The following is a 70,409-nucleotide window of genomic DNA, read 5'->3' as shown; positions in this document are numbered from 1 at the left end:
CATACTCATTCATGTGCCTTCTGTGCATGCATGTGTGTGTGGCCATGTGTGTGTGTGCGTGTATGTGCCAAAGTTTGGGTAGGTAGATCTCTCTGCTGGGTTTTGCCTTGGGACATTGGTTTCCTAGAGGGTGAGTTTGGATTCATCCTCCTTGTTCTGGGTCGATGGCATTGATCCAGGAGGAGTGAAGAATCAATTGTTATTTGGTTAGAAGGCCTGGAGCCAGAGTGTGTGAAAAGTAATTAGAGGGAGAGAAGCTGATGCCAAGGGCTGGGCCCACTGTCCTTGATGGGGCTGCTGGCCTAGGGGCAGACTGGTAGAGTATGGTGGAGAAGAGACTTATTTAAGTGGATCCAGAGCATTCTCCCTTGTACCTATTATGCCAACTCTACTTTCCTTTTTCTACCAGGCTCAGGACAGGTTCTGAAAGGATCACCCATGGAGTAATGGAGACTGGAGGAAACTTCTCACTTTTCTGCCCTTATCTGCAGTGTGGGAACAGTATCTCTTGATGAATACTATATCTTTCACTCCCATGCATCTCTTGCATAATAAAAACATATGTCATTTATTTAAGGCTTCTAGCTTTTCAACAACCTTTCACCCTTCTTTACTCATTTGAATCTTACAACATAATTATGAGGTGAAAACATAAGTATCATGCCCCCATTTTTTGATAAGGAAACAGAGGCACATGTGCAGAGTGACTTGCCTAATCTCCCATAAGGATTTAGGTGTAGAGGTGGGATCATAGCTCAGAACCAGCTCTAGGCTGTAATAGGGGCTTTCCCATTTCAGTGATTCTCAAATAAGGCACAGATATGCATGTGTATGACTTTTACTCATCTGAGGTGAAGGTTAACGAGAAAAAAAGTAACCCGGAAGCTTTGGAGGATGGTTTCTACTCTATTAGGGCAGTAGTTCCTCAAATTGTAGTATGCCTGAGCCACAGGAAGCATTGCAGGCTGCAGGTTCTCAGGTCCTACCCCCAGAGGTTCTGATTCAGTGGGTCTGAGGTGGAGCTGAGATGGGGCCCAGAATCTGAGATTTTTAATTATATGCTCTACGTGATCCTAGGGCAGGTAGTCCAGGAGCCATGTTTGGAGAAACACGACTTTAAGGAGTGGGAATAGGAGGGAGGATGTTAGAAAACAGCGAGTTCCAGCTCAGGTCAAGGAACAGCTAAGAGGAAACATAAATGGTGGGGCATCTTGTCTGCCTGTGGCAGGTGGAAGAAGGAAGGGAAGCTGCTGGGCTCTCTAAGCCATGAATAAAGAGGGAACGGTGGAATGACAATTCTTTAAAACCCAGGCTCTTCTGAGGTTTACTGGGACTCCCTCACAGTGTTTCGACTGGACTTAGAGAAGGAGCTAGGATAGCCTTCATAGGCAGTGGTAGGGCGTGGTCCAGCTTTAGTTGTAGAGAAATTATGTTAGGAAATGGAAAGGGAACAAGAATCATATAGAGATCCAGGAGTGCTTGTGTGCCTTCACTGCACTATTATTGGTGTCAGACTCACAGTCATTCCTATTAAATGCCTGGGTTCACTTTGCCAGCTTGAGCGTCAAAAGAAAAGAACTCTGCTCTAATGGATTCATCAGCCAGGAGAAGAAGAGAGGAATAACTAGGCTGGAGGATATTCTGGAAAGAACAGGAGAATTGGGGAAAAAGTAAAAGGTGGCATAATGTAAGAGGTTTGAAGGACTCTCCCTCCCTGGCCAGTGACTATTCAGTCTTAAATGTAGCCAGCCAGGATGAGAGATGTGGAACTTCCAAAAAGATGGAGTTTTCCTCATGTACATGGAAGAGTTATTTTTTGAGAACTAGAGAGTCTTCTCCAGAAAGCAGTAGGTCATATCAGGATGAGCCGGGGGAGGGGGGATCAGGGCGAGTGTCCAGAGGTCTCTCTTTCCTGAAATAAGTTGCTAACAAAGTTCCTGGTCTCCACATCCTCCTCTTTCAGATAGCAGAGAGACGTGCTCTGATCCATAGGGGCCACTTGGCTTGACTACACTTCCCTAGAATGCTCTTGCAATAACAGCAGTTCCCCATAACCACGATCCTCAAATATATCACAGAGTAGGTGACATGTTGTACACTAGGGACTGTGGTCGAGGAGTGGTAATGGAAGGTGTAGAGGGGGAAAGGAGCTGGTGAGACCATGGTTAAAATTAAGAGGAACATTTCAGGATGACTTGAAAATGACCTTCTTAATGTTTTATACTGTAGTTTGACCTCCAGGCTAGTAATGGGTTAAGAGTGAAAAGCCATGCAAAGATACTCATGGCTGCTTGCTCCTTTGGCCTATCCTCTACCCATTTCTCTCTTCTTCATGTGATGTGCCAGTCCCAGATGGCACCCATCCCCATCCTGTTTCCTGTATTCATCTTGCTTCTCACTCCTTGTGCAATTACTCATAGGCTGAGCCTGGCTGAGATGTATAACAGTATACCTTCAGATTTGTATAACGCTTTGCCATCTTCTAACTACTTTTATACCCGTGATGTCATTTGATGCACACCACTCACTGTGAAGGGGGTAATGCAGTGTCATGGTTAAGAACACGGATTCTGGAGGCAGACTATCTGGGTTCCAATCCTGTCTCTGTCTCTACTATTGGTATGATCTTAAGCAAGTGCTTTCATTTCTTCTTCTATAAAATGGGGACAATAACCAATTTTTAATGTCATGAGGATTTAATGATTTACTATTTTTTAAAGTTTATTTATTTTGAGATGGATAGAGAGTGTAGTGCTAGGGGAAGAGAGAGAGGGAGAGAGACAGAATCCCAAGCAGGCTCCGCACCATCAGTGTGGAGCCCGATGCAGGGCTCAATCTCATGAACTGAGAGATCACGACCTGAGCTGAAACCAAGAGTGAGACACTCAACCAATTGAGTCACACAGGTGCCCCATTGATTTAATCTTTGTGAGGTACTTATAACAGGGCCTGGGGTGTGGGAATCAAAATTAGCATTATTTTCATTATTGTTATTATTCCAGGCCAACCGAAGAAGAAACCATGACTTAGATGGGGTAAGTGATATGCCTAGGTTTCAGAGCTAAATTTTGAAAAGGTTGGGGTTGAACCCAAATCGACTGGCACAACACAGCAATGCCATATTACCAAGCCCATCAATACTCTTTGCACAGACTGTTCACTGTCTGGTCAGGAATTCATGGGTATGGACTCCAGAGCAGGTATTATTTCTATAGTTTCCTCTGATGTGTGCCAGGAACAGTGCTGGGGAGTTCCAACTCTAGTCAAAGGAGTTGGAACTTGGATGTGTCTGACTTCAGTTGCCCTTCTGGATACAGATAAGGGAGCTCCAGTGCCCTGAACCTCTGAGAACTGCTCTGGGTTGACAGGTTCCTGCTAGCTGAGGTGCTGTCCACAGTGCTGAGGGATCTCTGCAGGACCTGTGGGCCAGGGAGTTACCACTGCTGCTCCTGACTCTGGCAGAGGGGTGTGTAGAGTGGTTGTTTCATGTGTTCCCACAATCCTCAGACAAAGGAGTTGTCAGATTTCATATTTTTCTCTTTAATCCCCATAGGAACAGAAATTAGGATGCTTTACAGACTAGAAGAGTTATCTACTATCTATTAACCTCTCTCCCCTTTTCCTGTGAGTGGTGTGGAGCACTGAGAGTTTGGACATACAGCGCAGAATGTGCAAGTGTGCAAACATGTGCAGGTGCATGCAGGGTCAATGTATGCCTCCCATCCTACCCCCAGGAATACACCCTTCTGTGTGCATCTTGGCCGCATCTATATGTATCCCTGTGGTTCTGTACAGGGCCTGTATATATGTGTGAAAGTGTGTGGGTGGGCAGGTCTGTACGTGGCGGCATAGCACCTGTCTGTGTGGGTGGTGTAAGAGTGTGTGTGTGTCCCTGGAGTGTGTGTGTGTGGAAAGTGTGTGGGAGGGGGCTAACAACTGTGGTGTGTGTGGTGCTGATGGCACTGTAGTTGTGAGGAGTCTAGTCTGCTCAGCTCCATCTTTTTGTCTCCATGAGCCATACCACACACAGCAGCACCCACAGATGCATACACACACCTGCACTCTCAAGCCTATTCACACCTACTTCTTCTGTATCCACTGACACACAAGTAACCTATCAGCAATATAATACGGCACTCAAATGTGCATGAAAACACACATGTGCACACAAAACAGGAGCACACACATGTCCAAACCTCTGACAAATTGCACAGAAATGCTCTCAGTTCCCTCCTTCTTCCATTCTATCCCTAATCTTTAGCTTCCCATCTTCTCTTGAACTCAGCATCTTTTGCCCTCTTTCCCCTCTTCCTTGGGAGTGGCTTTCCTTGACCTGGTGCTGTTAGTATATCCATTCACTGGGCTCATCCCTGGATACAGTAAGGAGGGTTACACACTGGCATGACCACTTTTCCTCTCAGAAATGTGGATTTGTTCTCATTAATACAAATCCTGGTTACTTGAGGCTCCTGCTGGCGCCACCTGCTGGTAGCTGCTACCCAGCGTCATAACAAGTTGGGGGTGGGGAGCTGGGCACCCTGGAGACAGAATTTAGGATGAAGCCTAGGGCAACCTGGACACTGGGCTCAGGAGGAGTTTTAGGAAGGTGGGTTTCATGTGGACAAGTCTCCTTGGGACATGAATTGGCCAGTAGGAAGAGAACATTCTAGGGACATCTATGCTGGGAGTTCTGGTATGGGAAAGCAGGAGATTTCACATACATATAAGCTACGGGTCAATGTGTGTCAGCCTTGTGATGCGTGAGGATATGGCATCTGCTTGCGCTTATGAGCAGCTTAAGAGGATGTGGACTTTGGGGGCATCTAGGTGACTCAGTCGGTTGAGCGTCTGACTTCAGCTCAGGTCATGATCTCGCAGTCTGTGAATTTGAGCCCCGTGTTGGGCTCTGTGCTGACAGCTCAAAGCCTGTAGCCTGCTTTGGATTCTGTGTCTCCTTCTCTCTCTGCCCCTCCCTTGCTCATGCTCTGTCTCTCTCTCTCTCTCTCTCTCTGTCAAAAATAAATAAACATCAAAAAAAGAGGATGTGGACTTTGTAAATATGTACAGATGTAGATATGACATATGTGTGGTTATATGAAGAGATTCTGCCTTGAATGTGTTCATAAGAGCATCCTGCATTTATGTGTGTGATTTTGCATATGTGTATGTGAGTCCTGACAGTGGGTATGTGTGCAATGGTGTGTGTGTGTGTGTGTGTGTGTGTGTGTAGATGGGGGTTTTAGTTGTCTCAACTTACCATATGGTAAAAGCCTGGGCATTCTTAAGTCAAATTCTTCAAACTAGACACAGGGCCCTGAGCTTGGGAAGGGTCAACATCTTCTCCTACAGTGTAAACTCCTGATCCCCCCTTCTCTCTAAAAGTACTCCTCAGTTTTCAGTTAATACTCAGTTTTCTCCCCTTCTCTCTCTTTCTGCCCTTCTCTAAATACCCATAGTTCATGGGGTACAGTTAGGCTCTGGAATTCCTTATATAGAAGTTTCTCAGCTACCATCATCTCAGCTGACCTAGCCTCTGACCTCTTTTTGTCTTCTAGGTGTACATCATTTGCCTGGATGATGAATGGCAAATCATCCATTCTGCCCCTGCCCAGTGTGTTTTCTCAGGGCTCATGCCTCAAAGAACCTCCACAAAAGAACAGCAGCCTAGGGCAGAGAAAGGCCCCTTTTCCCCACAGCAAATGCTCTTTTCAAACCAGCCTCCCTCTTGTTGGAATGTTGCAGAGGCTTCTTGGTGCCCCTCCATTAACCTTGGGAAGTTGCCAGGAAAGCAGCCGTCATGGCAGCCTGCCCCTTTATCCCCCTTCTCTCCACATTCCTCCTTCTATCAACTCATTGTCTGGGATTCCCTATGAGACTCTCTTTTCAGTGCCCCAACTGGCCTTCTTCCACAAGATACTCCTGTCATGGGCTTCCCTGGGATCTGTGACTACCCCCAAGTCCACAAGATTTTCCAAGTTGGTTTCCTAGAAAGGGATTGGGGAAGGAGCTTAGCTTTTAAACCCTCAGAAGTCAGGGTTCTGGATGAATTCTTCTCCTTTCCCAAATAATTCCTATCACCATTTATATATTTCTCCCATCCCACCCCCAGGAATACACCCTTATCAAGCACATCCACCAGAATCTCCCACATATCTGAACCTTCCTAGATTGGGCAATCTTGTCTCCTATGCAGATAAATCTTTAGTATCTCACATTGTTCCCTAGTTTCTAACCACCTAGAAACAGACACTGGGCTGCAAGCAAGGTTAGAAGTTCAGCAGCATCTTCTAATTTTAAACCAGTGTTGTAGCAGCTGCTACATGTATGTAGCAGCTCATATCATGGGGGATATGAGGCCAGACTGCTCTCCTTACTGGGATTCTGAAATATTTTCTGTGCACAGTGCCTCTTGAATACCTACTATGGACTGGCCATTGTGTTAACCCTTTAGCTCACTCTAGTTTTCTGAACAACCCTACTAGTTATTAACTGTAAGTTATATGAAGGCAAGAACCATGTCTACATTGCTCTTCCTGTGCCTAGCAGAGTTCTTGGCTCATAACAGGTACTCAATACATACTTGTGAATGCCAGCTATTGATTAAATGGTTGGACATTTGTGGAATTCCCAATGAGGCTTAGGGAAGTTACATAAGTCGCTTCAGGATATGTTGTTGGTGAAGTAAGTCAGGGATGGAACTCGGGTCTTCTAACTCTGAGTCCAGTAATTGCTCCTTCATAGCATATTTACCTTGTGGCCAAGCACCATGGAAACTTGTTGCTGTGGTACCCTCTGCCATGGGTGTTTTTTCCAAGAATAAATCCAGTTCTGTCTCCAGGCTCTCCACACCACTCTAAAGCCCAACAAAGGGAGGAATAGAGAGGAAAAGAAGGAGAGAGGATTGAGAAGTGAGGTCTTGTGATAAAAGGGGCAGTGAAAGAAGGATGGGGACAGGGACAAAAGGGGAAGGGGTAAGGATAGGGCGTCGCTGATGGGGAGTTAGAGAGGATGCAGCAGAGAGTAAGGGGACTGGAGGCAGGGAGGATGGAGCTGACATTTCCAGCCGACCTCTGGCTCACATCTGGTCCCCAGCCCCTCTCTTCCTGTTTCCTGCACCTGGCAGAGCAATACTGGAGCCAAGGCTCTGGGGAAGGGGTGGAGGGGGAGGCAATGGAATAAAGATGCATTTGGTATCTCTTAGCTCTCCCACACAAGGCCCTTTTGTGTGGGGGTTGAGAACTAAATGTGGAGGGGTCCAAGAATGAGAGGTCTGAGGGTCGAATGTGTGCCAGAAATAGACCCCGTAAAGCCCTCCAGCTGTGGCTCCAGAATCTGTTCTCCTCCCCCATCCCCAGCCCATCCATCTGTGGGTCCAAAGCAGAAGCACAGACCCTTCCCACACTATTTCTTGGACTACTTGTCACTCCCCATCCCCCCAACTCCTTGCCCATTGGTTTTATTTGAGCCAAGAGAGATGCTTTCTCCTCAGCTTTTTCTTGGGCCCAGACTTGTTTCTCACCACCTCCCTCCTTACCTTTCTAATTAACCCTATATGCACTTGTGTTACTCCTATTTGCCTACTCCTCCTTCTCACCTTTCTTAGCTGACCTATTTTCTCATTCCCCCTTAACATAGTCTCTGCTCTAAACATGGAAGCTTCTGCCTTATGCCACAGACATGCCAGCCATGTCATTTTATTACCACTTCTGTACACTCATTTCCCACGAAACTCTATTGAACATCCACTACGTGCTGGTAGTAGGATACTAGAGAGCAGTAAACTAGTAAACTCTTTGCCCTCAGGGGGTGACAGACCAGTAGTTACCCTTGACTGCAGTGTCTTGTTTCATCCATCCTGTCTCTTGTTCTCCTTTTTCTGAGATTTGGCTCACATCTCACTTCCTCTACTTAGCTCTCACCTGTTTCTACCATCTCCACCTTCTTGAGGTTCTACAGCAATTCAAGTCTGGGCCACCATCTCTCTCTAGGTTCCATGTTGACAGAGTTTATTAAGTATTGCTCAGGTGGTCATGTTTATGACCAGGGCTATGTATCTGGTTTTCAGATAAACTTATCTTAAATAGTGGATCTACTTTCTTCCTTGGACAAGAACTTGTTCCCTTGTCAGTCAGACAAGAAATGAATATAGTATGGCTACAGTTCCAGGAACTGGCACCTGTGCACACATATATGATCAGGGCAGGTTGTGGGAGAATGTCATCTCCTTCCCATTCACTGGTGTGCTGTATCTAACATATGCACACGATTGATGACTAGTGTATAGTTAAGCAATGTCCTACTGCCCTTCTATAATAGATAGTTTCTCTTCCCATGCTTGGGGACTCATCTGGGTGAAATATCATAAAATGATCCTATGGTGATCAGAACAAGTGTCTTAAGCCATGAAGGACTGGATCTGTCTCTGGGCCAATCATTACCACCTAACCAAGATGTAGCCTTTAGGGAAAGTGGGAACAGACTAGGGAAAGTTTTGAACCTCTGAAAAGTTTGAATCATAATTCAGTTTGAATTTTATTAAGACATGTCTTCAGGAATTTATTTTTGGAGAGGGCAAAGTGGATTGTTAGAAGAACTACTTGTGTCCAGAAAAACAATTTATGACCAGGGGCCATCTGCCCAAGAGGGATCTGGGAGAGAAGTAAGCCAAGCAAGGTGTCTACAAAGTTTTGCAAGCATTTTGAGCTGAGATGGAGAATTCTTATGATAAGAAGTTTTGAGAATCCTGTAAAGTTTAATCCACTTCTCCTATATCAGATTTTAAGATTAGATATTTATATTTTCGAAATCTAATTTCCTTTTGTTTGTTTTCTTCTCTCCTTCCAAGTTCTTTTAAAACATGCTGACTGGTCCCTGGAGTATTAAGAGAAAACAAGGTGAAAAGATTTGCTTCAAACATGGGCTAGACTTTTATAAGGGTGAAGTTTACATTCCTGTATGCCTGGGACTAGTGGCAGCAGCTTGAATTGAAGTGAGAAAATTCTAAGATCTAGATAGTGTTTGCAAACCCTTTCTTTGTAGGAATTTTCTCTAAAGTTCATTTTTGTCTTGCAATCCCTATCAAAATAACACGAGCATTCTTCTCAGAGCTAGAACAAGCAATCTTAAAATTTGTATGGAACCAGAAAAGACCCTGAATAGCCAAAGCAATCTTGAAAAAGAAAACCGAAGCTGGAGGCATCACACTCCCAGACTTCAAGACGTATTACAAAGCTGTAATCATCAAGACAGTATGATACTGGCACAAAAACAGACACTGAGATCAATGGAACACAACAGAGAACCCAGAAATAGATCCATAAACATATGGCCAACTAATCTTTGACAACGCAGGAAAGAGTATCCAATGGAATAAAGACAGTCTCTTCAGCAAATGGTGCTGGGAAAACTGGACAGTGACATGCAGAAAAATGAACCTGGATCACTTTCTTACACCATGCACAAAAATAAACTTAAAATGGATGAAAATGGGGTGCCTGGGTGGCTCAGTCGGTTAAGCGTCTGACTTCAGCTCAGGTCATAATCTCACAGTTTGTGGGTTCAGGCCCCACATTAGGCTCTGTGCTGAGAGGTCAGAGCCTGGAGCCTGCTCTGGATCCTGTGGCTCCTTCTGTCTCTGCTCCTCCCCCACTTATGCTCTGTCTCTCTTCCTCTCTTTCAAAAATAAATAAACATTCAAAAAATTTAAAAAATGGATGAAATACCTAAATGTAAGACAGGAAGCCATCAAAATCCTAGAGGAGAAAGCAGGCAAAAACCTCTTGGACCTCTGCTGCAGCAACTTTTTACTCAACACGTCTCCAGAGGCAAGGGGAACAAAAGCAAAAGTGAACTATTGGGACCTTATCAAAATAAAAAGCTTCCGCACAGAGAAGAAAACAATCAGCAAAACTAAATGACAACAGATGGAATGGGAGAAGATATTTGCAAATGATACATCAGATAAATGGTTAGTATCTAAAATCTATAAAGAATTTATCAAGCTCAACACCCAAAAAACAAATAATCCAGTGAAGAAATGGGCAAAAGACATGAATAGACACTTCTCCAAAGAATACATCCAGATGGTGAACACACACATGAAAAAATGCTCCACATCACTCATCATCAGGGAAATGATCAAAACCACAATGAAATACCACCTCACACCTGTCAGAATGGTTAACATTAACAGCTCACACAACAACAGATGTTGGCGAGAATGTGGAGAAAGAGGATCTCTTTTGCACTGTGGTGTTCGGGAATGCAAACTGGTGCAGCCACTCCGGCAAACAGTATGGAAAACATCTTCCATTTGGTTTTGTTAGATTGGCAGCTCTTGGAACCCAATCTCCATGCTGTGAGGAAGTCCAAGCAGCCTGTAGAAAAGCCCTCATGGAGAAGAACTACAGCTTTGCCTATAGCTTTGGCTAACTAGCCAGCATCAACTTGGCAGCTATGAGAGTGAGCCATCTTGAAACACGGCCTCCATCCTCCAGTTGGTCAGATGCCATACAAAGTAGGCAAGAGCTGCCCCCACCAAGCTCTGTCCAAATTGCAGATTTTTTTTTTTTTGGAAATAAATGACTCTTGTTGTTTTAAGTTACTACATTTTGATATGGTTTTCTATACGACAAGATAACTGATACAGTTCCCTAATTATATAAACACTAAACATGCTTTTTGGTGCTTATTTTGGGTAAATTGCTTTGACTTAGAGCTGCCTCTCTTCCTCACAGGCAGCTGTCCTAACAACTGTTCCAACCTAGATTCTACAGAGATGTCTGCAACTGCTGAGGAAGCTAAGTGATGACAGGTGAGTGGACTATTGTTTTTGAGTCCCACTTGCTCAGTGGATATGAGGAAGGAGTACGGATGGTGTCCTCTTCTCCTAGATATGAAGCTTCTGTCAGCTTCAAGGGCCTATGGATATATATAGGTAGGCAGCTAGATGTATTTTTTTTTCATAGAGTAACTGATAACACTAGCATTTTGTATTTCCAAAAAGAAGGGATGCCATATACTCCTATACCTGATATACATACACTGCATTTATTACTGTCATTGATTATTAATCATGTACCTAGAAGCTGCTCATGAGAGAGGCTCCATTCTTCCCTAACATCCCTCTTGGACAGCTGGGGTCCATGCTTATCTCAAATACTCTACTGGATGTGTCCATGCCAGAGAGGGTCTGCCATCCTTCCTGGGTCCAGAAATTAGCCATATGCCAAGAGGTGAAGGTTTACTGGGACCTATTCCTCACTGTGACTTGGAACAGTATATCTCTTTTGAGCTGAGATGAAACCAAACTGAGACATATCTGATGATGATGATGATGATGATGATGATGATGATGATGGTGGTGGTGATGCTATTAACTTTTCCCTTTGTATCTCAATTTTATTTCCTTTGCTCTCTGTCTTCACTCCCTGTTCCACTCCATCTCCAATAGTCTTATTCAGAAGAAATTTAGCCTCTTTTTTAGATAGTTCTTTTGTACACATTCCAAACCCAACTCATGCTATCGAGCTCTTTATGGTTTTTTTTCCCCTCCTGCCAACCTGACAGTTTTAATTCCCTAGCAGAAACCACTACAGTGAGTAGGACAAAGAAGATTGCCAAGCAGATACAATCAAGATGGATGATGAGAGTGGCTCCATCTTTTTCCTTACCCTGCATGCCACTGGAAGAATGTTTACCTGAGCACAGATGATTTTCACCCCTCTTCCTTCCTTATGGAACTGGGGCTTGCCCTTGGGAATTCAGCATTTCTCTCTACATCAGTTAGCTGCTTGGAGGTTTTGGAAAGGGAAGAATTCTCTTATCACTATTTCTGCAAATGGATCCCAGTAAGGCTTTACAGCCCGAGAACCCTGGGAAAGTGTGTGTGTGTGTGTGTGTGTGTGTGTGTGTGTGTGTGTGTGTATGCTGAGAGTGAAGTTGTTATTCTTTGGCATACTGGCTGGAATTAGCCCATCAATGGGGGCTCAGAGCTTCCAATTCACTTCATATTCCCAAGAAAGGCATCTAGGCAGAGAAAGAGAAACTAAAGCAAACGCCCAAGGAGAGATGGCCTCAGTGTTATGCACCTTGAGTGTGTTTACATGACCGGAGTGGGTGGGTAGTGGTAGGATGTTCTGGTTCTCCAGATTATATCCAGATGCTAAACCTTTACCATGGGTTTGGTACTCTGAGGTGGGGAGGGGGGATCCCAATTTTCCACCTCCTGGCTGACTGTGAGCTAAAAGGGCTCAGGTTTCAGAGAAAGCTGTTCCTCTAGCACTCAAGGCCAGTTTTGATGCATGTTGTGTGGATGTGTTTTCCCAGAAGCAAGTATCCTTCTTGCTCTTTTATGAGCTTCATGTCCTTTTAGGAGCTTCATGTCTCAAAGCCAGTGCTTTGTGTCCAATGAATGCTTTGAGAGGGTGAAATTCCTTAACTCCCCTTTGCTGCCCCTATGTCTTCCTTCCTTGGCCCACAGCCCATCCTAGGGAACTGTGCCACTCTCACATTGCTTTCACTCCTTGAAAGAACAAACATCTTCACTGCAGCCTCAGAACACTGGTGTGAGGTGATTGTTTATAGTAGATGTTTCCATGACACTCATTTATTTCTTCTGCAGATACAACTGTGTTGGGGGAGGGGATGAGAGGTTAGAGTAGAGAGACTGAGAAATATGGAGACCTTGCAATTGCCTCATCTGTCTTCCTCTGTAGGAGTAAGAAGTCCATCAGCCCCTTTCCCTGGGTCGCTCCATCCCAAACCCCTAAACTGCTCTACAAATCCATCCTGGCTTCATGATGCTGAGATGGGACTAAATTCTCAGATAGGTGAGGAGGGGAGGAATTTTATGCATGAAGAGGCAGCCTTTTTTAAGACAAGGAAAAAAAAAAACACTTTTATTGCTCAAAGTAGAGATTTACTAATGATGAGCAACAATGACCTGCACTGGGGGTGGTAGTGTGTGTACGTGTGTGTGGGGGGGGGGGGGGGAGAAGATTCTCTGACACTCCTTCAGCTGAGCCAATGACTCATTCTAAATTGGAGTGACTTTTGGAGGTCATTTTAGTCATCCCCCTGCCTTCAGGCCGGATGGAGCTTAACTTAACAATATCATGTTTGGGTGGAAGGGGGTGCGTTGCTGAGGGAAGAATGTCCGTGTGTGGAAAGGAGTGGCGCGGGGCGGGGGATATTGTGTGACCTCTTTGAAAAGATCTCCAGTGAAGGACGTTCCCTAGCTTTCCCAGGCTGCCCTGCCCGTTCCTGGGTTTCCCCATCATTGAATCAGCATGGTCCTCTAGGGAACTGCTTTTTGCTGGTTGGAAACCGGATGTTGGGTTCCCTGGGTGGGCGGGGGCGACGTCCCTTCTGACATTTCTGGGGTAATTGAGATTCCCAGGGTCCCGTTAGCAAGCCCAAGAAGCTACCATTCCCTTCACCAGGAACTTGCCATGCAGTGTGAGCAGAGAACAGAACAGAGCAGAGACGCTACAACGCCTTCTCCCTGGCAATGCGCATGATTCTGCGGCTCTGTGCTCGCCACACTTCAACGCACCTTGAAATGGGCTCGCCTCCTTCGCGCCACGACGGACAGACTTTCGAGCCAATCGGCCCCCAGGCTTGCGAGCAGTGTCCAATGGGAGGGCGGCGGGGGCGGTCCCGGAGGCCCGGCCCTGGTAGGCTTCACCGTGGAGCTGGCTGCGCTCTGCCGGGGATAGTAGTGCAGGTGCCGCTGCGCCGGGGGCCGGGGAGGCTGCGCGCCGAGCCGAGCGTAGCCGGGGAGGGATGGAGAGCGGGCCGGCGGGGCTGCAGGAGCACCGGCGTGGGGCGTAGGCGGGCGCGAGCGGGCGTGAGCAGGCGCTCGGGCGCGAGAAGTGTGCGGGCGCAGGAGCACTTTGCGATAGGATGAGGCTCTTGGCTGGCGCGCGGTAGTACTATGATTTGGTATGTGGCCACTTTGATAGCAAGTGTGATCAGCACCCGAGGTCTTGCGGCTCAAGGTGAGTTGAAGTGCAGCGCCCCTCCTCTGGCCCTCCGCGGCGTCAGCCCTTTCTTCTTCGTTTCGGGCTCCCCGGCCCCGCTGAGCGTTGCGCCTTTCCGAGGGCGAGGCTCTGGTTCGGTTGAGGAGCGCTCCGGAGCACTGCGGGGAAGCGCTGTGGGCCGCGGGCCGGAGGGGCCGGGTGGGAAGGGGCCGGAATCCAAGGGCTGCCTGGCACTCGGGAAAAGATCTTGGGATCCGGGTCGACTTTGTCCACCTTCGGCCTCAGGGTTTCATACCGGCGTGCCGAGCCAGGTGCTCTTTGCCGGAGCAACCGCCTTCTCTAGCGCTGGGGAGTCGGCGGCTTTCCTAACTCTGGCTGCCGGGTAGTTTGTGGGTGTTTGGGTAGGCTGCAGCACGCACGAGCCCCGCGCAGCGCCACCGCTCCACAGTCCAGCCTTGGGACTCTCGGCACCCACGGCTAGCTAGCTACAGGGACTGGTTTTTCGACCCTGCGGGCGCCCCAACTCCAACTCGCATCCCTTCTGATCACACATCCTGGCAGCTAAGGATTGGATTCCCCTTGCGGGGCTGGGGGCGCAGGCAGCCCCGAAAGAGAAGAGCAGGTTAAACGAGAGAGTCTCTTGGCCGGCTCAGAGGAGTGTCCGCTTTTGCCTAGCCCTGCCAGGCGCCCGCGCCTGTCTTAGCCTCACCTGGGCCCTGGCCAGGCAAAAGTTCCCTAAGAGCGGGCCCCAGGCGTGCGGACTCCACGTCGCCCTCACCGGCTGTGAGGCAGAGCTGGCTGGGTGTGAGGGTGGCGGGGTAGGGGTCCCCACTGCCTCATCTCGGAGCGGAGGGAGGTTTCTCTTTTTCTGGTTTCCCTGTCTGAGCTGGGGAAGAGACAAGAGGGAAGCCAGCCACTTGGTTGATGCGTGCGTGAGCGCGCGCGCTTTTGCTTTGGAGACGGGCAAAGCGACCTACAAGCCTCTGGGTGGCACCCCAGGCTCTCGGCCCTTGTATGGAAGTAGGAGCGGAGCCCGGAGGGTGCGAGGACTCTGAGCTCACCGTTTTCACCACGCAGACACGACCCAGCTGCGGGCAAGTTCACAAAGCTGGGAGGAGAGGAGAGCGGGGAGAAAACCCGTCGGTGGGTGGAAGTCAGCAGGGAGGACCCGGCAAAGAGAGAACCCGCTCCCAGCCGCGCTAGGGTAGAGGGGGTTCGCTGGAGGCGCCTTTTACAGACAGGGTCCTCTCTTGTCTGAGGGTGTGTAGGGGGAGAAAGGAATGATTTGAGAAAGTTTCTAGAATGGAATGTCTTCCATGCTATTGGAGGAGGGGAGTGAGTCTGAAAACCGAACCAGAAGAAGGTGAAGGGAGGGTAATTTTGTTAAATGGTACGTTGCCTTGGATGGTTTAAAAACTCCATTTGTCAGGTGGGAAAACTGAGGCCAGGGAAATTCAGAAGCTTATGAAATGGGGGTAGGTGTGAGATCGGTCGAGTTGTGTGTGAGAAATTGTTCTTAGCTTCAGCCTCCTCCTTTCCCCTATTTCCTTGTAGTCTTCCAATGCCCTCGTCCTCCTCCCCTCCATTTTTTGGTACGTTCCTGCTATGGGACTGTCGCTGAAAGCACCAAAAGGAGCTGCTGGGATCTTTGAATAAAAAAGAGACACTGAAAGGAGGCTCTGAAATAGCTTCTAAACTGGAGAAGTCAGGGTGAGGGGAATGGACTTTGTGCAAGTTTAAGCATAGAATAAAGGCAAATGGCAGCAACACACAGAATGGCTAGACAGAAGGAAGGACTTCCAAACAACATTGAAGGTTATTGGGCATGAAGGTTATACCCTCTTTCTGGGTGGGGAGAGGTCCTTCTGTCTGGGATGGCTTGACATGCACCCTTGAGCCTGCCACCTCTGTTGGTCTTGGAGTCCTTTTAGCTTAAAAAGCCAATATATATGGTAGTTGAGGACCTAGGTATAGAGTCACATGATCTGGTTTCATATCTTGGCTCTGCCACTTGCTGGCCTTGTGACCTTGGATAAGTTGCTCAACCTTTTAAATGTCACTTGCCTCAATGGAAAAATTGGATTAACAGTATGAGATTGCAGGGTTTTTTGGTGAACATTAGTGCTGTAAAGAAATGAATGACTACCTGTTATATAGTAATTGCTCAATAAATGTGAATATTATTATTATTATTACATTCAGTATCTCTGGAGTTCCAGGCCCCTTCTCAGTTTCTTTCCCTTGGACCATTCAGGGCATTGGGAGCTGGAAGTGTGTTGAGGGAAGTTCAGAAGACTGCCTCTGTAGGAATCAAGTACCCTTTCACAGGCTGACCTTGCCTGGGCAGAACCCCTTTTTCCTCTGAATCCCAGGGAGGTATGCAGAGGGTGTGCAGACCTCAGGACTACTTGGAAATTCTTTGAAAGATCTGCAAAACTCAGAGTTTGTCAGTGGCCAGAGAGGCTTGTGGGAAGGATGCACAGGAGCCCAGGAGCCAAGCAGGTCCTAGCATCACAGACTCTGGGGGGAGGGGGAGGGGATCTGTGTGGCAGGGTTTTGGCTCATATGGGAAATACCAGTCACTGTTCAAAAGCTGGCTCTGTGTGACAGCTCAGCTCTTGTCTGACTGGCAGAGGTGACTTCTGAGGAGATTTCTGACAGGGAGGGACTTTCAGATGCCACCTTTAGGGTTTGGCCGAAGTAGGGGCTGCTTTAGCAGAGGGGTAAAAGGGAATGGGCCCCTAAGCCAGTGTCGGGTTGGGACAGTTAGGGATGGGCTTCCCATCTGACTTTGATCATGTGTGTCTGGGAGGTGATTGAGGTCAGTGGAGAGGTTGGGGAGGGTAGGGAGAAGATAGGCATCTGGAATCTGGAAGATGGCGATTGAAGCCTCAACATCCTGGACTGAGGAAACTTGGGGCAGGACCTTGGGCCATGCCTAGATGACTCTGGACCTCCCATAGGGGAGAAGAAGTCTGGACCTTTATTCCCAAGGCTGCCTCCTCCTGTCAACCACAGATTCTGTGGTTGGACTATCCCTGACTACAGCGTCCCCAAGTAAAGTGGGGTTCTGACTCAGATCCTACTGGTAGAGTGCCTGGCCTTAACTCTCCCTTCTTCCCTTTGCTGATGAAGATGAGAGGGAGGAGATTTAGACTAGGAGGCTGCTAGCAAGACCCCATGGGCAGTCCATCAGCAAAGGACTCTGCTCAGCAAGTAGCCAAGTGGTGTGTGTGTGTGTGTGTGTGTGTGTGTGTGTGTGTGCGCGCGCCTGTGTGTGTGCATCCCTCGCACACTCACCAGAGACAGGGGTGTGTCTGGCAGCACACACCCTGGGAGAAGCTGAGGAAGGGATGTGTTGGAAAGGGCATGGCAAAGGGGCAGTGGGAAGAATCAGCTTTCAGCTCTTGACCTGAGGCCCAACATGTGCCAGACTTGGAGTAGGCAGGTCCCAGAGCTCAGTGGTTTCATGTTTGTGGCTCTGAGACAGAAAGCTGGGATCTGGTTACCCAAGGAGTAGAGGCTGCCTAGCTGGGGAGATGCTGAAACTCAGCATCTCTCTGCTCCTCCCTCTTTCCTGGCTCCTGGCACTGCTCTTCTGATGCCTGCGTTTTCTCTCCCCTCTGCCCACCCCAGCCAGGGCGCGGCTCTCAGAGCCTGGCCTGCCGCTCTCTCTTCTCCCTTGGCCCTGTCTTTCTCAGGCCTGCTGGCTGCTTTCTTCTCTCTCCCAGCCTTCCTGTGTGCTGGCAGGGGGAGGGAAGTAAAGGCCGGGAGATATGTTCTATACAGGGCTAGGCCTGAGATTTAACGCACTTTTCTTCCCCTTGAAAGTCTCCTCTCTTCCTAGACACATCCTGTGACCTTCTCAGGCTGGGGCCCAGGGTTTCAGGGGGGCAGTTTTCTTCTGTCTGCTCCCTAGCATTGGTTAAGCAGCTTGTGTGAAGAGTGGATCTGAATTATGAAAATAGCTGTAATTGGTGTGAGCTGTCTGGAGATGTGTGCACATGCCTCTATGTGTGTGCATGTTTACATGTGTGTGTATGTATACATGCCTGTGCTTTTATGTGTGTGCATGTGTGTGCACACACCTGTGTGTGTGTGTGCACTTGAGTGTTTGCATGCATGTGTATAGAATGCAGGATGACAGGGGGACAGTTAGGCTCCAGGCACGAGGTGGGGAGTCACTCCCCTCCAAGTGCTATAGTTGGCAGCCAGACTGTACTCAGAGCAGATGCCTTACTTTCCTTATCCCCCTGCTCTGTACCTGAGTCTAGACAGCCCAGAAGTTTCCAAAGTTGGAGGCTTAGCCCAGGGACTGGATTGAAGGATGTCTGATGTCCCTGAGAGAAAGCCTAAATGGGGGACAAACCCAGACAGAGTTCCAGGGGACAAAAAATGGGCCTGTCTTGCTACAGTGGGCTTTGGCATCAGTTGCCTGTTAACCCAGTGCACTCTAGATAGAGTAGAGAAGGGGCTGGGTCCCTGGGGAGATGGGAGAGGGTGCTGGGACTGCAGAGGCAGCTTGTAGCCTGGCCCCCTCAGGGGCACTGCCCACGGGTGCCAGCGCGATCTGCCCGAGGCAGCTGACCTATTTTTCTTAGGAATCTTCCTGCTTTTCTGTTCTCTCTTGCGTGAATAAGCAGAAGACTGGTGAGCAGAGACAGGGCCTCTGTAAGGGTTTTGGAGAACAATTCCATGTGAGCCAAAGCTTTGAGGGAAGTGCCAACCAGCTTAACTGTCCTTCTGAGAAGAGAAGGGACTGGGATAGTCCCCTCTGCCTGTCATTGTATCTTCAGCCCTCCCTCCCCTCCACATTTCCCCTTACCTCCCTCCTGGTCACAGGCACCCACCAGGAAGGTCTGTGGCAGACAGCTTGCACACAGGCCTGCCTTCACAAATTGTATAAGGTGAGCCATTGTCCTTATTTTCTGGCTTCAGAGTAGGGAATGCTGACACCTTACTGTAAGTAAATATGGAGCTTCAATTTCCCCCTTTCTTTCTTATCTTGTCTTCCTTGAGGAGAGGAGGGTGGCCTAGTGGCAGGCAGAGCCCCTGGTGCCCTCACCTGGCTGGGCTGACCTGCCTGTTTGCTCTGGAACACATGTGTGCACATGGCCACGTGTGAGTGTGCAGGGTGCAGGCCTCCACCCAGGTGGCAGGGGTGGGGTGTGGCTTTGCCTTTCTGCTGAGGAGCCATTAAAGGAGCAGAGTGGAGGTTGAATTACTGACTGCTTCCTGTCAGTGGCTCATGGGGAAAAGGCTCTTGGAAATACAATCTAGCTGAGAGCAAATTAAAGTTGCTAATAGCATCACTGCCTCATGGGCTTCGAGGGGAGCCCAGCCAAGAGGGTTAGGAAGGAGTCACCTACAGGAGGAAGGAGGCCTGCAGTTCCTGCCCCTCCCTCCTCCATGCCTTGCTGTTTGGAAGATGGGAGGGTTTGCTGGCTAGGGCTGGTCTGGGCTCACCTGACCTCTGACTTCCCACCCTGAGAGGTTTAATGGGGAGTGGGGGCCAGAAGGGCTGGGAGGACACTGATGGAGACCATGGAAGGTAGGGACATTTCTGAGAACCTGCTTAGGCTGGGTGTGGGGGCTCTTGATGGAGGCAGAATGATGGCCAGATGACTTCTAGCCCACCTGCCTTCTGGAAAGAACAAGGACATGACCAGATGTTTTGGACACAGGCCTCTTGTCTATCTCATATTTGTAGAGTGTTCTTTGCTTTGGGCAATAGGGATTCTGTTCTCTGCTTTTCTCATGCCATCCCTCTGGGTGTGTACCTCTGTGGGAGGCTCCTTGGGAGCCTGAGTCCCCGGCTTCCTGGAATCTCCTGGAGCCTTCTGGCTTGTTGGGGAGGAGTGATTGGGGGACTATTGGGGGCTGTGCCTTTTTTGGACTAGCAGGGATTATTTTTAGGCTGGCAGATGGAGGTGGCGGTGGCTGTCGCTGGTATTATTAGACAACAGGCCTGTGGTTTGGGAGTCTGGTGCCCAGAGGATGAGGGGGCTGGGGACAAAGAGGCGGGTGGGGGGGGGGGAGGAGGGGGTGGAGGAGCAGGAGGAAGAAGGGGAGGAGGAGGAGGAAGAGGAGGAGGAGGCAGCAGCAGCGGCTTCAGTAAGGATTTGTACTCATGAATGAAGGAGGCTGGTCCTCACCCGGTGGTCTTCCCTAATGGTAGCCACTGCCGGACGTAGCCAGAGGTGCTGAGTAGTGCTGAGCCCAGAGCCAGCCAGAGAGCACCAGCTGCATTCTGAAACAGACCCACCTTGTCATCCTTTTCTGGTCTTGGGCTGCATAGGTCTGGCTGTTGGAACCTAAGCAGAATGTATAGTGGAGAAGGTCTGCCCTCTGACTCAGGGAGGAAAGTGTCTGGGATGTCTGGGATGGAATGTGGGAGAGGCTGTGGTGCCTGGGCCTGTGGTTGGTCAGGATATTGTCAATGAGTGTGGGCAAAGAGGAGGAGGAGACACAGCAGCTGGAGCTTGACTCCCCTACTTGTACCTGAGTGACTTGGCTGAGCCAGGTAGCCTCCCAGTTTGCTCATTTGTGAAAATGAGCTGGTAGTATTTCTATCAGGTGGGCATTGTGAGCATTAAGTGAAATTTGTGTTACACGCCAGGCACAGAGCCTGGTATGTGGTAGGTATTTAGAAGAAGTTTGGTTGCTTGACAGCTGAAGCTCTCCCTGCCCTGGCTCCTAGAACTTCTTAGGCATTTAGTGTTTCTCATTCTCAGGTACCCTTCCTCCGCCAGCCCTGCTCTGGTGGAAGAGCCCCAGGCTGTAAGTGTGGGACACAAGGGCTGTGCCAGAGCCTGGCTCCTCATGGTTCTATGTCCACAGGGGATCCAATGGCAACCTGGACTTGGCTGCCTGCTGGGCACCACCTGGCCTAGAGAGCAGGAGACCTGTACCCTATGGGCTTCCTGAAAGGTCAGCCAGACTGCAGGGGCTACCTCATCTTCCTTTGTTCTCCTGCTTTCTCTACCCTATCCTGGGAAAACAACTCCAAAGTGGGCTGGGCAGAGCTCCAAGATGCAGATTTGCTCGGCTTAGGGTATTGCTGTTTCTTGCCTTCTCTAAAACAGGTATGTGGAATCCAGGGCACCTCATGGGCTCCTACCACCCTCACTCCTGCAGATGCCAGTTTCCCCTCTGAGGTTGTTGCCACACCTCTTTGAGCTGCTGTAGGCTTCTTTGGTGGGGAAGGGGCCTGGGGGTGTCTCTGCCTCTTGCAGCCCCTCCTCACTTCAGGTCACTCTCGATCCTTTCCTTCTCCTCCTCTTGCCCCCCTGCCCACTGGCAGTTGTTCCAGTCAATCTGCTGGGGAGAAGCCCACTTGCTTCTTGAACGAATAGCCTCTGCTCTGTCTTCCTGATTCTGGGCTCCTATGAAGGCCTATGTCTTTGGGTCCTCTGTGCCCCAGAGTTCTCTTTCTTGCTGTGGGCTGGGCTCTTCCTGTGTCAGGTTTGCACTGTGTCTGTCTCTGTGTCTCTCTCCTTCCTGGTTTCTTGAGTCTCTTTCAAAGTCTTCAATTTGGGTTTGGTGTCCTAGGTGAGAGTTTCTCCTCCATCAAGCACCCCTTCCCTATTTACTGCCACCCTGTTTACTTTTGTTTCATGCTTTGAGCTTTTCTAGAGAAAGTGTCTTATTAGACATGCTTTGGCTCAGGAAGGATCAGGCTTAGGAAGAAGTGCTTGTAGGTGATGGAGTGAGAGTGGTGTGTGTGTGTGTGTGTGTGTGTGTGTGTGTGTGTGTGTGTGTATGTGTATGTATGTGTGTTGAGGAGTTGAGGAAGGTGATAAATACTTCAGGGTTCAGAAAACCAAATGGGTTGAACCAAGTGCAGAGGCTGGGCCAGGAGCTCCCACGCCTCTGCTTTCTTCTTGGGAAACTCCATCTCTTTCTGCCTTGCTTATCATATTTGGGATGCTTATCTCACTGAGTCCTCTCTCCAGCTGCTTGTCCCTGGTTGAAAGGGTCCTTGTGCAGAGATGAGGGATGGGGCTGACTGGCTTGGGGGTGGGCCTTGGGTTGGGTGCTCAGTCCTGAGCCCAGGGGCTGGCTGGGGGTGGAAGTGGAAACCTGGAGCCAGCCCCAGTGCTGGGGGAGGTGTGAATGAGGCTGCCTCATTGCCAGGAGGTGAGAATGAGGCAGCACTGAGCAGGAGGCACTGTGGGAACCCATTTTGGAGCCAACCTACCTCCTGGCATTGCTCTCCAGAGCCTTCAACCCCAGTAGCCATGGTGCTACAGAGCCGAGCTTCACTGCTAAAAGTGGGCAACCACCTGCTCAGCAGAGCTGGTCATTTTCTTTGCCCCTCTGCCTCTTGCCTTAGGCTCTAGGGGCCAAAGCCCTGGGAAGGGGCCCCCTTCTGTGGACAGCCTCTGTCCTGCACACCAGGTAACTAGGCCCTGGAATACCTCCTTCCTCTTCTCCCAGGCTCCTGTATTTCCTCCTTTAACCTCCTGGAAAGTCTGTGCTATACACACACAGTCACAAACGTATACACACTCACACATGCAGCATCCCCCCCCCCACTCATCCTTGTCCGTTTGCTAAGAGCTAGTCACATGCACACAGGCATGTATCCACACATACATCCTTTTGCCAAGAGCAGCCTCATATACACACATTCACATATGCATACACACATTGCTCCCCCTGTTCACACATGGTGCCCACTGTTTGCCCATTCTTTCTGGGTCCAGGATCAGCCTTTGTGCCCCTGGAGGCTAGGAGGCAGGCTCTGTCCTTATCCAGGTGCCTCTGGGGCTGTGGGGGAGGTGCCTGCTGCAGCTGGGCCTTCTTGGAGCTTTCCCTGAGGGGTTGGAATTCAAACCTAGCCTGAAGCAAGGTTGGGGGTGGGGGTATTGGGAAACCTGCTGGGGCCTCTGGCAGGTGAGTGCAACACTCTGCTCTGCTCCAAAAATACTCTGTGATCTTAGCTCTTTCTCTAGAAAACAGTGATGTCACCAGTAGCCAATCAGCTTCTAGAAGGGCTTGCCTCCTCCTCCTTCCGCAACTTAGGGAGGAGAGGGAGAGGGGGATGGGGGAGGGAGAGAAGGAGAGACACAGATGAACAGCGAACATGCAGACAGACACAGAAAGACGCAAACACAGAAACATAAGCACATAGAGGTACCTCCACACAGAAAAGCAGGCAGAATCCCTTCTCAGTGCATAGGTGAAAAGAAATCCACATATTTTCCCCAATACACACACACACACACACACACACACACACACACACACAGACAAACCAAGAAAGACAAGTAGAAGTATCCTCATAGAGGGAGAGCTAAAGAGGAAGAGACAGAGACAGAGAGACTTGAAGATTTGAGATGGAACAGCACAGAGACACATGAAGAAGAAGTAGGAGAGTGACTTCTGTCTCAGAACCAGAAGACAGAATCAGAGAGAGACAGACACATAGAAAGAGCCAAAGACACAGAGACATGAAGCAAAGAGAGAGATGAGATAAGGAGACAGGCAGTAGCACACAGGGGTCAGAGATGCAGTAAGAGTCAGATACAGAAGCACCATGACAGGCAGACAGACAGACACGCTGTTCTTTTGGGCATCCTTTCTGTGTTGGGAGGGTCCATCAGCTCTTGGCTTTGCACTGCTAGTAGAGCAGCTGCTGTCCTTGGTGCTGCCTGGAGTGGCCCAGCAGGGACTGGGAGGGGAGGTGAGTTTGGATGGGGAGAGCCGGGGAGGTCTCCTCTGTAATTGTGTTGGGAGTGTGAGGGAAGCCAGGAAGAAGAGGCTTCTCCAGGCTGTCCCTTTCACTGGGAAGCAAGCTCGACAAGGTGACTTTGTGGGCACGGAGGCTTCATGCGGGAGGGAGCAGTTTCAGGCTGGAGGTGGGGGTGGCATGCCTCCTGTAGGGGCTCATGAACAGGCTGACCAGTGAGAGAAGCAGTGCCTGAGTTAGCCTGTCCTCTGTGTCCTCCAGCTTTTGGGTGGGGATGGGTCTCTCTCCACTTTGCCCTCCTGCTGCCAAGAGGATAGGCGCACCCTATCCAGCCATATGTTTTATCATCTACTAAAGGTGGGGTGATTTCTCCTTAGCTGGCTGAACTTAGCAGCTCCAGGATCCTTGCTCTGCCCCCAGCATACTGCTATCCTAATGGTGATGTCTTGGGCTTGGAATTTGGAGGGCTGGAGGACCCTTCTGTTCCCCTCTTTGTAGCAGGTGCGGTGGGGCGTGGGAGGGAGGAGCCTGGAGAGGCTAGTCAGGCCTGTGGGGTTTTCCCTCTGGTGTTGCCATGAGCAGCCTCTGCTCAGCTTGTTAGGGATTCCCCTGCTCCTGTATGGAGTACTCTTGTTTTGTGCTGTGAACATCAGGCTGAGCTGGGGGTGGGGCGTAGGAGGAGGCTGGCTCTGCAGCTCCTACCAGGCTCTGGTGGGAAGCATCCTGCACAGGAAGAGATTCCATGTTTATCCTCTGCTACAGCAGGCTTCTGTAATCCAGGCTGCAGGTCTCCACAGAGAGGCTGAGGCCCCTTTACTTTCTCAGTAGCCAGACTCCTTAGGACTGTTGGGAGTTCAAAGGAGGAGGATATGGTCATGGATCTGCTCTTTGGGATTGGGGAGGGAAGGTTTGGCATGCAGGACTGGAAAGAACTGCTTCTCTCTCCTCTTCTGCTCCCCTTCCTACCTGTCTCAGGTTCATGGATAGCTGGGGCCCTCAGAGCTGTGGGAGGTATGAGCAGAGAGGGGATTAAGGGGGTTAAAAATGTATTGGGGACCTTCTGGGAAGTGACTGGACTACTTTTCAGGAGGAGGGCTGGGGTGGGCCGCTTGCCTTGGGGAGGAAGTGGGAATGCAGAGGTCCCTAGACATGGGCAAGGGGCTGCCTCTTGGGCTGCTGGGGCAGGATCTCCTTGTCATTTCCCTTTGTGCATCCCAACTTTGCTGACCCATTAGCTGCCCACGGCCTTCGAGAGGAGCCTGAGTTTGTTACTGCGAGAGCCGGTGAGGGCGTGGTCCTGCGATGCGATGTGATTCACCCAGTGACGGGACAGCCCCCACCCTATGTCGTGGAGTGGTTCAAGTTTGGGGTGCCCATCCCTATCTTCATCAAGTTTGGCTACTATCCCCCTCATGTGGACCCTGAGTATGCAGGTAAGTTCTGGGCTGCACGGGGCTGCTTGTTTCCTCTCCTGGTTTTTGCTCTCAGTGGTTATGGTCATGACACTCTTCCTCCTGCCTTTCTATTGCTTCTTATCTTTCTGACTGGTCTGTTATCTTTTCTCCATAGTCTCTGCCTCTTTCTTCCCATCGTTTGCACTTTGGTAGGTTTTAATTAAGTGGTGGGGAGGAGAGGGAAGAGGAGGTGGTGCAGACACAAAGCATCACTGCACAGCTATGGATGTGTAGGAGCAGAGGCAGGAGTAAGGACAGGGAAGCCTAGAGAGCCCACCATGCAGGGGAGGAGAGCTGGGCAGAAGGGGAGCTCTGCGCAGAAAGAAGCTGAGTCAGAGCCCTGCTGCCTTTGGCCAGGTGTGCTGGTGGCACTGTAGACTTTGTTCTGTCTGCCTTTGCCCACTCCCTCCCTCTAGCTCTGAAGTTGGGGCCTCATCTCATCCATGAGCAGTGGAAGTAAATGTCTGAGGCTGGTCCGGGCAGTGCTGTGGCTGTAGCTTGCACCTGCTGTCTGCCTCCTCTGCTGCTCCAGCCTCTCTCCTCCTGGTCCCCTCGGTGTCTTGCTCTGTGGTTCCACCTGCCAGAAGGGGCCTCACTGTGAGTCACTGCCAGTGCCTGTCTGCCAGCCTGCCAGGGAGGAGAGCATGGGACATGCATGCGTGTAGGAGTGTGTGCACGCGCGTGTGCATATGTGTGCTGGAATTTTAATGGAAGACAGGAAGCTGGCAGGACTTTGAGTTCAGACTTCTGAGGTCTGATTTGCATCTCTCAGAAAGCTTCCATTTATCTCTCTCTCTCACTCTGTTTTTGGCCATTTGATGCTCTGGTTTTTAGGCAGATTGCCAGTGTTGAGACAGGATGAAAACTGAGAAGGTGGTGACATGGCATTGAGGGCTGGGCTGAGGTGGTGGGTGAGGGGAAGGTGGACCCTGAAGGCTGCTTTGTATCCTCATTTTAGACTCCCATTCTGCTTGCTCCTGCCGCAGTTCTTACCATCTCACCACCATGAGTGAGACAAAGATGGCCTCCTAATGGGGAGGAGGATGGAGTTAAGGAGGGTAGCTGGGGGGCCTTTGCTCTGCTTGCCAGCCCTGTCCTCATTCTTGGGCTTATGGGCTCTGGCGTCTTAGCTCTTGGGGACACTGGGTTCTGGCTAGATGTGCAGTGTCTCAGGCATGGACAGCAGCACCTGGAGGGGACCTCTCCACCCTGGTCCCTGGCCTGCCTTTCCTCTGCTTTACCATAGGGAAGACAGGCAGAGAGATGCGGGTGGTGGGGACCCAGGTGGGAGAAGGATGTCACTCAGCCTGAATTGAGGTTTAGGGCCTGCTCTAGAGTCCCATACCTCACCTGCTTCTATTTGCACCTTTGCTTCCCTCCCTCGCCCCCTCCCACTCTCTTTCTTCAGCTCTGCATCCCCCATGCCTTTCCTTTATCCCAAGAGATCTCCAAAAGAATAGGAGTATTCTGAGGGACTGAGGTTCTTCCCAGGGCCAAACCCAGAGTTACAGTTGCAGCGGGGCTAGGCCAGCCGAGACCAGGAGAGTGGCTCCATGGCAAGGCTGCGTGCCTTTTCCTTTCAGCCTACTGCCTGGGATTGGTGCGAGGTGTTATTTTGGGGTCCTATCATGGGAAATGGTTTGAAGGTTACAATGGGTCCTCTGCCTTTGGCAGGTGTCACACCGCTAGCCTCACCCTGATGGCCTCCTGGGCTTTTGTCCACTTTCTTCCTGCAGGCCGGGCAAGTCTTCATGATAAAGCATCCCTGCGACTGGAGCAGGTTCGCTCTGAGGACCAGGGCTGGTACGAATGCAAAGTGCTCATGCTGGACCAACAATATGACACCTTTCACAATGGTAGCTGGGTCCACCTTACCATCAACGGTGTGTATGGGCCTCATTCCTGGGGCTGGGCAGGTGGGGGATGACCCAGAAGACTGCTCTCTGAGGACCTGCTTTAGGCGAAGCCACTATTCCTGCCCCAAATCTCTGCCACAAAGAGGAGCCTCATCAGGGCTGGGCCCCATTGCATTAATAGCTCTCACCTCCTACACCCCTTCAGTTGTCTTCCTAGAGCCTTGGGTTAACAGAGGTGCATAGGAGGAGCAGCTCCCTGAGCACGAAGTGGGGTTTGCTGTGGGTGGTGGAGTCAGAGTTCCTCAGAGGGAGGTAGGTAGCTGGTTCTTGGAACCAGGAGGTTTAAGGCTTTGTCGAAGCCCAGTTTATAGCCTCTGGCACCATTTCCCAGCCTTGGGAAGACGCTGCTAGTCCAAATAATGCCTTCTTGCTCTAGTGGGATTTCTGGAGCCCCACCATAACCATTTTCCTTTTTAGGTTAATATCTTGGTTCCTTGTTAAATATGTTCATTTGAGTGATATGTAATGAGTGTCTGTTATGTGCCTAGCCTTGCACTAGGGGAAGAGAAATGATGGTGAGCCAACCCAGACATGGTCCCTTCTTGTGCTGGGTTTACTGTCTAAGAAAATGTAAGAATCCTGTGAAGAGTAACCGTTTTATTTATTTATTTATTTATTTATTTATTTATTTATTTATTAAAAAAATTTTTTTTTTTCAACGTTTATTTATTTTTGGGACAGAGAGAGACAGAGTATGAACAGGGGAGGGGCAGAGAGAGAGGGAGACACAGAATCGGACGCAGGCTCCAGGCTCTGAGCCATCAGCCCAGAGCCCGATGCGGGGCTCGAACTCACGGACCGCGAGATGGTGACCTGGCTGAAGTCGGACGCTTAACCGACTGCGCCACCCAGGCACCCCAGTGAAGAGTAACCGTTTTAAAGGCTATCAGTTATTATAGTTCAGTTAAGTTAACTGCTATGTGTTGATGCTTTTCAAGTGTTTGGGAAAAGGCAACGAAGCCCTTTGCAGAGGCCCAAGTGAGTTAGTTGAGTTCCCAGTGCTGGTGCAGGTTGGGGGCCTGATTCTAAGGCTGTGACCACACCAGGGGTTGGGCCCTCTGCGTGCATTCCACAAGAGAGTCTCTCTTATGTCCCTGGGAGTCCTTACTTGGGAGGAGATAATCTAGAGGAGCCAGGAGAAGCTGGAACTGTGGAGAAAAATCTGGAGAAGTGGCATATATGCTTTGGATGTGCCACACAGAGCTTGGGTCCTTGTGGTTTTGATATCTGTGACTATAGATGCTGTGGTTGGGAGAGAGAAATTGATGTTGTTCCTGGCTTGGAAGTTTCTCATAGTATTGATCTGCTCTGAAGGATTGCTCTCTCTGCCCTACCTTGTGGGTTGGGTCATTCCTCCCAAGGGGGGCAGGCCATGTTCCTTGGCTTGAGAACCTCTCCAGGGTCCTGAAAGAACAGATTATTTTAGCCAGGGCACTGTTATCTGAGAAGAGCAGACTTAGCGATGGTGGTCCTAGAACAGTGTTGGTCTAGGCTGCCCAACCCATTAGATATAGTTGGCTCCTGTCAGTCAGTCCCAAGAGACTGATTGGAGGCTTACTTTAAGTCTTGGGTGGGCTGTCCCCACCACATAGCAAGCTTTTGAGTCACCTCCTTTTGATGGCAGCTGTTGTGTGTGCCGAGAATGAAAACTCATCTTAATATTAGCCCAAGCAAAACATAATTAGGAAGGTAAATCTGCCGCGAAAAGCTTCGCTGATTGAACACCGAGCCAAGAGTCCCTACGTTGCTTTCTTTCTCTCTTATGCCCTTTCTAAACTGGGCTGTAATCTCCAAGAACCACCTTGTTTTCCCTTCATGTCCTCCTGGCAGCGCCCACTTCAGTGACCTGAGACATCAGGTGTTCAGTAGGCACTCACGTGACAGGAAGGTAGAATTTAATTGAAGATTGTGTGTTGTATGACATCTCTATATTAGTTTGTATGAGTGGGAATTGGTTCTGTGAGAATTCACAATGACTTAGAGTGGAATAAGCATGGGAGAAGGCCTTGAAAAGGTTTGGTTTATTTCATGCATTCAGTAGCTGTAAGATCCCAGGCAACTCTCTGGGCATCAACTCCCTCAGTTACCAAAACCAATGCCTGTTTGCAGAGCTGTTGTGAAGATCAGATGAAATGCTGTGTAAGAAAGTGTCCTGCACAGTGTCTGTGACATTAATTACATGTGGGTCAGATGCTGGCCATTCTCTTTCTCAAGAGAGAAAAAAAGATGAAATCAAATGAAATAGTAGTGGCAGGGAGGTGGTATATAGGAAGGTCCTCAGACTGGAAGGTGCAGAGGACTGTAGTAGTTTGAAAGTTCTTGTAAACTCACCAATAATTATCCATTCATAACACATCTTGAGTCTTGGCTTTTAGTATTTACATGAGTAACCTGTATATCCTGGGCCTGGAGATCAGGCTGGAGTGCTTTTTGTAGATTTTGTAAATAAAGGGAAGTAACACACACACACACACACACACACACACACACACACACATCTTGGATGTTTGCTCTGTGGCAGGCTCTGGGGACACAGCAATGGGCCCAATCCAGACTCAGCTTTAAGGAAACTTCCAGAGGCAGTAAGTCCAGAGAAAATTGCAATATGGGCTTTGGGAGAACAAAGGAGGGAGAACTTCTTTGAGGGAAGGACTCCTGTGCAGAGACCCAACTAGGGAGGAGGAGTTAGCCGGGTGCAGGGGTATTCCATGCAGAGGGAACAGCATGCCCAGATGCCCAGATGGAGAGTCAGTGCATTCATAGAGGTTGTTTATAGAAAGTGTTGGCCAGAAAAGCTAAGAATGTTCCCTCATCTGCTCCAGGGTTTAAACCGGGGCTTTGCCCTTACCAAGGAGCCTGCCTCCCAAGTGGGTAGATTAGAGCAGACACATTTGAAGGTGAGAGAGCTGTCTCCCTTTATTCCCTCCTCCTTTCACCCCCAGTTCTGAGGTTCCTTCCAGCATAAATATTTCCATTATGGAAGGAAAGAGTCTGGAGTGCCAGCATTCCATTGCTTCCAAACTAGAATGTTTAGTGTCAGGCATTTTCTGACAGAGATCACCTTTGGAAAATGAAAGGCCAGTGAAAAATTAGAATTATAAATGGTCTCAATCTCCTTTTGTGTTTTCTTAAAGACCAGTTGGGTGGAAACAAACCCAATTATTCCTTTATCACATAAAATATCCAAAAAGCCCAAGCCAAGTCTTGCTTTACATTGGTGAATTACTTGGAGGAGAGGCCAGTCTATTTCTAACCTGCACTATTAATTATAGAGCACTTGTAAAAAAGAATTAAGCCTAGAAATGCAGCTGGCAAGCTAACACCTAATTCTGTAAATAATTGAGAGTCAAACCATTGTTTTCCTGAAAACTCGAGATTGTTCAAAGTACTTTCCTGATTAGCACCTAAATAATAAAGTAATTATGTAATTAGTAATTAATTTGTCACTTCAGGACGTAATTTAATTTATTATCTTTTCTTTTAAGCTTGACACCAGAGGTAATGAGGCTGTGGCTATATTTCCAGGGACAGGCTTGGCAAGAGGGGCTCTGTTGGAGATGAGCACACATTCCAGGGCAGCACAGGAGGCCTGGAAGCTAGGATTCCAGAATCCCTTTATAAGGATTTGGGATGGTTTTTGCCATCATTTTTATTATATTAGATGCTGGATGAGTATTGATGTGCTTGAAGTTGTCCATTGTGTGTGTTTTGTGTGTGATGAACTATGCTTCTTAATTCACTCAGTATTCACTCTCCAAGTGCCCTCTGTGTGCCTACACTGAGTTAAGGGCTTTAGAAATGATTGAAGAAAGTGGTGTTGCCATGGTCTTGTTCCTAGGAAGTTTTATGTGTTTGAATTTGTGTTGGTCTGTAGGTGTGTGTATGTATGTACATTTAATTCATTCATCCATTCAGCAGACATTCGTTGAGTGCTCTGTTACAAGCTAGGAACTGTGCTAAAAGCCAGGCATGCAGTGTGATTTACTGAAAAGATCTTGTTCTCAGGGAGAGTCAGTGATCAGTACTTTAAAGAAAATAAAATAGTCTAAGGGGGTAGAGAATGTTAGAAGTGCTATCTTAGATGGGCTGACCACTTAAGGCAGAGATAGCATTTTAGCGAAGATTTGCATGAACCAAAGGAGTGAGGTCTGGGTACAGAGAGGGCAGCAAATGCAAAGGCCCTGAGATCGGACATTCTTAGCACATTTGAGAAAGACAAAGATGGCCAGGGTGGCTAGAGCACAGTGAAGGGGTATATGGTAGCAGACGAGGTTGGCAGAGGAGGGGGCAGACAGTACCAAACCTCAAAGCACTCTTACTGGTTCTCGGGGCAACGCTGTCTGGAGAGGTGACACCTATCTCAAAGCTTCTCTCTCTCTTTTTAAAATCTTTATTTTAGTTTTGAGAGAGAGTGTGAGCCAGGGAGGGGCAGGGAGAGAGGGGGACAGAGGATCTGAAGCAGGCTCCAGGCTGACAGCAGTGAGCCCAATGTAGGGCTTGAACTCACAAACTGTGAGATCATGACCTGAGCTGAAGTTGGACACTCAACTGTGTGAGCCACCCAGGCGCCCCTCAAAGCTTCTCATTGATGCCTCAGATGTTTCTGGGGAGATGACAATGATGATAGTCATGGCAAAATAACCAACATTTCACACGTATCTACATTCACAAGATCCCTTTCACAAACTGTATCTCACTTATTCCTCACCTCAATACTGGAGGGGGCCAGATTTGGGTAAAGCCCAGAGAGGCTGAGTAACTTGTCCAGGGTTACCCAACTAGTGGCAGGCTGCACTGTAACTTGGTCTTTGGGTACCTTGAGATGAGCTAAAAATGTCCTGCCTCAGCCAGGCATTGTGAACCCTAGGACTCAAGGTTAAAAGTGGGGCCCCTCCTTGTCACTTCAAAAGCAATGAAAGTCCAAGAGGTTAAGAGTGATCTGATTGCTTCTACAAGCAGCTCAGACTGATGAGACTGAGTCTCTGAACAGTTGATTATCCAAACAGGATGGATATTGGTCAAAACTACAATCAATGCAGGTGGTAGTGTGGGTATAACCTGGCATAATCAGAAGAAAATTAAAAAAGGAGTAGCCTGCAGAGTGGGCTGTCTTTCTGTCTGGATGCCAGAAAAGGAAGAAGGTGGAAAATTTTCTCTGCCTAATCTGGAAGAGTAAGATTCCTTGTCACCATGGCCTGTGGTCTGTAGTAGGCCTAGATGGAGCTCAGGTGGGAGACATCCTGGAAATATGGGGCCTGACTGGGCTGGGGTTAAGGAAGTTGGAGTATCAGGGATGATCTTTAGGTGAAAGACTGGAGTGGGGGGTGATGGAACAGTCTGGAGCTAGTAGCAAGTGTGTGCTCTGCAAGTCATGGGAGCTGTGCTGTTTATCGCTTTGTCCTTAGTGCTGAGCATGGTGGCCTCCTTGTAGGTGCTCAGCAAATATTTGTTTATTGGGAATTAGCCAAGCACAATGGGAGAATATTAGAATTTGCACCCAGCCAGACTGACTTTGAATTTCAGGTCTCCTCTTCTCCTGTAAGACTCAGGCTCAGAGGATTTTACTTGTGTCCCCCTTCCTTCCTTTATCCTAGCACCTCGCGGAAGGTTAAGTATGAACACAATGGCCATGGTGCCTGGTGTGGGTGGGCACTGCATGCAGGGCGGCAGCCTGGCTAATCCCACCCTGCATCTCTCTGCAGCTCCTCCCACCTTTACGGAAACACCCCCCCAGTACATCGAGGCCAAGGAGGGCGGCAGTGTTACCATGACCTGCACAGCTTTTGGGAACCCCAAGCCCATTGTCACCTGGCTGAAGGAGGGGACACTCCTAGGTGCTAGTGGGAAATACCAGGTAAGTGTGGTTCTCCATTGGAGCTGCTGCACTTCTCCTTGCTTGCCCTTCCTTTGCCTCCTCCCTCTCCAAGGTGGTCTCCTGCTTCATGTGACCAGTAACATTGCACAGCAGGCAGCCTTGTTGGTGTCTGTGGTTGAAAGGAGATGAACGGAGTGCCTGGCTCCATATCCCCCTAGTGCATGAGCCCTGAGGCTATCTTTGCCTGAGGAGATAGCCCCTGGTGGGGCCCCAGTGTGGGTGCTGAGTTCCATCTCTCTTTGGCCCCAGGTGAGTGATGGCAGCCTGACGGTGACATCGGTCAGTAGGGAGGACAGAGGTGCCTACACCTGTCGCGCATACAGCATCCAGGGGGAGGCTGTTCATACCACTCACCTGCTTGTCCAAGGTAAGAGAGATTTCTCTGGCTTCTTCATGCCTCAGACCTTTTACAGGGACTTCCATCCCATCTGAGCTGCAGAGGGGTTTGCCCAGGGCACGACTGGCACAGCTGAGGTAGGTAGAGAGATGGGCAGCTCATGAGGAGTGGGGTTGGGCTCCCCCTGAGCATTGTGTAGTTCATAGCCCGAGTGCCCATGGTGGCCTGTTGTGGCCATCACACGGGATGACAGGAGGCACCATGTTGATGGTTACTCTGTCTGAGTAGTGTCCTGCTGTACCTCCATCTTCCCCAGGGGAGACCTCCCTTAGGTTTCTACCCCGTTAGTGACGGCTTCAATAAATAAAGATAGGAATTCAATCCAAGCCTCAGACATTTAAAATAACACTGAGGGCATTTGGCAAAGCTGGGGTCTGCATGGTCAGCACTGGGAAATGCCAGTTTTCCCTGCCTGGGGCCCCAGTGTGCCCCAGAAGGACTAGCGTCAGGATGGCAGAATCTCTTTGTACTGAGCCCATCCACCCTCTTTGCCTCCCACCTGCTGCGTGCTGAAGGAGCAGGAGAGAGCTAGTGGTGGCTGTCTGGGCTGCCAGGGCTGCTGAGACACATGTTCTTTCTGCCTTCTTCTGACTTGGAGTGTTGCAGCATGGGCCAGAGGTCCCTCTGTAGATTGGAGAAGAGCTGCCCACTCTCAGGAGAGAGCCAAGTGGCAGCTGTGGCCTATCTGGAAAGCTAGCACCAGGGAGTTCTGGGATTTCACTCTCTGTTTACTCTGCTATCCCCCTGCCTCCTCTCCCCAAATCTGCCCTCTTGACCTCTGGCTGATAAGCAGCACAAGCCTTTTAACTCCTTTAGAAGCAAGATTATTCCTTGCTCTGGATTGAAAAGAGTGGCCTTTGTCCCTCATGATGTCCCCTGCTCAGGTTCTGCTGGAGAGAAGGATGAGCAGGAAGGGGTATGTATGTCTATGTGTCTAGGGGTGAGATGGCTGGTTTGGGGAGCTTGTGCATGGAGGCAGGGTGCAGGTATACACCAACAAGGGTGTCCTGCAGCTGGCTCAGGGGGCTGGGGCTCACTGTGGTCACACCCCTGGACTTTTTGCACCTCTGGGACCTGTAAGGAGAGTAAGAATGTGAGTGCTAGCAGTAGCTGGAAGCATCTCTGTGGCGACTGCCCAGGGTTGTGCTGTTGCCTCTTGAACAAGTGCTACCCTCCAGCTCCCTCCTGGAGTTTAGGCACTGCTTGCTGAGACCTCTCAGAGCTTCCTGGGAGGTCCCAGCACTGCTGTGCTCCCCTCCCATACCAGGTAAGGTTATGTTTATTTCCTATTCCCTAGGGCCTCCCTTCATCGTTTCCCCTCCTGAGAACATCACTGTCAACATATCCCAGGATGCTCTGCTCACCTGCCGGGCAGAGGCGTATCCCGGCAACCTTACCTACACCTGGTATTGGCAGGACGAGAACGTCTACTTCCAGAAGTGAGCATGCTGTCCTCCCCTCTCAGTGGGGTCCCCAGACACCAGGCCTCCCAGGGGCAAAGCCTCTGAGCAGGGGCTGCTGCAGGCTGCTCTTGGGCTCTAGGAGCTTGCAGAGGGGAGGTCTAATCTGTCCCTCATGCAAGGCCAGTGTCTGCACAGAGTGGCCTTGAGATGGGCCAGGAATATGAGGAGGCTCTGGCTCTCCTTGCCTCGTTCACAGAGAGGGGACTCCTTGCTGCCTTGCTCCACTGTCTCATGGAAGACCCTCTTCCCCCACCCCTCCTTGTCTCTTTGTGTGTTTGTAGTGACCTGAAGTTGAGAGTGCGGATCCTGATCGATGGGACCCTGATCATCTTCCGGGTGAAACCTGAGGATGCAGGGAAATACACCTGTGTTCCTAGCAACAGCCTGGGGCGCTCCCCTTCTGCCTCAGCATACTTAACTGTGCAGTGTGAGTAGGGATAGGGAGAGCAACACATGGTGGGGGTTCCAGAAGATCCAAGCCACATTAGCCAGACTGGAGGCTGGAGGATAGTAAGAGACCGAGTGTCATTTGAGGGAATGTGGGCAGAGGAATGACAGGAAGCAGGGATAGCCCAACATGAGGCCAAGACTTGGGCTGGTCAATTGAGGTGAAACAGTGCTTGCTGGGTGTCCTCTATGGGCCAGGCATCACTACAAGTGTTAACTGATTCATTCCATCAGTCAACAAGCTTAGGTTGGATTCAAGGATCGGTAGACCTTTTGAGCAGTTGTCTTTGTATTGAATGCTAGCCAACTCCTCTCTCTGGATGTTGAATGAGATGGTCTCTGGTCCTTTTTTTCTCAGGTATATGAGGGAGTGTAGGTGAAGCTGAGGTAGAGTTAGATTTCCTGCCAGCTCTATGCCTTCCCCCACTGTGGACAGCTGTTTGGAGTGAAGGGGACAGAACCCTCTTCTGGGGTGACTTGATCTAGTTCTGCCAGCATCTGACTCCCTCTTGGCTTTCTTCTAGCTCTTCTCTAGGGCGGCCAGAGATCCAAATGGATGAGCTGCTCCTCATGCCAGAACAATTGAGGGCTTTTGTGCAAGTGCAATAATTCAGTTTGCTAATCTTGAATCCGGCAGTGTAGTCGATGCTTTCCCACCCCCTGGCAAGCTGATCATTGTGAGAAAGAGACAGAAGGATGAGTAATGAGGATTAATTTCTTTCTTTTGATTTGTGGATGGCCCTGTCACTCAGACAACAAAGGCCCTGCCTGGTTACCGTAGGTGACAGGCTTTTTATCACTTGAAGGCTAGTGTGGGAAGACTGCTCACCCGCAAGGGCATGCCGTGGCTGGGTGAGAAGTTCAATAGCCTAGAGATGCCCTGGTCAGCATGTGAGCTGAGAACAAGCAGAAGGACAGTTGATGACCCCAGGAAGTGGGGCTGGTCTCCAAAGCCACTCCACACAGCTGGGTGTTTGCACTTGTCTACTGCTGAGTGGGCGCTGTGGTGGTGGAGCCAAGCTGGACCTTTGAGCCCTGTCCAGCTTCTCACCTCACATGCTTATTGTTTCCTTCTCCATGCAGTGATTTTGCTTGTGGGGACAAAGGCATCATTTTTCCACTTCCATTGTCATCAACTTAAAAAGGGCTTTTAGCATGCTGTATGATGAGTCTAAGTTTTTAAGGGCTATGAGGCCCTAGGAAAGCTATGTGGTGTGACCCAGGACATCAAGCACTTCCCACCCTGACCTGCAGTAGGAAAAAGCAAGTCAAGAAGCTATTTAAACATGACTTACCATGTGCCCCAAGCTGTGCTAGATGTGGAGGAGCTAAGGGCAGGGAAGAGTCCACTTGGAGTAGCATCTTGTCTAGCTATGTCACTTGGGCTAGAAGGTGGCGGGGGCAGAGAGAGAGAACCAGCAGGGGTAGTCTTCAGAAGGATGAGGAATGTAACCAAAAGTAAGGCCCCCATCCATAAAGCCATGGGCCATTCTGTGCCGAGAGGGGTATGTGGTTTCTGCGTCTTTCCCCAGTGCCATCACCCACTGCAGCTTGTCCCTTTTTACCTCCTTTTTGCCTTCAGAGAGAATCCGGGGGGTGAGATTTTCAGGTGGGTGAGACAAGGATCTTTATTTCTGCTAAAAAGCAGCGTTCAGAGTATTTCCCATTCATAAACCCTTTGAAAAATCTTGGAGGCAAAAAAAAAACAAAAAAAAAACCTCTACATACAAAAGAAGGAAGCTATGTCTAAATATATAACTCGGCCTGATATTTATGTAATGCTGTTCTCTGAAGAGCTCCAAATGCTTAAAACATACCAGCTCATTCATCCTCACTGCCTCACTGGAAGTTCTGGATCTTTCTCCTGGTCGCCCTCAGGGGAAATTGGGGAGAATGGGAAGGTGATGAGTCACCCACATCACAGGATGTGCTCCTCTTGCTGCTCTCGTGGGAAACTTTCATCCATTCTGTGGCCAAAGCTGATTCCGTATTCCAGCTGCACAGAGGGGAAACTGAGGCCAAGAGGGGCTGGACAGCTAGCAGAATGGAGAGGAGAGGAAAGAACCACTGGTGGTCATGTCTCTGAACACAGAATGTAGAACTGATGTTCCACTTTTGGTTTAGGATGTGGAGCGAGAGAGAGCTGCTTGGTGTCCAAGAGACACTTGGGATGAGGAATGGTGGAGGATAGTCAAATGTTGACTTTGAGTTTGGAGTCTAGGGGCTGGGGAAATGGACATCCAGGGTCCTTAGTCTGCAGTTCAGTCCATGTGTAGGAGCATTTGAGGGGTGTTAGGGATTTAGGCAGGTGAAAACATGCCTTTGGGTGCCTCCAGACATTTGAAACAGAAGTTCTTAAGAATACAGTAGGCTGGGCAGATGAAAAGCCGCCGGCAGCCCACACTGCACTGGGGCAGCCTGATGTGGCCTCCGCGCTTTGTCCATCTTGTTCCTCATGGTGGTCCAGGTACCTGGCACTGTTGTGAGCACTGAGGACATAGGCAGTGTTTACTGAATGGGTGGATGGGTATGAATGGCAGTTCCTTGGAGTAGGAGTGTCTGTAAGAGACCCCGGGGGTTTATGTGGTGGTTTGGCCCCCTGCCCAGATCTCTCACTCCTTGACTGCCCTCCTGCCTTTCTTCTCTCCCACCCCATGCTACCCCTCTACAGATCCAGCCCGTGTCCTCAACATGCCCCCTGTCATCTACGTGCCCGTGGGAATTCACGGCTATATCCGATGCCCTGTGGATGCAGAGCCACCAGCCACCGTGGTCAAGTGGAACAAAGATGGCCGCCCCCTGCAGGTTGAGAAGGTGCTGAAAAGATGCATGTGGGGTCACAGTGAGACTCTCTGATGCTGAGCTGCTGCCTCTGAGGGTCTGGTTCCCTGCAGGACTCCTCTAGTCCCTACCAAAAAACTCTGAGAAAGCAACGAGCTGCTTCCTGTGGCGGGTCTACACTCTGGTAGAGCTTTTGCCATTCTCCCAGGGCACTTAGACAACCCCTTACCCCACACTAGCTGGTGCTGTGTCCAGGTCTGCGAAGTTAGGTCTGGCCTGGTGGGGGCTGGGACTGAGCTTCTGTCCCCTGACCATTGCTCCCTGTTCTGCTGTCTGTGCTCTGACAGAACCTGGGTTGGACCTTGATGGAGGATGGCTCTATTCGGATTGAGGAGGCCACAGAGGAGGCTCTTGGCACTTACACCTGTGTGCCTTACAACACCTTGGGGACCATGGGCCAGTCTGCTCCTGCACGGCTTGTCCTGAAGGTGAGGCCCAGGGCTGAGAGTGGCCTCCATGGGAGTGGGCAAGCTGAAATGATTGACTTCATGGCCTTGCTGTGCTCTCCCTAGGACCCCCCGTATTTTACGGTGCTACCAGGCTGGGAGTATAGGCAGGAGGCTGGCCGGGAGCTGCTTATCCCCTGTGCTGCTGCAGGGGACCCTTTCCCTGTCATCACTTGGAGAAAGGTACCTTCAGGTTCTGGAGCTCTTGGGAAGTGTGCTGGAGGGGCAAGATCTGGTAGTGCTCTGTTGTGACCGGGCCAGGTGCTGAGCAGTGGGGCTGACTTCTAGAGTGATGGGTGCTCTGGAGGAGGGGCAGTGGGGGTGCGGGCTGAATGTTCGGGTACCACTTGCTCCTCCTGTTCTTGGGCCTCTGATGTGTTGGTGGCTTCTCTTCTTCCCTGCTGACCCGGCTCCTCCCCTGCCGACCCGCTCCTGCCTTCCTCTTTGCCCCCTTGTTTGGCCAAGGTAGGGAAGCCCAGCAGAAGCAAGCACAATGCCCTGCCCAGCGGGAGTCTCCAGTTTCGAGCCCTGAGTAAGGAGGACCACGGGGAGTGGGAGTGCATCGCCACCAACGTGGTCACCAGCATCACTGCCAGTACCCACCTGACCGTCATCGGTACGGGGGCTGTGGGCAGGAGGGCTGTGGTCTGGGCACCGGACACTGTCTACCCTTTCTGGGCATCTTTCTTGAGTCGGCCCACCCCTGAATCAGGAGCCTGCCACGTGTAACCCTAGCCCTCTGTGGACTCTATACAAGGGAAGGTGACATGGGGCCTGTCCTGGGGAGATCTTTTTCTGGCAAAATGTACCCAGCAACACCCCCCATAGAAATGAGGCATGTGTGTGGGCAGTAGCGACTGTGTTTAGGCCTAGAAGGGGAGCTGGAAGAATGGAATGAGGGGGATCTGGGAGGGAACCAGTGTGCTGAGCTCCAGCAGCTGGGCCTGGCCTGGAGGTTACTGGCATTCCCATTTCCGGGGTGCCAGGGGTTATGTTCCCACTTCTTTTGCCTGAGGTGTGTGTCCCTAAGACCTCAGCTTGTAGCCTGCCCCTCTGGGGACTGATAGCTAGTTGTAACAGTGGCCAACACTTCGAGCATTTACCACCAGTTTTAGGCTCTGTCCCAGTTGGTGCCCTATCATTTTTAACCTATGAGGTGAGAGCTGATATTTCTCCAGTGTACATACATTGAAACCAAGGCTGGCATGGATCACACACCTTGCCGAACATCACACCACTAATAACTGCTGGGTCCCAGACTCAAACACAAGTAGAAGTTCTTAATAGTTGTGTTGTGCTGCCTCTCACTTTGATGTTCGGGTAGAATATGGCTATCTCTCATGAGGCCAGAGAACTTTATAGGAGAGGGACTTTTTAGCTTGGACTGTGACCTTGAGGGAGAGTGTTTCTGTATTTGCCAGGTGAGCACAGGATTTTGGCCTGGGATGACGAAGGTTCTGGTTTCCCTTTGGCCATGTTCCTGATGTTCGTGCCATATCTTGCTAGAAGGACTCTATGGCACAGTGGGATGGCTTTTCTTCTGCAGTCCTACTGCTCAGGGCATCAGCTCCTCAGCATCCCTCGCCATTCCGCACTCCACTTGAGGCACTGCATTTTGCTACTACGCAGTGCCACTGTGGGTGCCCAGCTCACTGGGCCCAGTTCATTTCAGTCTGAGAGCACTCCACTTGGTCTCCAGGCACCAGCCCCCATGCCCCGGGCAGTGTCCGGGTCCAGGTCTCCATGACAACTGCCAACGTGTCCTGGGAGCCAGGCTATGATGGAGGATTCGAGCAGACATTCTCAGTTTGGTACGGACCTCTGTGAGTCACCCCCGCATGCTTTGCTCTCTGCTTCTCCCTCCCCCAACCCCTGACTTCAGTCAGTCCCTGGGGCGGGTGGACGTTATGAGAAAGATACAGTTCTTTGCCTGCTAGACCTCCAGTCAGTGAGGTGTGTTGACATAGTGACTAGGTCTTGTGGGGAATGGGCACGTCTGTGAGGGATTTGGGGCATTCTGCATTCCCAGCCTGAAAGGTTTGGATGCCAATTTAGGCTGTTGCCTGAATTGACCATCACCCTCTGCTGCTCTCTCTTCAGCTTATCTCACTACCCCTTTTTGTGTCCTTGGTTCATGCTTCTTTTAGGTTCCTCTGTCCTCTGGAGTCTGGAAAAGACTCCCAGTCTTCAGTGGCATTGAGAAACAGCCCAGCTGGAAGCGTAGAATCTAATTTTTATTCTCTCGCTTTCCCAGTGGTTCCAGAAACTGATGTGAAGTGGTGCTTGCCTTCTGGCCTTGTCTTCAGCATCTTCATTTTCTCTAGGACCCTGTGTTTCTATTGTGTTTATATCTCTGCTATTAATTTGGCCAGATGTAGTGATTTGAGATCTTTGCTTAAACCTTGGGGTAGGTAAGGGATCTTAAAGATGCATACATAAACCAGGCTGAGGTCAGGAGGCACAGAAAAGGTGGAGAGAGGGGCTGTAGTGGACCTCCTTCCCATCACGCAAGGGTTTTTCTCCCCCACATTCCTATCCTGAGCCAAGAACTGGCCACCTGCAATATGGGACATCCTTGAGTGGGAAGGATGAGCCCTCTCACTTCCTCCTTTTCAGACCTGCCTCATCTGGCTATGTATTCCCAGCCAGGCTCGATCAGGGCCTAGGAAGGAGGAAATATTCCTGCAGAGGGCAACTCATGGAGATTCAGGGAGAGCCCTTGATACACTAGTCAACATCAAGGGGGGTTAAGAGGAAGCTGCCCTCTTTCCCATCATGATGTTTTGGTGGGTACATCCTGAATATTCTGGATGTTTTGAGTTCTGACTAGGCAAACAACCTAGATGATGAGTGTGGGGAACTCTCTGAGTTGCAACCAGAACATCCTCCACCCCTTAATCTCTGTTCCTCCCAAGGCAAGGTGGGGGGCTGGGCGGGGGAGGGCTCCTGACAACCCTGCCAGGTGACTGCTGCAAGAATCATGGTGCTGCTGGGCAGCTGTGTGTCCAGGGAAGGGCCTTTGGCAAGGCCAGGCCATCTTTGGGGATGTCCAAGTGGCAGGTCTGGGTGTAGATTGGGGTTTCCCTCACTGCTTGCGGTCCTGCTCCATGCTGCTGCTCATCTGCACCGCTTTATCACACTTTGCTCACTTGCTTTGGTGCCCGGGGCGGTGGGGTGGGGGAGGGTGGGAAGGGTAGTTGCAAAGTTTGGGGAGGTCTTCTTCCCTCCTGTTGTTCTAATTGCCTCTGACTCTCCACGTATTGACTCAGACATTTGGCACTGGCTTCTTTTTGCTGTGCTTTTTGCTGCCTCAGCTCAAACTCCTAAGCATTCATGGTAGTGAGCATTTAAACCTAGAGGGAACCCTGTGAGCGGGCATCCACTAAGTTGTAGCTCAGGGCTGCAGGAAGAAAGCTGCCCAGGGTCTCAGTCCCATAGGATGATGTCTCCTCCCCGTGGTGATCCCAGGGCACTGCACCTGGAAATAGCAGGGATGGAGAGTTAGGTGGGCGGTGTAGAACAAACGCTAACCTTCACCCCTAGTTCCAGGGTCCTCCACGCACAGTGTGACCTTGCCCTTGATTATGAGTTCTAACTGTTAAGGCCTTAAGGATCCTGGTCCTCACTGTGGGGAAATCCCTGCTCATTTTTGTCTTATACCCTAGGCTTCTTCAGGTGACTCAAACCTTGTTGGACTGAGTGAGCCCTCTGGGTTACTTTACTCCCTACTTTTCACTGTCCCTGGGAGGGTGGGCAGCTGAGGTCACCTGGATTTCTTCCCTAGTCCTGCCATTGCTGAATTGCTCATCCTCACTTCCCCACAGTGGTACCTGCCTTGTTCCTACTGTCCTTACTCTCCCAAGGCAGATGTACTCTTAGGGCTGTGGCCAGGGTAAAGATCCCCCGCCCCCCAGTGCAATTGGTAGTTTGACCAGTATTGTAAGCATCACTTATATCTAAGGGTTCCTTTTAGTAAAGGTGGTGCCAGTGGTGGCTGGCGACCGGCGTTAAAGACTGGCACAGCCAGAGTTGGGAAGGTCATCCCACCTTGGTCATTTCCTCTTTCTATCCTAAAGCCAGGGAAGGCCAGGTCTGCCCAGTGCCACCTCCTTGAGGACCTTGCATGCATTCTCGTGTCTCCAGTGTAACCCACCCCACCTCCTTGTCCCCGATCCTCTCTCTTTCTTTTGGCCAGGATGAAGCGGGCACAGTTTGGGCCCCATGACTGGCTATCTTTGCCAGTGCCACCGGGACCCAGCTGGTTGCTAGTGGATGCCCTGGAGCCTGAGACAGCATACCAGTTCAGCGTCCTGGCCCAGAACAAGCTGGGAACGAGCGCCTTCAGTGAGGTGGTCACTGTGAACACTTTAGGTGAGGACCCCGGGCTGGGATGTCTTGAGGATATTTCCTGGAGGATCTGGGTAAAGACGGTAATGGTGGTGATGATCCTAGCAGATAACATTTACTTCTTACTATGTGCCAGGCACCTTGCTACATGCTTCAGGTAATCATGTCATTTGATCTCCCAAGAAGGACTTCTCATCCCATTCTTTGAGTTTTGCCTGGACCATAGTGCCTTGACCCACATCAGAGCACTTTGGGCCAGGTTCCTTTCAACATTTATCCTTCCTTGGTAAGCCACATGTTTGCATCTTCCTGTGGCTTCACAGGGCAGGCTAGGAATCCTTCTTCCTCCTTCTGCACCCTTGCCTATTCTTTCCTCTGGCCCTTGGCCTCATTTGGTGGCTGGTGTGTGGCCAGTTCTCCCTGTCAAATCTTAGTCATGCTGACTCTTCCTTCCTGGACCCAGTGGCTCACTCCATTCCACCTGGAGAGTGCCGTGAACAGGTGGCACCCCTCCAGCCTGTTCCTGGATCCTTTACTGCCACTAGGGGGTGCAGCAGTGATGGGATGCTTACCCCTGCTCTGGAGCTTTCCTCCTTGGCCTTTTTAAAATTTTTTTTTTTTCAACGTTTATTTATTTTTGGGACAGAGAGAGACAGAGCATGAACGGGGGAGGGGCAGAGAGAGAGGGAGACACAGAATCGGAAACAGGCTCCAGGCTCTGAGCCATCAGCCCAGAGCCCGATGCGGGGCTCGAACTCACGGACCGCGAGATGGTGACCTGGCTGAAGTCGGACGCTTAACCGACTGCGCCACCCAGGCGCCCCCCTCCTTGGCCTTTTTATTCTCCACCTGTGCCAAGAAGGCAATTGAGAGCAGACAATGTGCTATGAGAAGACAATTCTAGCTCCTTGGAAGAGAACATAAAATACATTTTGTAGTATCTTTTTAAAGATATTATCTTATTTAAAAGATTACATTTAATTCTTCCATCTCCTAACTCTCTACACGACAACCACCCCCCCCCCCCCGCCCCGCCCCGGTGATTTCTGTTGTTTTTTTTTTTTTCCATTTGAGACACTTCATTCCCTCATCTATGTTTTTAGAAATGCTGAGAAAATAGGTTCTTGTGGCTGTGGGCCACTTCCCTTGGGTGAGGAGGGCTCTTTTGTGTGACACTCTTGTCCCTGAAATGACTCCTGCATGGCAAAGTGACCATTGCCTTGGGGCCACAGTGCCCTAGAGACACATGCTGAGCCAGAAGGCACTTTAGAGAGGTGAGGGTACAATGATCTCGGCATCGCCACATACTTTCCCTCTCTCCCCTCTGTGCCACAGCATTCCCTATCACAACTCCAGAACCCCTGGTGCTGGTTACCCCACCGAGGTGCCTCACAGCCAATCGGACCCAGCAGGGTGTGCTCCTGTCTTGGTTACCCCCTGCCAATCACAGCTTTCCCATTGACCGCTACATCATGGAATTTCGTGTCGGGGAACACTGGGAGACGTTAGATGGTGCCATCCCGGGCACTGATGGAGACTTCTTTGCCAAGGATCTGTCACAGGTGAGGTGTCCAGCCTTTCCTTGCTGCTGTTCCCAAATTCTGGAAGTGTCATGACTCTCTGGAGTCACTGAACGCTTTGAGTGAGGTGTACAAGTCAGGTGTACAAGGTGTACAAGGTGTACAAGGCTGAGCCATGTGCTGCCCCACACCGTGATTCCTTTATTCTCAGATCTGCTACCGAGGTCTGGGATCCGTAGATCATGGCAACTGGGGTCCTACAGACTCAGGACCAGTGTTTGGCAGTGGTGACTTTTATTGCCTTGAGGGCTTTTTCCACATACAGACATAAGCTGGAGCCAGGCAGAGCAGGTTAGGAGCCCAGATTGTGTAAATAGACAGTGACCTCAGCTCTCTGCTAGGGGTCTAACTTGGGCTGGGTGAAGGATTTCCCAGAAGGATTGTCTTCTAGCTTTGCCCAGGGAAGCACCCCTGCTTTAACAATTTAGAGTCCCTAGAGGAGTATATATATATATATTAATTCCAGCTGACCCTCCGCTTTAAACTTTGATGTCTCTCTAGCTGGAGAGAGGAAACAGCTTATTATTACATGGATATAGATAGCCTCATCTATCTTTCTGTCTTCCTTCCCTGGACACTCATTTAATGATAGCATTGGGGCTCCTGAGAGCCTGTGTGAGCATCTCTTTCCAACTCTGCTTTCAGTGCCCTCACTTTTGTAGATTGAAATCTGCCATGGTAGGAGTATTTTTATCATGGAAATTGGCAAGTGCATTTTTCAAATCAGGACTTTTTTCTTTTAACCTGAGAGCTGGTTGTTCAACACTTGCAGTATGCCACTGCTTTGGGTACCCCATTCCATGAAAGGTCATTGCAGGGTGGGTGTAGTGGTGGGTCAGTGGCTGTCTCAGATTTCTGGGCTGACAGGCTATTATCCCTGGGACTGTAGGACACCTGGTACGAGTTCCGGGTTCTGGCCGTCATGCAGGATCTGATCAGTGAGCCCAGCAACATTGCCGGTGTCTCCAGCACAGGTACTTGGGCTGGGGGGTTCTCTTACAACTGTGGGGGGTAAAAGCCACGTGGGAATCCCCCAGTGAGGTAGCTAAAATGAGGAAAGAAGGCTGAATTGGAAACAACGGAGAGCTCTGGTTGAAGCTGTGAGTTGTAGTGTTTCTTAAGGCCCTCCGACCCATTCTTCTGCATCCATGATGGACAGGATTTCTCCAACTAAAGAGCTGCGTTTATGACACTTTCTAAAAGATAGCTGCAGAAAGAAATGTCGCTAATCTCATTATAGTTGTCAAAAATAACTTGACTTAAGTTCTTTTGCTATAAAATCCCTGTTTCCTCCAGTGTTGTCCTCTGTAATGGGCTGGGGCAGTGAACTGGAGAGACAACAGGTCAGCACGTATTTATTGAGTGCCTATTATAAGACTGCTTTATAATTACGGTGGTTTTATTTGGAAAATTACTGTTTGGTGTTGTTTCCCTCTACCCCTTCGTCTCCCTAGATTTTTTTCAGGCTAAATACAGCCAACTCCCTAGCATTTTCCCCATTTATCTTTCTTTCTCTTGGCCCTGGTCCCATTTATACACATCTTTCTCCGCTACAGTTCCTGCCTGAACACAGAAGAACCCCTCCCTTGCCCAGTGAAGTGGCTCCCTAGGTCTGGGAAGAGGCTTTTGCTTAGTGATGAAGCAATGGCACCATTTCCATGGGCACTGCTCACACAAAGACCTCTGGGACCAGTTGGCTCAGAGCTCGGCCAAGAAGCTCATGCAGTAGTACTCACAGAGCTATAGAAGCACCAGAGTAGGCAGACTTGGGGGAGGAGAAGGAAAGACTGAAGTGGCACCAGAGCCCTGGGGCAGTGGGGTGTGACTTCTGCATCATGCTAGGCACCATGGACCTTTCTTTCTTTTTTTTTTTTTTTTTTTTTTTTAAATTTTTTTTTTCAACGTTTATTTATTTTTGGGACAGAGAGAGACAGAGCATGAACGGGGGAGGGGCAGAGAGAGAGGGAGACACAGAATCGGAAACAGGCTCCAGGCTCTGAGCCATCAGCCCAGAGCCCGACGCGGGGCTCGAACTCACGGACCGCGAGATCGTGACCTGGCCGAAGTCGGACGCTTAACCGACTGCGCCACCCAGGCGCCCCTGGACCTTTCTTTCTTTCCTCCTTTCCTTCTTTCTTTCTTTCTTTCTTTCTTTCTTTCTTTCTTTCTTTCTTTCTTTCTTTCTTTCTTTCTTTCTTTCGCTTTCTTTCTTACAAAAGTCCTGCTATAGACACATACCTCTGTCATGGCTTCCCTCTAGAGAAGAGACCCAGAGGAACAGGGAACAGAGTTTGCAGGATAGAAGATGTGAAGGTTTTCATCAGTGAACTATTCTGTGTACAGGGAAGATTCCCCATGAGTGAATGAAGGTGCAGCAACCTCAGCCCCCACCCCCCCCCCATTCCTAAAAGCTGTAGCATTCATTTGCCAACTCAACTCATCAGTGTGATTTGGGTTATTTTCATCCATCGTTATATCACCATAACAATGGGTTCCAGCCAAATATATCAGACTGCACAGAACCTAAAAAGTGGCACTTACTGTTATAACTGACTTTGAAGTAGGGTACAATAGATGGGGTCTAGTCCTGGCTCCACTAACAAGCTGTGTGGATTTGGGCACAAAGTGAAACTCACTTCTTTACCTGTAAAATGAAGTGGGACCTGTGTTGAATGTCTGTGCTAGCTCCAGTATTCTGAACTTGAGATGACCAGGACGTGCTAACCTTGCCTGTAGAAGTTGCTTAGTTGTGCTATAATGACTTAGAAATAGACAGATCTGAATTCTGTGGTCACAACCTCTTCTCCCTGCTATAGCATTTTTCCCTCAAGGTACCTTCACATCTACACTCTCATTTTGTTAAGATGACATAGCAGAAGGCAGAAAATACCAACAGGAGGTCAGAGTAGCAGTGTTGTGGTTTGGGCACTGATCTGTAGTATCTATGTAAGCAAGTTGCTCAAACTCTGCCATGACAGTTTCTTTACTTTAGAAAATGAGAGCAATAGCATGTGCTCTGTCTCATTTGAGGGTATCAGGTAATATGCATGAGAGCCCTTTGCAAACAGCAGTAGCCAACTATAGATTATTATTGAAATTATTACCCTTATGGGGTAAGGTATAGATGTGATTTCTTCTTTACAAGCTCTGTAGGTATCACTTGACTTCCATAAACTAGTCTTTTCTGTCTCTTCCCCATCTATACAAACCTTTTCAAGTGCTAGAGTTGAACATGGAGCCTGAGCTTTAACATTGTCTGTTCTACAGAGGTAGGGAAAATACTTGGGAGCTAGTTGTCAGTGTAGGTGGGGGCTGTTATGGGAGGGAGGTAGGGAGTCATGTGTGTTCCTCGCCCCTCCCTGCAGACATCTTCCCACAGCCGGACCTGACCGATGACGGGCTAGCTCGGCCTGTGTTGGCTGGAATCGTAGCTACCATCTGCTTCTTGGCAGCTGCCATCCTGTTCAGCACCCTGGCCGCCTGCTTTGTCAACAAGCAGCGCAAGCGTAAGCTCAAGCGCAAAAAAGGTGGGTGTTTGCCCCCACCACCCTGCTCTACCTGGCTCAGTTTCAAATGCTCCCCATTGGGAGAGAAGGTCCACTTTTAGCATGGTCTCCCTCAAAAAAAAGGGAAATTGGAATCTTATGGGTAGAACTACCAGCAGGACTTGATCTGGAAGAGGGAGTAAGGAAGAAGGATGCTGGGGAGGGTGTGCTGGGGCCAGAATAAGAGAGAAGGCAGGTGTAGTGGTGGGCACAGGACTCTGGACTGGACCCAAAGATGCCTAACATTGGAAGGGCTTGCTGTCCTATGTGGCTTTGCTCCAGCCCCTGAGGACACCTGAGATAAATTTTGTATCCCTGGCCTCAGTAGGGTCTCTTCCCCTTCTTTTTCCTTCCAGATCCTCCACTCTCCATCACTCACTGCAGAAAGAGCTTGGAGTCTCCGTAAGTGCTCCTGCTGTTGTGGTGTATGGGCAGAGGGTTGAGGGTGGAGACAGGCAGGTGGTTTGTCTCACTCAGCCCCAAGACAAGTGTTTCCAAATTGTTTGCTGTTAACTGATCTGCACGGTAATTTTAAGTTGTCCACATTAACAGAGGGAGCAGTGGAGTGGACAGTCCAAATTAGCAGATAATCTCCTTAGCTTTGGAACGTGTTTGTTATTTTTTTTCATCCTAATAGATTTGCGTTCATAGTGTGTTTTGCTTAAGTTAATATTAAGATGGGCTTGCATTGCTTGAACACCCTGGAAATGAAGGTGACTAGACAGAGTGTGGCAGACAGTAAGGGCAGGGCAGAATGAAAGTAGAAATGTGGGTGTTCATTCAAAAAATGGCCAGCACACATTTAAACAGTGGAGAGTTGGCCAAGGTATTTCATGCCAAAATATGCAGCCCATCTGCACCCCTTTTCCATAGTATTATCTTAGGTGTTTGTGGTTGTTTGTTAAGAGAAGAAAAAGAAGTACAGGAGCAGGTGTGCCCTGCCTCACACTCCGGCTCCTTCACTCACCCCCACAGCCTGTCATCTGGCAAGGTGAGCCCTGAGAGCATCCGCACTCTCCGGGCCCCATCAGAGTCCTCTGATGACCAAGGCCAGCCAGCAGCCAAGAGGATGCTGAGTCCCACCCGGGAGAAAGAGCTGTCATTGTACAAGAAGACCAAGAGGGCCATCAGCAGCAAGAAGTACAGCGTGGCCAAGGCTGAGGCTGAGGCTGAGGCCACGACACCCATTGAGCTCATCAGCAGAGGCCCTGATGGCCGCTTCGTGATGGATCCCTCTGAGATGGAGCCCTCGATGAAGAGCAGGCGCATTGAGGGCTTTCCCTTTGCCGAGGAGACGGACATGTACCCTGAGTTCCGCCAGTCAGATGAGGAGAATGAGGACCCGCTGGTGCCCACATCTGTGGCTGCCTTGAAGTCCCAGCTGACCCCTCTGTCATCCAGCCAGGAGTCCTACCTGCCACCACCAGCATACAGCCCTCGGTTCCAGCCCCGTGGGCTGGAGGGCCCCGGCGGCCTGGAAGGTCGGCTCCAGGCCACAGGCCAAGCCAGACCTCCCGCCCCCCGGCCCTTCCACCATGGCCAGTATTATGGGTACCTCAGCAGCAGCAGCCCTGGGGAGGTGGAGCCACCGCCCTTCTACATGCCAGAAGTGGGCAGCCCCTTGAGCTCTGTCATGTCCTCCCCGCCCCTGCATACTGAGGGGCCTTTTGGCCACCCCACCATTCCTGAGGAAAACGGAGAGAACGCTTCCAACAGCACGCTGCCCTTGACTCAGACACCCACGGGAGGGCGCTCCCCTGAGCCCTGGGGTCGGCCAGAATTCCCCTTTGGGGGACTGGAAACCCCGGCCATGATGTTTCCCCACCAGCTGCACCCCTGTGACGTAGCCGAGAGTCTGCAGCCCAAGGCTTGCCTCCCTCGAGGACTGCCCCCCACCTCCTTGCAGGTGCCCGCGGCCTACCCGGGCATCTTGTCTCTGGAGGCGCCCAAGGGCTGGGCAGGCAAGTCGCCGGGCAGAGGCCCCGTCCCAGCACCGGCCTCTGCTAAGTGGCAGGACAGACCTATGCAACCTCTGGTGAGCCAAGGGCAGCTAAGACATACCAGCCAAGGTATGGGCATACCCGTGTTGCCTTACCCCGAGCCGGCTGAGCCGGGGGGGCACAGTGGCCCCAGCACATTTGGCCTGGACACCCGGTGGTACGAGCCCCAGCCCCGGCCCCGGCCCAGCCCCCGGCAGGCCAGGCGCGCCGAGCCCAGTTTACATCAAGTGGTGCTACAGCCCTCCCGGCTCTCGCCTCTGACCCAAAGTCCCCTGAGCTCCCGCACCGGCTCCCCTGAGCTTGCCGCCCGGGCCCGGCCCCGCCCGGGCCTCCTGCAGCAGGCAGAAATGTCGGAGATCACCCTGCAGCCACCGGCCGCTGTCAGCTTCTCTCGCAAGTCCACGCCATCCACCGGCTCCCCTTCCCAGAGCAGCCGCAGCGGGAGCCCCAGCTACCGGCCCACCATGGGCTTCACCACTCTGGCCACAGGCTACCCCTCCCCTCCGCCAGGCCCTGCAGGGCCTGCGGACAACCTGGATGTGTTTGGACAGACGCCTTCCCCTCGAAGGATGGGGGAGGAGCTGCTCAGACCAGAGCCCCCCCCACCGCCATTACCTACTTCAGGGTGAGTGTGAGCTGGTTTCTCCTGCCCACCTCCACCTGGTCATCTTTCACCCCCCATTCCTTACCTGCCCTCCACCCCTTCCATCAACCCAAATGACAGGGCTTGTCTGGACACGGTGCAGCATCCCTTCGGGAGAGTTCTGGTCTTGGCATCGACAGGGTGTGGTCATGGGGTTGAAGGTGGGGCTTACCTGCCCAGGTACCCTGCCAGGAGCATGAGGGATCTTCTCTACCCAGCCCAGAGATCTCAGGAGGCCCCCAGGGTGATGCGGAATGGACACACGTGGGCAAGGAGAGGAGGGTGTGGTGTGTCCGAGTGAGGGGTCACCTCAGTTACTCTTAGAGTGGAGAGCTCTCCATATCCCCGTGATCCTGACTTTGGGGGTGGTTCCAGGGTTTACCCAGAGACCTTGTATCCAGCCTCCTTCCCTTCCCTGGGCTGTCCTCCCTGCTAAGCAGGACCCTGAAGCCTCATTTCCCTGGACCACCAGGCCTGGGGCTCCTCTTCCCAATCTCCTGCCCATAGCAGCCTAGAGAGCACCGGGCCCCTCCCACAGACTCTCCAGGGGGCGCATCCTGGAGGCTAGCAGCAAAATCTCAGGCCTGTGAACTGTGTGCCCGGAGCCACATACCCTACCCCAACCTGTGTGCCTCGCAGGAAGCCGCAGACAGACAGACAGACAAACAGACAAGCTCCTGCGACCAGCCTGCCTGAGAGGGCACACACTAAACTGTAGCAGCTGGTATTCCAGGTACCAGAGTCAGCCTGGATGCCCGTCTGTGCCTCTCTTTCTCTCATCTTTCTTCCCTGGCCCTCCTCTTCCTCCTCCTCCTCCCCCTCCCCCTTCCTTCCTCCTCAAGTCTGGTTTTCTGTCTGTCTTTCTTCCTTCTCCATCTTCTTTGGGTTGGCCCGACTTGCTCCAAAGGGCTTACCACATCTCTGTAGTGCCCCTGGTCCCTCCTGCCCTCCCTCCCACTCTCTATTTCTCTCTGGTTCCGTCCTTTGGTCTCTTTTCTTGATGTGGCCGCCTGTGCAGGGGAGCAGAGTGTTCCAGAGGAGGCTGGTCTGGTGGTAGGCAGGATGGGAGGCGGTTGGAGAGGAGGGAGCCCAGCGCCCTTCCCCTGCCCCATGCACTCCCACCCTCTCTGGTACCTGGAAGTACAGCCTCCCCTCCCACTCCCCCCTGCTCCTGGCAGGTGGAGAAGGTGGAGGAGAGCTCTAGCTAGGATGCCAGGCGTGGCGCGCCCACGGGACCCCGTGCCTCTGTCTGTGCAGGAGATGCTGTGCGCCGCAGCCCTGTCTGTGCTTTGTGCAGCGCCCATCTGCCTCGTCCATCGTGCCGTCTGGTTCTCTGTCTCTCTCCTCTCCTTCCCCTCACCCCATTCTCTGGCCTCGCTTGTGGTTCTCTGGCCCCTGTGCTCCTCCCCTCCTCCCCTCTGGGTGTGCGTGGGTGGTTCCCCCACGGCCCGTGTTGATAACTGCTTTGTTTCTGATTGATCTCAGCTATCTGGGCAGTGTTGTCGAGACAAGCCTCTCCTCAGCTCAATAGGTAAGGGAGCTCCGCGGCTGGGGTGGGGCGGGGGGGTGGACAGGCGGACGGGGCTTCGGCAGGGCCATCGCTTCCTTTACAGGGGAATCCAAACCATGTCCCCTCACCCCCTCTGTGGGCGGCAGCCTCTGCTGCTCTGTTCCCACGGCTTCTGGGTTCCCCACATCATGCTGCTCCAACAGCCTCACCAGGCCACGCTCGGGCACCGCCTAGCTGCAGCTTCTGATTCCCACCCCACATGCCAAGCCTGTCCCAGAGCCTCTCTGCAGTTTTCCTCACTCAGATCCCTGCTGCCAACACACCCAGGGCCTCCCACAGAAGCCCCCTGAGACCCTGCATGTACCCCAAGGGGCCTAGAATGCCTAAATCTGCTTTGCATCTCTGCACCTCTGGAAACATCAGGGCCACACTCATATCCAGAAACAGACCCCCTTCTGCCCTCAGGCATAGCACCACCCCTTTCCTTCCTAGACCCCTGCAGAGACTCAGATCTTCCCCTCGGGTTGCTGGTCCCTCACAGTCTTCTTGGGATCTTACTAATATTCTCAAGGAGCACAGGGTTGGGGTGTGGCCCAGTTCCTTCCCTCAATAGCTGGGTCTTCCTTAGGACCAGGTCGCCTGTAGTCCTGTGAGGGCAAGGGCAGGGAAATGTCACCACTTCCCATGTTCCTTGCCCTCTATAGCTCATCTTGGTTGTTACAGGACTGAGATGTGGACCTCGCCCTCAGGCTTACATAGCTTCCAAGGTCCCTGTAGTAGTCACTCCTGATCTCCTTGGGTCACAGCTCTAGGGTCTTGGGAGGATCTTCCCAGGGAGAGAGGACAGGCTTCCCCTGGGCAGGAAGAAATTGAGCAGTAAAGCACTGCGCTCTGCTCTCCACTGAGGTTGGTCCTCTTCTGGCATTCTCCCAGGTGGAAATCTAGGAACTTGGGCATTTTAGAGGGGTATTGAGTCCCTTACAGAGGCTTAGGGTCACCTGAGACTCACTGTCTCTCATGGTGACTAAGATACTTCTTTTTTCCATGGACGCCATTGGCTGTACTTCTGGGAACAAGCAGTGTGGAGTCAGGAGAGCCTCCTGGTTTCTCTAGGTGAGAAGCATCTGCATCCCTTGCCCACCTAGTGATGTCAAGGGAGGCTGATTATCCAAACTCAGAACTATAAATCTTCAGTCATAAGAGTGGCCTCCCATAAGGAGGACTGGGATGCTGTGCCATTTCTTTATGATCTGTAGCTATAAAATTGTAGCAGCCAAGAGGCCCTGGGATCGTGTCTGCTGCTGGTTGGGTGCCACAGTGTAGCCATTAGTACTGGAGAGAGCAGGGAGGGTGTCAGGAAGTAGTTATGAGCCTTCCTTCATGAGGAGCCTCCTGTGGCCTACTGGGTGGGTGCTCCAGGGGATGGTGACTGGACCATCCTCCACCTTCATTACTCTCTCTCCCTGAACCCTAGTTATGACCCCTCTGTCACGCCCAGAGAGGTGATAGCACCAAGACCAGTTCTCACTCCTCTCTTGGAAAATGCCTGGACCTCATTCCCCATTGTTACTGCCATTCCCCTCACCCAGCTGTTGATCCCTGTCTCCACAATGTCCCCGCTGTGCCAGGTCTGAGAGCTGAGCTATCATACTCTCACTGCTGTGGCAAACCCAGAAACCAAGGGCAGCGACGAGGGAGATTTGGTTCCTTGGGGCCTGGCCAGTATCCCCAGCCTAGGAGAATAAAGTGCTTCCCGCAGCCTCGGAGTTAGACCTTGATGGTGCTGGGCAGCAAGAGCCACCGCTCACTCCTGCTTGCTGAGAGCTCCCTGGGCGCGGTAGCTGCTGGGGCCATTGGGAAGCGTCAGGCTCCTCTTCAGACGCTGTCTTCATGCTGCGCCTTTGCATGTGTCTCCACTCGGTCTTGCTTGGAGAAGATGTGACACGTCTTGTCTACGTTCGTTCTCGCTCTGTTCCTGTTTCCTTCAGTCTCTCTCCTGTTCCTTTTCCCCAAACCTGCAGTTGTCTTCCCGCCTCTCCTCCTCCTCTCTCTCTCCCCTTTTTCTCCTCTTCCCAACTCCCACCTCAGAGCGGGGAGTTGTATTGAGTGGACCTGCCCCTTCTGTGGCCGTCTGGGAGGCTAGTGCTTCTCTCGGCTCCCTCTCTCATACCAGTAGCAACCCTCTTCTCACACCACCCTTGAATCCCCTGTCCTGTTAGTGCCGACTTTGGCCTCTATCAGGTGGGTCTGGGAGGATGGATGGGCCCCCTTTTCCTGGGTGAACTGCAGGAAGGAGCTCCCATTTGGAAACAAATCTCTCCTGAGTTCTGAGGCCAAACACTGAGTTCTGACCCCACTAGAAAGTGGGGTGGACGCTGGGTGGACGCTGACCTCCACAATCCTGGCTTTCTGGTTTGTATATGGAGAATGAAGTGACCTTTTTCCTGGCTATGCCTCGTATGTGAGTGGATTTCCTCAGCCTCTGCTCTAGTCTAAGGTCAGACAAGCAGAGTCTGCTGTCAGGCAATCATGAAGAGGATGAAAACGCTCCTTAAATCACTGCCTCTGCTGACTGGGATGGGCAGCTGCAAACTGTGTTGGAATGGTCAGCCCTCAGGGCAGTAAGAGTGGGAAATGTCCCATGGATTTTAACTTTTCTGTCCTGTGGCTCTGCCTGCTTTTTGAACCTTTTTGACTGTGTCTTTTCTTCACTATTCTGGGTAAGCACAGAGCTAAGCAACCAAGGCCCCTGGGCTAAATGATTGTGATTTGGGTTTCATATGGATTTTATGAAAAGAGAGAGAGAGAGAGAGAAAGTGAGAAAGTAAATTCCAGGCATTCTTTGGTGGTTCTGAACTGCAGAGAGACATCACTGGGACAGAGCACTGGAGATTAGGGGAAACCCCATATGACAAGGAAGATCCAGAAAATCCCTTAGGCTTTTAGACCTCATATTCTTACTTCCTGGGAGAAGGAGAGCCCCAGAATTTGCTGGATTTTAGAAGAATTGAGTTTGGGAAGAGAACTGTGACCTCCATTTCTTGGAGAGCCCAGGGTTGGATGCTGTTCTAACAGGGTAACCTACTGGTCAACCTCAAATTCACGTACCAACTTTATTCCAGGGATAGGATGAAGTTGCTTAACCCAAGCTTCCCACTGTCTTGAGAGACACCATCACCCAAATGTCATTATCTGATAGTTCCTGCTGTGAGCTTGACTGGGGATAAGGTCACCCTTCCTAGAAAAGAGAGGCAGTTTGATTCCAAAAGGCTTTACATGATGCAGGTAAAGTTTGTTGGACCACATTCCATGTGTCTTTTCTGTATAATTTGCTTAAAATAAAGATCCATTTTACACCCCACCCCTTCCAGACACACTTGCTTTTATTTTATTTTTTTCTCCTGCATCCATAGAGTGTCTTGGTACCTCGAGGAGCCTTCTGTCATGTTTCTGTGTTTGAGCCCTGAGCCCAAAGCAAAAACAGGTGGACAGCAGGTGTCCTGGAAGGGCTGGAGCTTGGCTGTTTCACAAGGGAAATTTGGCTTATCCTTCTCAATGGATCATTACCGTTTGGGAATTTTTGCTTGAAGATACAACATCAGTCAGCTTTTTCCAATCCCTGGTCTGTCTTACCCTGACTGTGCCACTGAAACGGAGATTGTCAATGACTATAACAGCAGAGCACACTGATTTCTCAGGTGAGGTATGGAAGCACTGTTTTTCTTCTAGATAGATTCTGTACCTGTTTTCTTTAGGAAGAAGTTAGAAGAGCAGTTTAGCCTAATGTTGAGAATCTTGGCTCTATCACATAATAACTGGATTATCAGACAAGCTGCTTAACCCTCCACATTCAGTTTCTCCCTATGAAAAAAAATAGGATCAGTATAGAATATACCTTTTAAGGTTGTTGCAAGGATTAAAGAGAACTATTGTAAAAAACATAGATCAGTACTTGACATGGTAAGTGGTAAATAAATGCTATATAAGGGAAATGATAAAAGTAATGATATGTTAATTTTCATATATCTCTGGATGTTTTACCTGGCTTGGAGAATCCCTAGGAATTTTCGGGGCATCCTGAACCAGTTTCTCTTATGCCCTCATAGGTCACCCTGGATTATGTCATTTAAACACTGCTCTCTGGGTCCACTTGCTTGTCGTATGCCTCTTCAGACCATGCATCATTCACCTTGTGTGGTCTTTCTGAAAAGGCTGGCCAAGACCAGGGGAGAGGTAAACTGAATGGGCAGATTCATACCTTTGATTTTCCTTTTAGGCAGCTGAAGAAGTTCTAGTCAAGGATGAGAAGGGGGTGAGGACATTCTACCAGCAGTGCAAAGTCATGCTCCCTCATACCCTGGCCATCTCTACCCTTTGCCTGCCTTCCAGATTCCCTGGCAGCAGCACCTGCTATATAGGATCTCTGTGGGTAGAGTTTAAAAGAGGAGGGGATGGGGAATTGGTGGGTTGGGGCTTTGGGGATGGAAGACTGACTTCTATTGGTGAGTTGGACTTCTCTACGAGATGAGACCATGTGTTGCCTGTGTGTGCATGTAGGTGGGGCCCCCTAGCCCTGTGCTATCAGGGGGAAATCTACAAGTTGTTTCTGACCTGAAATTTGGAGGAGAGTCTTGATACTTTATTTACTAAAAGACTGTGGACTGATGATATCCATCAAAGAAGATGGAGGTTGCTTCATTGCCAGTTAATTCAGGAAACCCCAGAGACCAGAGTCTTATCAACAATTAGTCTGTAAGTTTTTTCTTCCTTCATCCCCACAAATGTGGCCAATACTGGGGAGATGGGGCTGCAGACCTCCCATCCTGCTGTCATTTGTTGTTCGATCTCAAATTGCTTGTTGCTCACCACTGGGGACTTCTTTTCCCCTCACAGGGTTGGCTGTCCTACTCCCTTTAATCAGAATTTACCCAAAACCAGTTGTGACGGAGATGGAAAAAGGAGATGTGGGGATTGAGGAAGAGTGTGATTCACCTCAGTCCACCATGGTCCTAGAATGTCCCTACTTCCCTGATGGTGTGCTAAAGCCAGCACCGGCGGGAAAGAAAGAGCGACTCCTCTCTCTCTCCCTTTATTCCTCAGGCTCCGAGTTTGGCTTACTTTGAGAAGAAATGACATTTATAACATACAAGTCTTCTAGATTTGCTTTTATGACTTTTGAAAAATTCTCTCCAGTATGCACAGATTGTCACAGACAGTCCATCCTCCCAGCTACCTTTGGTTCCCTTTGTCACATGGGCTGCACAGGCTCCAGTCAAATTGTGGACTTTGTTCTAACCTCGTAGTTGATCCATCAGGCAAATGACAGCATCCATTCTGCAGCTGGGGGAGAAGGAGAGACTGATATACATGGTGTCTCTCCCAGCCCTGGTTTCTCTACTGAATCTTAAAATGTAGAGATTCACTAGACACTTGCTACTGATGGCAAGGAATTTGGACGCTAACCATCATAATCTATTTTTACCTTTTATTTGCTTACACGGCTGATGGCATCTGAGCCTAGATTGCAGAAGGTCAGGGAGACACTCCTGCTGAAATGTTGGTAGATGGCAAGTATCTGTTACTTTTAGCTGCTGGGGCTCTGCCTGCCTTTTATAGATGGAGAGGAAGAAGCCCAAAGAAGCTGGGTTTTATGCACCTCCATCTCACTTGATATTGGGTTTCTCATTTAGACCTGGCCTTCTCTTTTTGGAGGAGGACAATTAATTGGGGTGGGATTACTCACCTACTGCTTTAATCTGCCTTTTTACTTTTCACTTAAAGGTCTTGCTTGTGAGGATTTCTGAGAGCTTTGGACATTGAAGCTGCTTTCTTCTCTGACCTTCCTCCTCCATGTTTGAGTGATATGGGCTGGGGCTCACTATTAAAGTTTCTCTCTCCCTCTCTTAGGTCTTCTGGTTTCCATCTGAGGTAGGCCTCCCACTGCTGGAGCTTTCTACTGGGTTTTCTCCCTTCCAGGAGCAATCAAGAGGCTGATGTCAAGGAAACATTGTGGATACCTGGGACTCCATAGAACTGTACTCTGTCCTCCTGTGGGTCGGCTATGTGGTTTTCTTCCAGCCCCTCTTCAAAAGCTTCCTTTTCTGGGAGCTGACCTGTGCCTCTCTAATTGTCCCTTCCAGAACACATCCACCTGCACCTGGGCATGCTGCTGCACCTGAGAGGCTGGAGGCTCTGAAATACCAACGGATAAAGAAGCCCAAAAAGTCATCCAAGGGCTCTTCGAAGTCAAAGAAACGATCCGGTAAACGGCGGATTCTCTCTTTCCAGTTCTCTCTGCCTTTATTATGGGATTGTTTGGCTCAGGATCCCAACCTTGGGTTTTCTCTAGAATTAAAAAAATTTTTTTTTAATGTTTATTTTTGAGAGAGAGAGAAAGAGAGAATGACACAGAGTGCAAGCAGCGGAGGGGCAGAGGAGGGAGACACAGAATCCGAAGCAGGCTCCAGGCTCCAAGCTTTCAGCACAGAGCCCGATGTGGGGCTCAAACTCATGAACTATAGATCATGACCTAAATAGCATATTTTTTTTTAGCATAAATACCATAAATAGCATATTTTCTTTTCTTTTTTGTAATATGCCTTTTGGAAATATCCCTATCTCCTTATATATTTCTTCTCTATTATTTCAGACCTTTTAGTTGGACATGGGAATTATGGGGTCCTACTCAGTGCTTAAGGGACATTGTGGCATGGACCCAGCCTCTGCTGGATGACCAAACTTTTCTCAGTGAGATAGAATGAAATCTCCTTACCTCGTATAAAGGACATTTCCATTGAAATATGTCTGTTTATCCACCAGTGATAGATGGCTTCTAAGATTGTGCAAAAATAATTCAGCCCTTTTTTACACTTAGAAAACTCTTTAATATTTATCATGTACTTTTTACCAATAGTTTTAGGAATCTTATGATAGGCTGTCAAAAAAAGACAGCTGCACAGTTTCCTTGCAGATCTTTAATAACCACTGGAGAGTAACTTTCTTTGGAGACTGGGAAAGTGTCCTGCAGAGGCCCCTGGACTCTCTGGAAGACAGTGAGCACTTGTCTCTCAGTTAGCCTTTGGGTGGTGCTATTATCCTATTAGTTTATAGATGGGAGTCCTGAGGCAGAGAAGAGGAAGAAGCTTTTTTTTAGGGTTTGGGTGAGAAATTGAGCCCAAAGCCGAATGTTCAACCTATTTAAGCTCATTGCAGTTGAAGACACATGTACCCACTACGTACATATCTATTTTTTTTTTTTAACAAAAAGAGCCACATCAGTTTTTTTCCCTCTTGTTCTGTTACAGTGTCCTGTGCCCCATAATATGTTGATGGCTCCCAAATGTTTTTAGCCCCAGTCTCTTCCATAAGCACAAGTCTCATATTTCCAGTTGTCTGTTGAACATGTGCTTAGATGTTTTATAAGCCTTTGAAATGTCCAAAATAAAGTTATTGATTATCCTCTCCAAATCTGCATCTCTTCACTTCTCCCCCAACCTCACAAATGGCACTGCTGCCTACCTCACTGCTCGGGCTCCTTCAGCCTTGCTTTTCTTGCTCTCACGTGTCCTGTGCAATCTACTTGGTAAGGTCTGCAGGCCCAACTTTTACAGTATATCCTAAATCCACCTCAACTGCTAAAACTAAATTCTGAGTTACTCTCATCCCCACCCTGATTATTGCCTCACTGGTTATCCTGCTCCATCCTCGCTCCTTCTATAATATATTCTACACCCAGAAACTGAAGTGATCTTTAGAAAATGTAATAGCATCCTCTTTCAGCCATGGCAGTGTGCACACACACATACACACATGAACACATGAACACACACCTGATTAAAACCTTCCAGAAATTTCCTGCTGCAACCAGAGCAGATTTCAAACTGCTTACGATACTCTTCTCTGTCTTTCCTGTCTCTGTTCTCTGTTCATTCTGCTTCATCTGCAATAGCCTTCTGTCTTTGAAATGTGGCACATTGGCTCTTAACCCAGGGGTTTCACATTTGCCCTTCCTTCTGTTGGTAACACTTCTCCCTCGGAGCTTCAGAAGGCTCCATTTAAGACTCAGGCATGACTCCTTCCAAGAGTAGAAGTGTGCATCAGTCATTGGCTCTCACATGGCCCTGTTTTCAGCTTTCTTTGTGCTGCTATCAGTATCTGAAAATTTCATTTCTGTATTTTTTAAGTCTGTAATGTTTGTTTCTTCCTCCTCACCCCACATTTAAGTATAATCTTCTAGAAACCCAGCGCTTTACTGCCTTTTCTGCAGAAGGCCCATGAGGCACAGGAGTGGCCCTAGAAGTCTTGGAAGCGCCAGGCCTGGTTCTATTGCAGGGATTGAAATCTTGGGCAAAGTCCACCATTTCTGGGGGGGGGGGGGGCAGGGGAGGGGTGAAAAAATGAGTCCCAACCCATTCTTAGATACCTTGATCCCCAACACCTAGAATGATGCTTGGTACCCAAGTGGCACTAAAAAATACTGATATTACTGTAATAAAAATAAAAGTATTTCTAGTAACTACTAGATAACAGATTTAAACAAATATACTAAATATTAAATAAAAGATTAAAAAATGCCAATTGACTAGACCTATCCTACTATCCTACTTTCTCAGCTCAGTACAAGCAGGGAGCAAATGTATGTGGTTGGTTACCCATATAACCAACATGGGGATCTCTGCTATAGTGGCCTCCAGGCCCTGCTACACTCAGCGATTCTTGCTGTCATACTAGAAAGCCCAGGATAGGTGTCCCAGCAGATGAAAAAGGTGAGTGTGTGAGGTGACAATCTTCCTTTTCACCCACTTTATTTTCTTCCCATTTGTTTGGTGCACCTGTTCCCTTCTCTCTAGACGGTTCTGCCTCCCAGGCTCAGCAGCTTCCAGACTCCCAGGTTCTGTGGCCCGATGAAGCCGTCTGCCTCCGAAAGAAGAAGAGACACTCTCGGCCTGACCCTTTTGCCCGCCTCTCAGACCTGTGCCACCGCCAGCTTCCAGAAGACCAGACGGCGATTCTCAACAGCGTGGATCATGATGACCCTGGCCATGCCACCCTGCTGTGACACGACACAACTCTAAGTGTTCCCTGAGTGGCAGTGCTGGGCTGAGGGGCAAGGGAGGATGAGGGTGTGCCAGCAGGCAGGCAGTTTCTGGGGCTGCTCTGACCTTTGTTCTGTTCATTCTGCCTCTGGCCAGAGTGGAACCTCTGAATCCTGGCCATCCGGTCTCACTTTCGGGACAGAAGGCCAGGGGCAGACCTGTAGGTAGAGATCAGAAAGTGAACCAGGGACAGGGAGAGATCTGCCTCCTTCCCACCTCTCCCCTCTTCCCTGGCTTGATTTTTCTCACCTCTTCAAATATCTTTGGAAGTGAAGAAGGGGAAAGCAATGGCTTTTACTGCTCTCTGCTTGTGTTTCAGTTTCTCAAATCCTGGAAGAGGGCTGGACTTCCACCCCATCTTCCAAATCTACATATATATAGATATAGATACAAATGCATATGTATGTAGTTTGTGGGCTTCTCTATGTATATATATGTACATTGAAGCAAAGTGCTGTTTATTTCTGTGGTCAGTGAAGGAAGGAGGTAGAGGGCAGCATACTGCTGGGGTTTGTGAGTAGGACTGGCTGAGAGCCAGCTGGGCATCTGATATCCGTCCTGGGTATTCTTCCTTCTGAAACAGGATTCATGGCTTCTCAGCTGAACTCTACCTTCTCCTGTCCAGAGCAGAAATGGGTCTTCCAATGCTTTCTAGCTGCCTGCTTTGGGGGTTCAGCAATGAGTTACCACAGAACTAAACACAAGCCTTTATTTCTTGGTTCCTGGGTGAAGAAAGGGTAGCCAGCAAAGGGCCAGACTGGCATCTTTCTTCCTTCCACAGTTTGTCCCATGCTGTGGAAGTAGAAGCTGCTTAGCAGTGGGGCCAAGAAGCAGGTCCTGATGCACAAACTCGAGCTGATTCGTCAGTCCCCTTTGGTCCAGCCAGGGCCAGAAGCCCTGTGGCCAAAGGGCTTCCCGTTCTGGAGCCATCTGTTCTGAACACCAAGCTGCCGCGGCTCTATTTATATCCTGCCTCTGGCTCAGCACCCTCTGGAGCGCTGCTCCAAAGGCACTGATTGGATTCCTCCTTTCCTTTTGTGGGAGCTAATTCCCCAGATTGATTAATTGCCACTTGTGGGGAGCCCGCCTGCGTCTCCTTTCCATCTCTCCACATGCTGCCTGCAGACTCTTCTTTGCCCTGGGCCCTCCTGCATTCCGTGGACCCAAGCTCCAACAGGATGGGATCACATGAAGCTAGGGTGCCTCAGATTTCCAGATTCTGGGGCAACTCTGGATCCCCTCTCTTCCCTCAGTTTTATTTCTGTGGAACTGGCTGAGGCAAAGGGATGAAGGTAGAAGGGTTATAGGTAGGGGCCTGGGTTCTGGTCCTTTTTCTGCCAAAATCTTGTCCTAGTTCAAACTATTAGCACCCAGAAGCTTCTGTGCAGTCATCTTACAGTGACTAAAGATGCATCTCCAGTAAGATAATGGTGCTGCCCAAGAGCAGGACAGAAGGTCCTGAAGATGGATAGGGGTGCATCTGCTCTTTCCCTTCTTCTTATGCAGGAGCCTGTGTTCTGACTACCTGGGAATAAAGGTGGCTCTCAGGTTCCTTGAAGTATTTCCTTCTTGGTGCTGTTGTCTTGGTGGGTTTGGGGACATCTACCTCTCCCCAGTTACCTGCTTGGATGTTGGCCAGGTCAAAGCTCTAGAGGCTTCTGCTGGTCTCACTGCAGTTGCTACTGGTTTAGCCCACATGACCTCAGCAAGGGGGGCTCTGAGAGCTGGGGAGCTTCTCCCTGCTGGGAACTTCCATCTTAGGGAATGGATTCTTCTCTGCCACACAAGCCCCGGTGCTTCCTTTCTCTTGCCTAGAGAGTGGGGACCAACTCCACTTTTGGGGTCTGGCTACATGCCACATAGCCATGGTTCCTTTCTAAGGGCAGTGAGTCATGGTGACAGAGGTGGGAGAGGGCAGTTTCTGGCCCTCATCTTGTTGACTGCCCCACTGCTCTGGACTGGGCCTTGCACCCTTGGGGTGGAGCCTCGACCTTCTGGCCAATGCACTTCTTCTGGCATCCAAGACCACTTTACCACCAGGTGGCAGTTCCAGCAAAACAGAAAAGCAGAGGTCGGGTGACTGTCTGCTTTTCAGAGGCAGCACTACCTCTGCCACCGTGCCCGATAAGTGACTCACTGAGTACCTCTCCTAGGACATGCAGGGAATGGACATGGGTCTCATACCAAGTCAGTTTGAACCCTCTCTGGGCATGTTGTTTGCCAACCAGGGTGGATCCTGGATGAAATGTGAATGTGGGATGCCAGGGCTGAAGGACTTCAGGGTGAATTGGGCCAATCTTTCTGAGCCCTGCGCTTGGAATTCTAGGTCCTGAGCTTACAGAAGAGGAGAAGATGGGGTGGAAGGCTTTGCCATTTTAGGGTGTCCTACAAGACTGAGAGCCTATCTCTGGGCTGAGGTGCCTCAGACTACAGCTGTGCTTTCCCAAGCGAGCCATCTCCAGGGACCCCCAGTGAGCCATATCCAGGGCTAACAAAGGTGCTGACTCCTGTCTTCTCTTCTTCCTCTGGCAGTGCACCTTACCTCAGCGCATCAGACCAAATGGTTGGAGCTGTGCTTTTTTGCTGGCCACTGAGTGGCAACTATGCTGGGACATCCCTAAGGCTAGGGAAAGGACACATAGCCAACCTAACCTTTTGACAGCCTCACACTCATTTCTCCTCCTAAGAGGGCTTCCTTCTTGTGACAGTGTCCTTGAAGGCCAGCAGCCTCCCTGCAGCCCTGGGAGCTATTTCAGTCCTTCCTTTAAGGGCTGTGGTGGGAATTGGCAGAATACAGTCCCCTTTGTCCCTCTGATGGAGGGTAAAGATGTCACAGGCACATGCTTCCGTGCTGGGTGTGTGCGCATGTGTGTGAGGGCGTGGTTGTGAACATGTGCATGATGGGGGTCTAGCCTTTTCTTGGGACCAAATGTCCTTTGTACTCTGCACTTGAACAATGGCGATGTGCACTTTTGAGCTTCCTAGGACTTTCGTGCTCCACTCTGTGGGTGATCAAACGTCCTCCAGACTTCCTCTTTTATGGTCTGGTAGCTTTGCAGAAGAAGCAACTCAGATAAAAACCTATTCTTGTGTCTCAGACTTTTGCCTATCCATTCATTCCACACCTTGACTGGAAACTGATTGTTTCAGGGTTAGGTGATTCTCAGACCAGGGAAAGGATTAAATGATTCTCAGAGGAGCCTGAGGCTGAAAGCACTTAGGGGGATCTGAGACTACAATTGTTTGAGGGGGAATAAATGAGCAATAAGGAGAAGGTGAATTCTGTTTCTTGATTGCTGGCTGACCACACTGAGTGGGTTTCATGGCTTGTGTGGGGCCTTGTGTGTGTATCATTGTTTGTGGCCCAGCTCAGCACATGCTAGTGAGCCCTGCCGCCATATGTCCCTTGTGACTTTCCTTGAGAGATGGGGGGTATGAGAGGCCTTGGGAGATTCCACTTTCTCTATAGGCAGTCTGCTTCATCCCACAGAGCTGGTGAGGTCTGTGCCCCATTTAGAAGAGGGGCCTATGTCCCATGATCATGCTCTAGGGGGCATCTCAAGCAGGGGTAGACTGGGGTGAGTAATTATTAATATTTTTCAGTGCTCTCTGTCTTTATTTTGATTTGGGATCTAAAATATTTAGGATTAAACTGATTCCAGTTGTTTCCCTGTGTCCTTTTTATGCAGAAGACACTGGGTAGGGTTCAGATATGGAATTTCCTGATGAGTTTGGTTTTTGTTTTAGCTCATTTGAGTTTTTGCTGAGTTGACAAAACAGTAGCTTCAAGGGAGAAACAGACTTCACCAAGTCAGGGTGACTTTGCCACTTCCCAGGATTAAAATCCAGGGCTGAGGTGTGTGTGGCTGGAGCTGTTTCTTCCAGTTTTGTTAGAAAAGCCTTCTGTGGGGTTGGGGTGGGCTGGGGGGTGGGGGGAGAATTGTACATAAAGTACATTTTATTACTACATAGAAACATAAGGAAAGAGAAGCTAATGGTTAATCTTGGGCTTGCTTTGCTTGCATGTAAAGGAGCTTTGGGCGCCATCACAGGGATTTCTGGGGAGCAGCAGGAAAGAGTCAAAGGGTAGAGATGGGTGGGAGTGAGGGGCAGCTCCCCTAAGTGCATCCCTACTTCTCCCCTGGGGAAGAGTGTACATTTTCACCAGCCATTCTAGGCCAGCTCTGCCTTCTTACCTTCTCCAAAATAAAAAGGAGGCAGGCTCCAGCAGGCTATAGGCATGGAGCCCCATGGGGCTATGCTTATTGCTTTTGGGAGAGGGTCTAGATCTAAACTGAATGAGGGAATTGATCAGATGGGGTGTTTTCAGGAAGGGGATTTAGAGAGTTGGGGCATAGAAAGGAGGTCGAATTCTTTAGCCAAGTGTCTATAAGGCTGGAAGGGGAATAGAGAGCTAGGTTGATCATGGAGTAGAAGGTGGGGATCCTGGGATAGGACAGTAAGGCCAGAGCCAGGGGACATCAAATCTTACCTTTCTCTATGGAGCATGTGATAACTTAGTTACTCCTAAGGGTGCAGTATACAAGTCGGGGGTCATCCCAAGAAAAGAAAGAGGAGCAATTGCCTGGGATGGGGCAGGCTGGGGAGTGGTAGCTTTGAAGATCATTTGGGGGATAGGTGTGGAAGACTGTTATAGTCATTGAAAAAAGACTGTGGAGTAGGACCTTAGCGCATAGGCCCAGACTGGATCTTGGAAAAGATCTTGCTTCATAGCTGGACTTCCTTACTTCTTCTAGAATTAGCCTATAACACTAAGTGCCCAAACCAAACATGGACATATTCTCTGTGATGTATTTCAACTTCATCTGTTTGTTTTCAGGGGTTCCTCAGGCCCAAAGCTGGGAGACTTGTCTTGAGATCCCCATCATATTGCTAGCTCTGTGTCAGTAGAGAAAGAGGAAGACTCATTCTCATGAGCTTCATGTGTTTGTGTTCATAAGCAGCAGTGGCAGGTGGCCTTTTCCTTCTCTCCCATGATCTTAAATTGCTTATAAGACATTGTTGCTAGTGGTGGAGTGGAGGGATTAGGGTTGCTTTTGCATTTGTCATCTTTTCTTCTTGGGGCACAGAGACTGCCTTCAGACCATGAAGCCACCCAGTGGCTTCATACCTAGAGGTTTTGTCCTCCTCACTTTCTCCTCCTTTGACAAGGTGAGGCCACCAGTCTGATTGCCATAGAAGGATGAGAGAGTTTCGCCCTGAAGTGAGACCAGCTATTCCTTTGTCCTCTTTGATGTCTTCCTCCTTTCAGATCAAGAGGCAGAATTAAAAATCTCTTCTTTAGAAGAAGTCAATAGGGACCAAAGCTCAGGTTGGACTTCAGCCCTCTTAGCACCTTGATGTTTGGTTAGGGAGGGGTATCCATTGCCATCCCTCCCTCAGACTAGTTGTGGAACTACACTGGTCCAATCCTTTATTTCTGGCTCCCCCCACCATCTGTACTTTCAAATAAGTCTTTCATGAACAAATATAACATCCCCACCAGATGTTCTGTGTTTGGGGGTGCTGAGAGGGTAGAAGTGTTTTCTAACCTCATTTTAAGCTGATCAAATAATTCCCAATAGATTAAGTCTGATCCAAAGACAGACCTAAACCCAAGGGTTTCTGGGTAGGATAAGGAAAAAATAAGCATTAGTGCACATATCATTAATGGCTCACCACACCTTATAGAAGGAAGAGTCAGAGTATCTTGATTAATAAATACTTGGGTCGGACCACAGCCAGCAGTTGAAATCATGTAGGTATTCCCTTCTGTGGTGGGTATGTAATAGCAGTTAGGGCTCCTGTATAGGGCTGATAGAATAATTGCCAGTTTTGGAGCACTGGCTGGGAGAGCTAGATTGGGGAGTTAGAGTGGTACAAATTCTCAGTTCCTATCCCTGGTCCCTTGGCTGTTTGCCTTTCCGCTAGATGGGGACGTGAATGGCTGTCTGGGCCTAATGTTCTTTTTGGTCTTGAAGAAGTGTGCTCTGCCATTCCCACCTCTTCCTGGATTTCCTGGATTCATTTTAGGAACTAGGGCAAGCTTTCCACCTCCACCCCATATACATACCAGTTAGGTCTTTCCTTCCCCACTTCTTTATGGCTCCAGGGATCCTGACCTTGTGCATGGTTTATGATGGGGAGGTGGTTGGGTAGGGAAGGGAATCTGGGAGGGGAGACAGTTTGGGCTGGGAGGAGTGGTTACATTTTCAGCCTTAGAAATACTGAAAGCATGCTTTTGGGCGATGTGTGAGGTTTTCACATAGTAGATGAAAGGGGCAAATGTTGACCCTCCTCAGGGGTGATGAGGGCTTAGGGGCTTTTTGCTTCCTTTGGTCCTAGGACACCTATAAAAATTCATTTCGGATGGAGGGGAGTAAACCCCCTCATGGTTATCTACAATCCTTCGAAGGCAATTGTCAATCATTCTATCAATGAATATTTATATTGCCTACTATGAACAATGAGAGGTCTGTCATGAGTAGACAGTGTCCTGGCTGGGTCAGAGAAATGGGGCTGTCTCACCTGTCCCTCTGCAGTTGCCAGACCATCTCCTTGGTCGCCAGCCCCAGCCAGCTATCTAGTCTGTGTTCCTTTCCTGGGCTCAGGAAGTAAGGGTATGTGTGGGTGTGAGAGTGTGTGTGCTGTATGTGTGTGGGTGTGAATGGGTGTGGGGTGTTTTGGTGGTGTGTGGGTGTGTGGTGTGTGTTTGTGATGCGATATGGATGTTTTTGTTAGGTGTGTTTGTGGTGTGTGTGTGTGTGTGTGTGTGTGTGTGTGTGTGTGTGGTATGGTATGTGGTGTGTGTGGTGTGGGATGTGTTGGTAGTTTGGGGTACATGTGTGTGGTGTGTGGTATGTATGTGTGTATGTATAGGTTTGTAAGGACACACTAATTTGCCTGAGTAGCATCAGGCCTAGATGACCCTCTTTTTGGTTGACTCTTTGATAGGCAACTTCTGTTTAGGTAGGAGGGCGAAATTAGTAATATACCATCTTTAGTGTATTTTTTATGGAGATTGTATATAAAATTATATAAGTACATAAAATTTGTTCTATTTTAAGGAGAGGGAAACTTATGTAAGGGGAGGGTGGGTACAAGGATCAGATGTAATAGTTGAGTGTGGGAGGCTTCAGGCAAGTGGGGCATCTGGGGAGTGGGAAGTGGTAGGACAGGAGACTCAAGCTGGGCAGGAGGAGTGGGGCTCATGCCCTCGGCACACATATATAAATATACGGAAAACCTATATAAAGTCTATCTAGCTAGCTTATCTATATATCTATATATCTATATGAAGTCATAGTTTGCTTTATTTTTGTACCTGTGCTTAGAGATGTTTTGAGCAGGACCGCCTTCCCCAGGTGGTCTGGAATACTAGCTCATGCCTTGATGCCCCCACCTTCCCTATTCTTCCTCTATGCTTCTTTTCCTTTGAAACACTGTTCAGAGTAGCTTGGGTCTTTCTGATGGAAATGTGTGTATATGAAAATTTTTTAAAATAACAAAACAAATAATCCACTTGCAGAAAGGACAAGTGAACTGAAGGTTGTCAGGAAGCTGTTGGATCTGAGAGCCCCAGAGAATCAGGACCCAGTGTCTCTTGTCACTGGGAAAGGACACTGAGGCTTGAACGCTTTGGCACAGGTGCTTAATGCAGTGAAGATGGGGAGCTGAAGACTGTGAATCTCTCCTCTTACTGCTGGGGTTGGTACTCAGTTCCTCTGAAGGAATCTGGCTCAGCAGCCTTAGAAAGGAGAAGGTTGTGATTACCTGCAGGCTTACAGCAGTACTTGTTCTGGTTGTAGCACCTTGATTCAAGCACTCCTGGAAGATGTGGCAGTGAGAGGGAGGCATCTTGAGAGAGCTTTGCCAGGCTGACTGTATGGGCTCAGTCGTAGAGAACAATACCCTGGTCATTCTTGCTGCAGATTCTTGGAACTAGTGTGAATGTGATATCTAGTATAAATACATCATATATGCTTTTTCAGTTATTATTTTATTTGGAAAATAAGGTGTCATTGAAAATGGAATGGTCCAATCCTGTGACACTGAGGGGAGGATAAGGTGTGAGAGAAGAACTCTGGGCATGATGGGGAGGATGGGGCTGGGTGGAACCCCATCATCTGGCTTGGGACTTACAGAGCTGAACAGTATATTAGAAGAATTTCAGTCACAATTGGAGATTTTGGAGAGTGGGAGCTCGCTTGCATTGGAGCAGGACACTTTGTGTGGCCTGAAGTATACCTCTTTGAGAATTCAAGACCTCACATATGCTGCAAGGGCTCTGCACCTTGCAGCCTCAACAATTGTCTCTTGGGTGCTAGCTTTTTCTTCTGACTTGCCAAGAGCTCAGAGTGATGTGTTTGAAGCTGGTAAAGGGCCAGATGGTACAGGCAGCCAGGAGAGACTTGTGGCTGAAATCTCCCTGCTCTCATCCTGCTCATCAACTAAAAAAGGCAATACTAACCCCTCCTCCCCAACCAAAGTGTCGTGTTATCTAAGAGCTTTTGTCATTAGAGGGACTCAGATGCCTCAGCCTCTGGAATGGCTCTCTTACATTTTTGGGGTATTGTGGGAAGAGTAGGTTGGGATGGAGTTTGAGTCTGACTCCTGGCCCTATAATGTGGACCTTATAGGGCTTTCCATTCACTCAGGCACTGTCATAGAGTCCCTGGGATTACTTGTTCAAAACACTTCTCATGTTCCAAGGACACTGAAGGAAAATGGGCTCTGTCTGCGGTAATGGAAGTGCTCCAATACCGAGTCCAATTGGTAATGTGTCCACCCTTGACTAACTTTTTCTGCAGTCTTCCAGGGAGGCCAAGGATACAGCCGGATGTTTCTTAGTAAGATTTTTCAGGGAGGTTGAGCAAGAGACAAAGCAGCACATTCTCTGTCCTTTCCCACTCACACCCTCCACCTTCTAACCTACCCAAGCCTTCACACAGAGTGCTTTCCATTGTTGGCATTGTTGGTTTTTTCTTTCTTTCTTTTTTTCTTTTTATTTATTTATTTATTTATTTATTTATTTATTGGCTCTTAAATCAGTCATCCTTTCTTTCTACATAGATCCTGTCCCATTTCTGGTACTCATGCAACCAGCAGAATATGTCACTTTAACATCCCAGGCACTTCAGAGGGTTAGTACCATCACTAGATCTGCAGTTACTC

At 49.8% G+C, this 70,409-nt stretch overlaps 1 protein-coding gene across 1 annotated transcript; it reads left to right on the top strand.

Moving 5' to 3' along the window:
• Positions 1-13,936: 13,936 nt before the first annotated feature.
• IGSF9B (immunoglobulin superfamily member 9B) lies at positions 13,937-61,198 on the top strand. The gene is made up of 20 exons (XM_047070018.1): positions 13,937-14,000; positions 24,912-25,109; positions 26,867-27,013; positions 32,749-32,900; positions 33,171-33,288; positions 34,616-34,757; positions 35,063-35,208; positions 37,900-38,042; positions 38,357-38,497; positions 38,582-38,698; positions 38,981-39,131; positions 40,215-40,338; positions 42,711-42,886; positions 44,198-44,424; positions 45,332-45,416; positions 47,808-47,969; positions 48,344-48,389; positions 48,963-50,612; positions 58,281-58,402; positions 60,990-61,198. The coding sequence occupies exons 1-20, from the start codon at positions 13,937-13,939 to the stop codon at positions 61,196-61,198; spliced, it is 4,320 nt and encodes a 1,439-aa protein (XP_046925974.1).
• The last annotated feature ends 9,211 nt before the right edge of the window (positions 61,199-70,409 follow it).

The sequence above is a fragment of the Lynx rufus genome, unplaced genomic scaffold (genome assembly GCF_022079265.1).
Source record: "Lynx rufus isolate CCGP_SWC_20201006 ecotype Redwood Valley unplaced genomic scaffold, mLynRuf1.p SCAF_9, whole genome shotgun sequence".
NCBI lineage: Eukaryota > Metazoa > Chordata > Mammalia > Carnivora > Felidae > Lynx > Lynx rufus.
This window is presented reverse-complemented; position numbering and strand designations above follow the sequence as displayed.

Excerpts from the sequence above, each read along its gene's own strand:
- IGSF9B (XM_047070018.1), top strand. The coding sequence starts at position 13,937 with ATGATTTGGTATGTGGCCACTTTGATAGCAAGTGTGATCAGCACCCGA. Across the intron at positions 35,209-37,899 it reads AGCATACTTAACTGTGCAGT|ATCCAGCCCGTGTCCTCAAC; the intron begins GTGAGTAGGGAT and ends ACCCCTCTACAG. Across the intron at positions 38,043-38,356 it reads GCCCCCTGCAGGTTGAGAAG|AACCTGGGTTGGACCTTGAT; the intron begins GTGCTGAAAAGA and ends GTGCTCTGACAG.